This window comes from Oncorhynchus clarkii, chromosome 16 (genome assembly GCF_045791955.1).
Source record: "Oncorhynchus clarkii lewisi isolate Uvic-CL-2024 chromosome 16, UVic_Ocla_1.0, whole genome shotgun sequence".
Taxonomy (NCBI): Eukaryota; Metazoa; Chordata; class Actinopteri; order Salmoniformes; family Salmonidae; genus Oncorhynchus; species Oncorhynchus clarkii.
The window spans coordinates 50,514,870-50,578,247 of NC_092162.1; the positions used below are offsets into that span (position 1 = coordinate 50,514,870).

At 41.9% G+C, this 63,378-nt stretch overlaps 3 protein-coding genes across 3 annotated transcripts in view; 2 read left to right on the forward strand and 1 right to left on the reverse strand.

The window, feature by feature from the left end:
- The window catches only part of LOC139367338 (tubulin tyrosine ligase-like family, member 10), an 8,953-nt gene extending 3,190 nt beyond the window's left edge, over positions 1–5,763 (forward strand). The window contains exons 7-12 of the mRNA XM_071105544.1: positions 2,290–2,462; positions 3,159–3,330; positions 3,874–4,014; positions 4,222–4,338; positions 4,459–4,552; positions 4,868–5,763. Coding sequence (XP_070961645.1) covers positions 2,290–2,462; positions 3,159–3,330; positions 3,874–4,014; positions 4,222–4,338; positions 4,459–4,552; positions 4,868–5,703 — 1,533 coding nt within the window. The 3' untranslated portion in view covers positions 5,704–5,763. The remainder of the gene's footprint in view (positions 1–2,289; positions 2,463–3,158; positions 3,331–3,873; positions 4,015–4,221; positions 4,339–4,458; positions 4,553–4,867) is intronic.
- Positions 5,764–11,890: 6,127 nt separating this feature from the next.
- LOC139368653 (pleckstrin homology domain-containing family N member 1) lies at positions 11,891–21,019 on the forward strand. Its single transcript, XM_071107811.1, has 11 exons — positions 11,891–12,347; positions 15,531–15,630; positions 16,108–16,251; positions 16,374–16,460; positions 16,588–16,666; positions 16,839–16,975; positions 18,017–18,163; positions 18,993–19,079; positions 19,306–19,381; positions 19,545–19,621; positions 19,884–21,019. Exons 1-11 carry the CDS (start codon positions 12,253–12,255, stop codon positions 19,989–19,991), a joined length of 1,137 nt encoding a protein of 378 aa, XP_070963912.1. The 5' UTR covers positions 11,891–12,252; the 3' UTR covers positions 19,992–21,019.
- A 2,465-nt stretch (positions 21,020–23,484) lies between these two features.
- LOC139368652 (Rho guanine nucleotide exchange factor (GEF) 19) lies at positions 23,485–56,208 on the reverse strand. The gene is made up of 16 exons (XM_071107810.1): positions 55,628–56,208; positions 39,841–40,503; positions 39,170–39,625; positions 38,833–38,974; positions 38,602–38,687; positions 38,107–38,363; positions 37,543–37,703; positions 32,196–32,348; positions 30,785–30,914; positions 30,523–30,597; positions 30,287–30,376; positions 29,843–30,006; positions 29,473–29,631; positions 29,302–29,381; positions 28,966–29,070; positions 23,485–24,046 (listed from the first exon to the last, which is right to left on the reverse strand). The coding sequence occupies exons 2-16, from the start codon at positions 40,499–40,501 to the stop codon at positions 23,889–23,891; spliced, it is 2,877 nt and encodes a 958-aa protein (XP_070963911.1). The 5' UTR covers positions 40,502–40,503; positions 55,628–56,208; the 3' UTR covers positions 23,485–23,888.
- Positions 56,209–63,378: the final 7,170 nt, after the last annotated feature.

Here is a 63,378-nt window from a genome sequence, read left to right on the forward strand (position 1 = left end):
TAATTATTGTGACACATACAGTACCAGTGAAAAGTTTGGACACACCAACTTATTCATGGGTTTTCATTGATTTATTACTGTTTTCTACATTGTAGAATAATGGTGAAGACATCAAAGCTATGAAAAAACACATATGGAATCATGTAGTAACCAAAAAAGTGTTAAACAAATCTAAATATAATTTAATATTTTATATTCTTCAAAGCAGCCCCCCTTTGCCTTGATGACAGCTTTGCACACTCTTGGGATTCTCTCAACCAGCTTCACCTGGAAAGCTTTTCCAACAGTCTTGAAGGAGTTGAGTGCTGAGCACTTGTTGGCTGCTTTCCTTCACTCCACGGTCAAACTCATCCCTGACCTTATCAATTGGGTTGAGGTTGGGTAATTGTGGAGGCCAGGACATCTGATGCAGCACTCCATCACTCTCATCTCTTGGACAAATTGCCCTTACACAACCTGGAGGTGTGTTGGGTCATGGTCTTGTTGAAAAACAAATGATAGTCCCACTAAGCGCAAACCAGATGGGATGCTGTATCGCTGCAGAATGCTCTGGTAGCCATGCTGGTTAAGTGTGCCTTGAATTCTAAATAAATCACAGATAGTGTCACCAGCAAAGCATCCCCACACCATCCCACCTCCTCCTCCATGCTTCACGGTGGGAACCACACATGCAGAGATTTTATTTTATTTGACCTTTATTTAACTAGGCAAGTCAGTTAAGAACAAATTCTTATTTTCAATGACGGCCTAGAAACAGTGGGTTAACTGCCTTGTTCGGGGGCAAAATAACAGATTTTTACCTTGTCAGCTCGGGGACTTGATCTTGCAACCTTTTGGTTACTAGTCCAACTCTCTAACCACTAGGTTACCTGCCACCCCTATCATCTGTTCATTTACTCTGCATCTCACAAAGACACGGTGGTTGAAACCAAAAATCTCAAATTTGGACTCATCTTGGTCCAAGCAAGTCTATTCTTTTTGGTGTCCTTTAGTATTGGTTTCTTTGCAGCAATTTGACCATGAAGACCTGATTCACTCAGTCTCCTCTGAACAGTTGATGTTGAGATGTGTCTGTTACTTAAATTCTGGGAAGCATTTATTTGGGCTGCAATTTCTGAGGTTGGTGACTCTAATGAACTTATCCTCTGCAGCAGTTGCAAACCTGGGTCTTCCTTCCCGGTGGCGGTCCTCATGAGTGTCAGTTTTATCATAGCGCTTGATGGTTTTTCTGACTGCACTTCAAGAAACTTTCAAAGTTCTTGAAATTTTCTGGATTGACTGAACTTCATGTCTTAAAGCAATGACGGACTGTCATTTCTATTTGCTTATTTTAGCTGATCTTGCCATAATATGGACTCTGTCTTTTACCAAATAGGGCAATCTCTGTATGCCACCACTACCGTGTCACAACACAACTGATTAGCCCTAACACATTAAGATGGAAAGAAATTCTACAAATGAACTTTTAACAAGGCACACCTGTTAATTGAAATGCATTACAGGTGATTACCTCATGAAGCTGGTTGAGAGAATGCCAAGAATGTGCAAAGCTGTCATCAAGGCAAAGGGTCGTGTCACAAACATTATAATAACTGGACCAAAGCGCAGCGTGATCTGGGTTCCACATCTTTTTATTTCTGAGTGAAACTCACAGGAAAACCAATACAATAACTCTCAAAGTGAAACGTGAAGCTAATAATAGTGCTAACAGGCAACTATCCATAGTCAAGATCCCACAAAACACAAAAGGGGCAATGGCTGCCTAAATATGATCCCTAATCAGAGACAGGCCAACATAGAAATATAAATCACCTAGATGACCCACCCCGACCTAACCAACATAGAGAATAAAAAGCTCTCTATGGTCAGGGCGTGACAGGTCGCTACTTTGAAGAATCTCTTTGTTTAACACTTTTTTGGTTACTATAAGATTCCATATGTGTTATTTCATAGTTTTGATGTCTTCACTATTATTCTACAATGTAGAAAATAGTTCAAAAAAACAAAAAAACTTGAATGAGTAGGCGTGTCCAAACTTTTGACTGGTACTGTAGGTAATGTAGTCAGCAATTTTGTCTGCATAGTTCACATATAACTACAATTATTAAATGTCACTATTTTGAGATATTCTAATAAGACATTTAAAAAGCATTCCCACATTGTTGCAGGAGCATGGGAATAATGCGAAAAAAGAAAGCACACTGCTCTTGCTCGTATTAGTAGTTTCATTCAAGTTTACATGATATATTCTAATAAGACCATGTTGCGTTGCTAGGTATGTGTGATGAGGAGACAAGCATGTGGATCTGTAAGCCCACGGGCCTCAACCAGGGGCGAGGCATCTTCCTCCTGAGGAGCCAGGAAGACGTCTCGGCCTTCAGACTCAAGCTGCAGAACATCGCAGAGAGCCAGTGCAACAGGACGCTGCCTTTTCGCTTGCCCCAGGCACGCATCGTGCAGCAGTGGGTGAACACTAGGGCTGTGAACACTACTTTATAAGAACGTTCAGTACTGTGTCTGCAAAACCAAAAGGAATAGCAGATTATATTATCATCAAATACATTCTATAATTCTGATTTTATTCGATGTGGTTATACTGTAGTAATTCTCCATGAATTGCAAAACTGCCATTGTCTGCCATATTCAGTTGACGAATTGGATATATTATTACATTTCTACCAACAGAGGGAATTCAAGATCTGTTTTTAAAAGAGCGATGTACTAAAGACGGGTTGGTTTATTAGCAACAAAACCGACGCGTGCGCAACTATGCGGCAAAACAGACGGTGTTGGCATAGATTGTTGACAACATGTAAACTATATATAAATAAAGTTTCACATAGAGCACCTCATCTCTCAAATACATCGTTACAGTTGTTGGTTAGCTAGCTCATGAATTTGAGACATTTGGCATAGAAGAAACATCAAAAAACCTCAAACAAGACATGGTATCAATAACAATGAAGCGTGCGCATTGTTTTCGTGACGTTCTCAGCCTTGTATCTATTGCGACAAGGCTCTGGGCCGGTATTCAGAAAGAGTATGCATGCTGATCTAGGATCCGTTTTTCCTTATCATAATGAATACGATTATTTGGACAGCGGGGACGATCCTAGATCAGCCAAGTGGATTATAATGTATATCTAATGTTTCCTCAGGTATGTCCAGAACCCTCTGCTCTTAAAGGGGAGAAAGTTTGATGTGCGCTCCTATTTCCTCATTGCCTGCACCTCACCCTACATGGTATTTTTTCGCCATGGTTACGTGCGCTTGACCTGTGACCTTTATGACCCCAACTCCCCCAACCTTTCTTCCCATTTGACCAATCAGGTTAGTAGAAAAATATGCTTCTCTTTCTTGGTTTACAAAATTATTTTACCTCCCCTGAGCAGGATAGTGTTTTTTTTTGTCATGAATCTTGTTCTGGAGGCAGCTCTGCAGAGTGGTCACTAGCTGATTTTAAACCAAACTCTAACTCTAACCTTAACCACACTGTTAACCCTAATGTCTAACCCTAACCTTCAATGAAGACAAAAAGTAAAATAAAAAATAATGAATCTTTACAATATAGGCAATTTTGATGTTGCAGTTGGCCTGTCTAAAGGGAAAATGCTAAATTCTGCTCCAGGACAACTCATGACAATAAATATCAACCTGCTCCTCTGACCTGCAAGTTTAGTGATATAAGCAGAGTATTACTATTTCAGAATCAGGTTGTCAACAGATGCATCTACATAGGATACTGCATGAAAATAGACCAGAAACCAGGTCATAAAATAATGGTACCAATCAAGTCTCAAACTGTTGGCTCTGTAACAACTCCTCTCTCTGGCCATTCATGTGTATCCTGGTCCCCCTTTTGTTTCCCCACAGTACATGCAGAAGAAGAACCCTCTCTACAGCGTGCTGAAGGAGGAGACCGTCTGGTCCATGGATCGATTCAACACCTACGTCAATGACAAGCTCAGTGTTGCCAAGGGCCTGCCTAGGGACTGGGTGCTTGGCGCTTTCGCCGTGAGTTTTATAGTTTTTTTTAGGTTTACATCATGGTTAAGTTAACCCTTCAGGGACCAATTATGAAAGCATCATTGGTGTAATTTATAGTTAAGTGATGTGATTTTACTCCTGGGAGAGACTACAAATGACATCCTCTCCACCCACACCTTTGTGTCTGTCTGTCTGTCTGTTTGTCTTACCTTATGTCTGTTATCCATTCATTAGAAGCGAATGCAGCAGATCATGATCCAGTGTTTCTTCGCTGTGAAAGCCAAGCTAGATCGTAAACTGGGGTACTTTGACCTGATTGGCTGTGATTTCATGATTGACGATGACTTTAAGGTCGGCAAAACACCTCATTGGTTTTTAATGTAAAGTGTGTGTGAGTTTCAAAGTATTTGTGAGCGGTTGGTCAAACTAACAGTTGATGTGCTTGCTGTGCCTTTGTCTGTCCTCATCTAGGTGTGGCTGTTGGAGATGAACTGTAACCCAGCCCTCCACACCAACTGTGAGGCCCTGAAGGAAGTGATTCCCAGCACTGTTGTGGAAACTTTGGGTGAGCACATACTACTGTTCACATGACTGGCTTAATTAGTTCTGTTGGACTATGATATTACCTCAAGAATTTGACAAGATATCCTCAAATGCAACTGATCTCAGAAATAAGCTCAGTTCGGAAATACTTTTTTTGTCTTTGTAATTCAAGATAACGAGATGATGTGTCGCCAGTTCCCTTTTAATTTGTTAGTTTGCCTGTGTGTGGCTTCTCTCTGTTTTTCTATTGGAGAGTTGAAAATAGCCTGATATGTGATAGCTACTACCCAGCTGTAGGTTAGTCAGCCCTTACAGCCTTATGCCTTATCTCCTGTAGATCTGACTCTGGAGATCTTCAACAAGTGTCGCTGTGGACTGAAGCTGCTGCCACTGGCCAGTCAGAGGGACTTTGTGCTACTGTATGATGGCGAGACTGCCCATGTCCCTGTTCTCAGCCGCAGGAGCAAAACAGCAGTACCCCTCCAAGCCCAGCACCCAAAGAGTGCCTCCACCCAAATGCCCTTCACCACCAGTAGGACTCAGAAGACCGAGTCTGTAGCATCAGTGTCTCGGGAGAAGTCAGTGAGTGAAAACACATTTTCTCCTGTAGCCATGATGGCTGTCTTGGTACCCCTGACTGGCAATGATGCCACTGACCATCCTGCCCCTGTCACTACACACAATGATCCATTCCTGCAGACCGGTCCCAACCGACTCACAGGCCCAGCAGGGGCCCCCAGACCCCATCCCACCCACAAACCCAGTCCTCGGCCCCTCAAGCCAGCCCAAGCCCGCGTGGAGCTCCGGCTCAGCAAGTGCACCTGGCAGCGGCGATCGGGGAACTCAGAACATCGCAAGCCCTCAGATCTCCTGTGTGTGAAGGATACCTTCATGTCCCTGTCCACCCCGGCTCTGACTGAGGGCTCACGCTTCTCTGTGAGACGCCTGCGGGGCACCAAAGCCTGCCACCCCGACCAGGAACAACCCTTCTGCTACTCCCTGAGGCCCACACAGTTCCGCCTGGCCAAGCCCGGCACCAGCAGCCCTGTGTGGACAGACAAACAGGACAAGGAAGGGGAACAGGAGGGAGGGGGAGGCCAGGAGCCCGGTGTAGACACACAGAGTACAGCCAAGGAAGAGAAAGAGGACAAAGAGCACAGGGAAGAGCTGTGATATACTCATACTGAGACACTCACACCTGTCAAAGTATAGGCTTAACGTTAATCATTTTGGTTTGTGGGTAACAATATGCATGGGTGAGGTTGGAACCTCGCCATGAAAGGAATCCTACTCAGCTTTTTATTACAGAATATTTTAAATGAATAAAGTATATTTATCCCCTGAAAAAACCCAGATGATTCTGTCTTTTGATGCTTGAAATGTTTGAGGTGGCTTCAAAAATGCAATTGCACAACAGTATGACAACTGGTGAAATAGCACACGGGCAAATCTACGGTACCAGTGTAATACTGAGACTAAGATTTTTTACTTGAAATGTATTATAAACAAAAAACCATGATTGCAAAGTTAGGTAATCTTGATACTAAATTTTGAACAGAAATGCAATGGTTCATTAAACCAGTCTAAAACTTTGCACATACACTGCTGCCATCTAGTGGCCAAAAATTTAAATTGAGCCTAACCTGGAATAGTACATCATGGCCTTTCTCTTGTGTTTCAATGGGAGCAAAAAAACAAATATTTTTTTTCTTTGTATTAGCTTTTACCAGATCTAATATGTTATATTCTAGTACATTATTTTCACATTTCCACAAACTTCTACAGAGTGTTTCCTTTCAAATGGTATCAAGAATACAGCAAGATGACGCCGACAGAGATGGTCGCCTCGCTTCAGGTCCTCAAAAAACTACTCAGTTATTCGTTTTTTTATGTATTAGTTTATGTATTATTTTTTACATTGTTAGCCCAGGAAATCTCAAGTGTTATTACATACAGCCGGGAAGAACTATTGGATATAAAAGCAATGACAACTTACCAACATTACGACCAGGAATACGTATTTCCCGAAGCGGATCCTTTGTTCGGTCCTCCACCCTGAACATGGGATCTTATCCCAGAGGTCAACCCAAAACAACGAGGTCGCCGCAGGAGAGGCAGACGGAGTGACCTACTGGTCAGACTCAGAAGGCGAGCACACCATCCACCGCTCCCGAGCATATTACTCACCAATGTCCAATCTCTAGATAACAAAGTGGACAAAATTAGGGCACAAGTTGCCTTCCAGAGAGACATCAGAGATTGTAACATTCTCTGTTTCACTGAAACATGGCTCACTCGAAATATGTTGTCAGAGTCGGTACAGCCACCCGGTTTCTTCATGCGTCGCTCAGACAGAAACAATCATCTCTCTGGTAAGAAGAAGGGCGGGTGTGTATGTCTTATGATTAACGACTCATGGTGTAATCACAACAACATACAGGAACTTAAGTCCTTTTGTTCACCTGACCTAGAATTCCTTACAATCAAATGCCGACCATATTATCTTCCAAGATAATTATATTTGATTATAGTCACAGCCGTGTATATCCCCCCCAAGCGATACCTCGTCGGCCCTGAAAGAACTTCACTGGACTCTATGTAAACTTGAAACTATACATCCTGAGGCTGAATTTATTGTAGCCAGGGATTTTAACAAAGCTAACCTTAAGAGCTAGACTTCCTAAAGTCTATCAGCATTTTGAATGCGAGATATGGGCTGCTAGCATTCTGGAATATTGCTACTCTAACTTCTGCAATGCATACAAAGCCTTCCCCTGCCCTGCCTTCGGCAAATCTGACCATGACTCCATTTTGTTGCTCCCAGCCCATAGACAGAAACTAAAACAGGAAACACCCGTGCTCAGGTCCGTCCAACACTGGTCTGACCAATCGGATTCCATGCATCAGGATTGCTTCGATCACGTGGACTGGGATATGTTCCGGATAGCCTCAGACAACAACATTGATGTATACGCTGACTCAGTGAGCGAATTTATTAGCAAGTGCATCAAATATGTCGTACCCACTGTGACTATTAAAACATTTCCTAACCAGCATTCACGCAAAACTGAAAGCACGAACCATCGCTTTTAATCATGGCAAGGCGATTGGAAACATGACCGAATACAAACAGTGCAGCTATTCCCTTCCCTCCGCATGGCAATCAAACAAGCAAAGCGTCCTTCTCCGTGTCCAATGTGAGTAAAACATTTAAACGTGTTAACCCTCGCAAGGCTAACGGCCCAGACGGCATCCCTAGCCGCGTCCTCAGAGCATGAGCAGACCAGCCGGCTGGTGTGCTTACGGACATATTCAATCAATCTCTATCCCAGTCTGTTGTCCCCACATGCTTCAAGATGGCCACCATTGTTGAACTAAAAGAGTATCTCCCCTGTATCATCGCCTGGTACAGCTGTATCATCGCCTGGTACGGCAACTGCACTGCCCTCAACCGCAAGGCTCTCCAGAGGGTAGTGCGGTCTACACAACGCATCACCGGGGGCAATCTACCTGCCCTCCAGGACACCTACAGCACCCGATGTCATAGGAAGGCCAAAAAGATCATCAAGGACAACAACCACCTGAGCCACTTCCTGTTCACCATGCTATCATCCAGAAGGCGAGGTCAGTACAGGTGCATCAACGCTGGGACCGAGAGACTGAAAAACAACTTCTATCTCAAGGCCATCAGTCTGTTAAACAGCCATCACTAACATAGAGAGGCAGACTCAAATCTCTGGCCACTTTAATAAATGGACTTAATGAAGGTATCACTTGTCACCTGAAATATCGCCACTTTAATAATGTTTACATATCTTACATTACTCATCTCATATGTATATAATGCTGTATGCCATCTACAGCATCTTGCCTATGCCAATCATTAGTCACTTTAAATAATACCACTTTAATAATGTTTACATATCCTACATCACTCATCTCATATGTATATACTGCTCTATACCATCTACTGCATCTTGCCAATGCCGCACGGCCATCGCTCATCCATATATTTATATGTACATATTCTTATTCATCCCTTATATTTGTGTGTGTAAGGTAGTTGTTAGATTACTTGTTACTTGTTAGATATTACTGCATTGTTGGAAACTAAGATTACTTGTTACTTGTTAGATATTACTGCATGGTTGGAAACTAATGTGACCAATAAAATGTGATTTTATTTGAATATGCATATCCTTGCTTCAGGTCCTGAGCTACAGGTAGTTAGATTTGGGTATGTTATTTAGGCAAAAATTGAAATAGTTTAAAGTAGTCTTTGTGTATTTTATATATACTTTGTGTATACCGACCCGTAGCACTTACGTCTGTTGCCATGAAGTGCATTGAAAGGCTGGTCATGGCTCACATCACACCATTATCCCAGAAACCCTAGACCCACTCCAATTTGCATACTGCCCCAACAGAACCACAGATGATGCCATCTCTATTGCACTCAACACTGCCCTTTCACGCCTGGACAAAAGGAACACCTATGTGAGAATGCTATTCATTGACCACAACTCAGCGTTCAACACCATAGTGCCCTCAAAGCTCATCACTAAGCTAAGGACCCTGGGACTAAACACCTCCCTCTGCAACTGGATACTGGACATCCTGATGGGCCGCCCCCAGGTGGTAAGGGTAGGGAACAACACATCCGCCACACTGATCCTCAACACGGGGTCTCCTCACGGGTGCGTGCTCAGTCCCCTCCTGTACTCCCTGTTCATTCATGACTGCTTGGCCAAGCACGACTCCAACATCATCATCAAGTTTGCCGATGACACAACAGAGAGACACAATGATGAGAGCCTATATAGGGAGGAGGTCAGAGACCTGGTCGTGGGGTGTCAGGACAACAACCTCTCCCTCAACGTGATCAAGACAAAGGAGATGGTTGTGGACAACAGGAAAAGGAGGACCAAGCATGCCCCCATTGTTATCGACGGGGCAGTAGTGGAGCAGGTTGAGAGCTTCAAGTTCTTTGGTGTCCACATCACCAACAAACTATCATGGTCCAAACACACTAAGACAGTTGCGAAGAGGGCACGACAAAGCCTATTCTGAAAAGATTTGGCATGGGTCCTTAGCTCCTCAGATGGTTCTACAGCTGCACCATCAAGAACATGACTGGTTGCATCACTGCCTGGTATGGCAACTGCTTGGCATTCGACTGCAAGGCACTACAGAGGGTAGTGCGTACGGCCCAGTACATCAGTACATCCAAGACCTGTATATCAGGCAGTGTCAGAGGAAGGCCGCCCTGAAAATTGTCAAAGACTCCAGCCACCCTAGTCATAAACTGTTCTCTCTGCTACCGCACGGCAAGCAGTACCGGAGCGCCAAGTCGAGGTCCAAAAGGTTTCTTAACAGCTTCTACCCCCAAGCCATAAGACTACTGAACAGCTAATCAAAGGGCTACCCAGACCCCTCTTTTACGCTGCTGCTACTCTCTGTTTATAATCTCTGCATAGTCATTTTAACTCTAACTACATGTACATATTACCTCAAATAACCGGTGCCCCCGCACATTGACTCTGTACCGGTACCCCCTGTATATAGCCTTGCTTGTTATTTTACTGCTGCTGTTTAATTATTTGTAACTTTTATTTTCTATTTTACATTTTTTACTTAACACATATTTAATTTTTTTCTTAACACTGTAAGGTCTACACCGGTTGTATTTAGCACATGTAACAAATAACGTTTGATTTGATTCGAGTTTGAGTTTTGTTTAACTTTGCAAACATTTTATATTGTTTGGCATTCACTACATGACCCAAAGCATGTGGACACCTGCTCATCGAACATCTCATTCCAAAACCATTTGCATTATGTTGGTCCCCCCTGCGCTGCTTTAACAGTCTCCTGTCTTCTGGGAAGGCTTTCTACTAGATGTTGGAACATTGCTGTGGGGACTTACTTCCATCCAGCCAAAATAACATCAGTGAGTTGGGGCACTGATGTTTGGCGATTAGGCCTGGCTCGCAGTCAACGTTCTAATTCATCCCAAAGGTGTTCGATGGGATTGAGGCCAGGGCTCTGTAAGCAGGACAGTCAAGTTCTTCCACACCAATCTCAACAAACCATTTCTGTATGGCCCTCGCCTTGTGCATGGGGGGCATTGTCATGCTGAAACAGGAAAGAACCCTCCCCAAACTGTTTTCACAAATCTAGAATATCATTGTATGCTGTAGCGTTAATATTTCCCTTCATTGGAACTAAGGGGCCTAGTCCGAACCATGAAAAACAGCCCCAGACCATTATTCTTCCTCCACCAAACTTTAGGCAGGTAGCTTTCTCCTGGCATCTGCCAAACCCAGATTTGTCCGTCGGATGGCCTGATGCTGTAGCGTGATTCGTCACTCCAGAGAATGCGTTTCCACTGCTTCAGCGTCCAATGGAGGCGAGCTTTACACCACTCCTGCCGACGCTTGGCATTGTGATCTTAGGCTTGTATGCAGCTGCTCGGCCATGGAAACCCATTTCATTAAGCTCCTGATGAACAGTTACTGTGCTGACGTTAATTCCAGAGGCATTTTGGAACTCGGTAGTGAGTGTTGCAACCGAGGACAGACAATTTTCACAAGCTACGCACTTCAGCACTCGGTGGTCTCGTTCTGTGAGCTTTTGTGGCCTACCACTTCGCGGTTGAGCTGTTGTTGCTCCTAGATGTTTCCACTTCACAGCACTTACAGTTGACCAGGGCAGCTCTAGCAGCTCTAGAAATTTGACAAACTGGCTTTTTGGAAGGTGGCATCCTATGACGGTGCCACGTTGAAAGTCACTGAGCTCTTCAGTACGAGTCATTCTACTGCCAATGTTTGTGTATGGAGATTGCATGGCTGTGTGTTCGATTTTATACACCTGCAGTAATGGGTGTGGCTGAAATGGACAAATCCACTAATTTCAAGGGGTGTCCATATACTTTTTAAAGTGGAAAATCTGTGTCTCAGCATCACTCTGTTATTGTGGAATTGCCCACACCAATCCAACAGTGCCCACACCAATCCAACTGTACAAACAACAACTACAACACAACACACCGCACAACTGTGTTGAAGCTGTGGCTTGTTGTTATGACTGCAGCCCTTTGTCTTTCAGCTGTGAAACACATAATTATCATGCCTCTGTACTTATTAAGCACTGCACATGTAAACAGGAGGATTATTTCAACAATAGTCAACAGCGTCTCTTGTTTCTCAATTGGTCTGCCATCAATTGCGTCATCTGCATGATTCTCCAAAGGGAAAGCAGACAGGCTTCGGAAAAACTAAAATTTGCTCTGTGACACCGTCAAAGTGAAAAGGCCACTGAGGAAGTTGCATGGCTCTCTGCGTGCAAACTGACAGGAAGGAAGAGTGAGTGCACTGTGACGCTGCTCACAGCTTTTTGCTTCTTGACTCAACTCATCTCAGAAGCTTTGCCACCTTTTTCTTGATATTTCAGGGATAGTGATATTGTGTTTTAGAAGAAATTGAGAACTGAGAAGTTAAGCGACATAGCCCTCCCTTCCCTCTGCACTGTGCCGGTCCTCTTTTCCTCTCCTCCCCCCCTCCCTCTCTCTACATATCCTCCGTCTGGTCTTAGCTGTGGGGATGAATGCAGACGGAGACAGATGGTACAGTATAGTTAGTGTACTAGGAACTGAGGGTAAAGGAAAGAGTTCTGTGTCTCGCTGGACTGGACTAGGCTGAGAGAGGAGAGTGCTACCTGGTCATGGGATGCTGTAGTGTGACTCAGAGGGGAGCGCATTCCGGGATTGACGATGTGGGCCCTGACGAGATCGAGCTCCTGGAGATTGACAACTCAGGGTGAGTCTTATTTTGTTAACAGAAGACCATGAACCCCATCAATCCCTCATGGGAGTGGTCTGTTTGAGTTTGATAGACTGCCATTTGGCTTTTTACATCCTCACAATCCCATTTTAATTTGATTCGGAAACATAAGCGGCAGGTAGCCTAGCGATAAAGAGAGGTTAAGAGTGTTGGGCCAGTAACCGAAAGGTCGCTGGTTTGAATCCCTGAGATGACTAAGTGAACCATCTGTCCATGTGCCCTTGAGCAAGGCAGTTGCTCCTGTAAGTCTCTCTGGATAAGAACATCTGCTAAATGACGTAAATTTAATGACTGTGGAGATTTTAAATATGTTGATGACACATGACAGCATCTAAGACTATCAAGCATGGTCACAACCGAATAGATACGCTTCACAATATCAATTTCTCTGAATCTAGATAAAACAAGCAGTAAAATACTGAGCCTCTTGGCTTTGTAAGAAAGTTTGAAGCAATACTATTAAATAGTACCTATTGTTGGGTTTTGGTAATAAGAACAAGGTGTGTTTGGTTGACGAGGTATTGAGAGGAAGTGGTATCGCTTTGCCTTGGGGTGAGTGATGAAAATAGAGCACACATTGACAAGTGTGCTAGCAGTTTCAACCACTTCAGAACTTCAGTTCCTTGAGAAAGAAACAATGACATTTGAGGGCATATTTTATTGAACAATGAAACATAATGCATCTGTGTCATTTTCATTTACACACAAAAGCACACAAAGAGTCAGAACGCTAGTTTGGAGACATAAACGTTAGACATAAACGTACTGACCTTCACTGAAGCGGCACTGATGTGATTAGGACATGAGCGGCCGGTGATATTGTCTCCCTAATTAGCAGACAATGCTACCGCTCGTCTCTCCCTCCTGTCCAGTCTGGTCTAACACTGGCCAGGCCTCTAAATCCCGTCATGTGGGGAGTGGGGGAAACGAGAAGCTAATCACAATAGCAGCTCACAGACTTCACGTGCCCAAACTGTGAGAAGACAAGGGATCAGCCACAAGCAACACATACTGTGCACACGCGCGAGGATGCTTGTCCGCGCACACACATTGACACACTTATGAATGTATGTATGTATATATATATATATATATATATATATATATATATATATATATATATATACACACACACACACACACACACACACACACACACCCACACACACACACAAGCATGAATAGGTTCACACACACTGCATTCAAACAGTGCATACACACACACACACACACACACAAAGGGACACATGCACACACACACACACACACACACACACACACACACACACACACAAGCATGAATAGGTTCACACACACTGCATTCAAACAGTGCATACACACACACACACACACAAAGGGACACATGCACACACAGAGACAGACACTCAAGCACAAACACAGATGTGACAGAACTGTTGGCACACATAGGGAATGGTTTAGGGGTATGTAGCTACTGTATTACTACCAGATAAATGGGTGAATGTGGGCAACAGGTCTTTATGTGAGGGGGTCAGATGGTGGGTGTCTGCTCCACACTTTAATCTGCTTATGTCTGGACACTGTTGGGTGAAGGGGGCTCAGGCAACATGGCTGGCATGTAAATGAGGTGGGCAAATTGGTCTACAGTTCTATGAGATGTTACAGTAGTGTGGGATAAATGGGAGATATAAACATCTTTGTGAGAAGGTTTTGTGGTTAATGTGACTGCTGATATACAGTGCCTTCGGAAAGTATTCAGACCCCTTGACTTTTTCCACATTTTGTTACATTACAGCCTTATTCTAAAATGGACTTTAAAAAAATCCTTAGCAATCTACACACAATACCCCATAATGATTAAGCGAAAACAGTAAAAAAACAAACATTTTATCAAATGTATAAATAAAAAAATAAAATCAGAAATACCTTATTTACGTAAGTATTCAGACCCTTTACTATGAGACTAGAAATTGAGCTCAGGTGCATCCTGTTTCCATTGATCATCCTTGAGATGTTTCTACAACTTGATTGGAGTCCACCTGTGGTAAATTCAATTGATTGGACATGATTTGGAAAGGCACACAACTGTATATATAAAGTTCCACAGTTGACAGTTCATGTCAGAGCAAAAACCAAGTCATTAGGTTGAAGGAATTGTCCGTAGAGCTCTGAGACTGGATTGTGTTGTGTCGAGGCATAGATGTGGGCAGGGCACCTGAAAAATATCAGCAACATTGAAGGTCCCCATTTTTAAATGGAAGAATTTTGAAACAACCAAGACTCTTCCTACAGCTGTCCGCCCGGCCAAACTGAGCAATCGGGGGGAGAAGCGCCTTGGTCAGGGAGGTGATCACTGCAACATTGAAGGTCTCCATTTTTAAATGGAAGAATTTTGAAACAACCAAGACTCTTCCTACAGCTGTCCGCCCAGCCAAACTGAGCAATCGGGGGGAGAAGCACCTTGGTCAGGGAGGTGATCAAGAACCCGATGGTCACTCTGACAGAGCTCCAGAGTTCTTCTGTGGAGATGGGAAAAACCTCCAGAAGGACAACCATCTCTGCAGCACTCCACCAATCAGGCCTTTATGTTAGAGTGGCCAGACAGAATCCACATGACAGCCTGATTGGAGTTTGCCGAAAGACACCTTAAGACTCTCAGACCATGAGAAACAACATTCTCTGGTCTGATGAAACCAAGATTGAACTCTTTGGCCTGAATGTCAGGCGTCACGTCTGGAGAAAACCTGGCACCATCCCTATGGGGAAGCATGGTGGGGCAGCATCATGCTGTGAGGATGTTTTTCTGTGGCAGGGACTGGGAGACTAGTCAGGATCAAGGCACAGAAGAACAGAGCAAAGTACAGAGAGATCCACGGGTGTGCCAAGCTTGTAGCGTCATACCCAAGAAGACTTAATGCTGTAATCGCTGCCAAAGGTGCTTCAACAAAGTACTGAGTAAAGGGTCTGAATACTTATGTAAATGTAATATTGATGTTTTTTTTGCAAACATTTCTAATAAAACCTGTTTTTGCTTTGTTATTATGGGGTATTGTGTGTAGATTGATGAGAGGAAAATACGACTTAATCAATTTTAGAATAAGGCTGCAACATAACAAAATGTGGAAAAAGTCAAGGGGTCTGAATACTTTCCGAAGGCACTGTATATGATTAATGTTTCAGGATATGGAGTCTAGGAGAGAGCAGGCTTCAGCTCTCCGTGAGGAATGGAAAAGACGGTCCACCCTCTCGCTACCCTTCAGTGAGACACCTCGACCAGGAGGTCAGTGGAGGATGTGTGTGTGTGTGTGTGTGTGTGTGTGTGTGGTGTGTGTGTGTGTGTGTGTGTGTGTGTGTGTGTGTGTGTGTGTGTGTGTGTGTGTGTGTGTGTGTGTGTGTGTGTGTGTGTGTGTGTGTGTGTGTGTGTGTGTGTGAGTGAGTGAGTGAGTGAGTGAGTGAGTGAGTGAGTGAGAGAGAGAGAGAGAGAGAGTAGCCATCTGTATGAATATGACACTAAGATACAGAAATTGAAAAGGTTCTGCCATGCATTTATCACACAGGAAACAACAGTGGGTCACACCCTTTGAGTGCACATATTGGCACCTGCAAGTGTGAATGCATGGTGTCAATGGTGCATCAATATACTATTTTATATCAAAGTTGTTATATCACATTAATGATAAAGGGATACTCATGTATACTAATGTAAACTCCTCACAACATCTCATTTCAAATGAAGTATTCTATTCTATTCCCCTAGGTTGTGCTATGGGGCAGGAGCAGAGAGGAGCTACACCACAGAATCTACAACCAGCCCATCCGTGACTGGGAGGGCCAACCTACACACATGTATGGAGAGATAGCGCACTCCTCCCTGGTGTCTCTCCACAACAGCTACACACAGGTAACATCTCACTACACCATGCTCAGATAGACTGTTGAGATCAATCATCACTCACTGTCTATGTCCTGATCTAGTACTGCTATATTGATGTTCTGTTCATGTGTTTGTTTATATTCTTATAGGAGACACGTGAACACTATCTGGTGCTGTTCTCCTTCCACTTGTTGATCCTATCTCTGGACCACTCTCACCATGATTTTATCTATGAGGTTGGTTCCTTTACAAATGGGGAAATACTGTAACGACACTGTGCAGATGCATGTTGAACATTTAACTTGAATGTAAAATGCGTTCACCTAAGGCCAGCTAGTCAATGTGTTGCTTCTTCTTTTTCAGGGCATGCTGCCTCTCTCTGGACTGTCTTTCCAAGCCACCCCACTAGCCTCCAACTCGCAAACCATGTTCCAGATCAGTGGTGAGTTCTATTATGATTGTGCAGAGAGTTCATTAAAGCATAAATAGACAAGGGTATATGATTTATTGTGGTTTATCATGGCTGTGCTACGGTCATAGGTATGATGCGAAGCCAACAGTAAATGTTTAATTATTGTATTGTAACACGGCTACCATCTCCCTCCCCATTCTAGGTCCAATGGTGGACTCCAAAGTATTCACCTGTGCCAGTGCAGCAGAGATGAACAAATGGATACACCACATGGAGGAGAGGAAATACAAATCCATGAGCCAACTGCTAAGCCCCTCCCACTGTGCACTGTCTTACCTGGTAATTCAATCAGCATAAGAACCACACCCTTATACAGTAAATTACAGATCCTAAACAGATGTCATTGCAAAATGTTAAACTGTCTGAACAATAGGTTCACTTTGCTTGATCACAACTTGAACATCTAATAGCACATATGAATAGCACATATTACATACAGTTGAAGTCAGAAGTTTACATACACTTAGGTTGGAGTCATTAAAAATAATTTTTCAACCACTCCACAAATTTCTTGTTAAAACAAACTATAGTTTTGGCAAGTCGGTTAGGACATCTACTTTGTGCATGACACAAGTCATTTTTCCAACAATTGTTTACAGACAGATTATTTCACTTAGAATTCACTGTATCACAATTCCAGTGGGTCAGAAGTTTACATACACTAAGTTGACTGAGTCTTTAAACAGCTTGGAAAATTCCAGAAAATTATGTCATGGCTTTAGAAGTTTCTGATAGGCTAATTGACATCATTTGAGTCAATTGGAGGTGTACCTGTGGATGTATTTCAAGGCCTAACTTCAAACGTAGCTTGACATCATGGGAAAATCCAAATAAATCAGCCAAGACCTCCACATTCTGGTTCATCCTTGGGAGCAATTTCCAAACGCCTGAAGATACCCCTCATCTGTACACAAGTATAAATACCATGGGACCACGCAGCTGTCATACCGCTCAGGAAGGAGACGCATTTTGTCAAATTCTTATTTTCAATGACGGCCTAGGAACTGTTGGTTAACTGCCTTGTTCAGGGGCAGAACGACAGGTTTTTACCTTGTCAGCTCGGGGATTCGATCTTGCAACCTTTCGGTTACTATAAATAAAGTGGCGATCCTGACAGGGAATTTTTACTAGGATTAAATGTCAGGAATTGTGGAAAAACTCAGTTTAAATGTATTTGGCTAAGGTGTATGTAAACTTCCGACTTCAACTATATATTACACTAATGAGCTAAATGCATCATCATGAAAGGACATTTGCTGCAAATAATTATGGTGAAACTCTCCAAATATGAAGCTACGTTTCTGTTGTCACTTACTGTAGGTACCCTGCGATGAGATCTGGAAGAAAGAGGAACTGAAAACATATTTACTGCAAGCCCCAATTCAGCAGTGGGAAGGGGCCCCCATCCAGCACATGGGCCAGCCTGTATACATATCCATGGTCCACATCATCAACACACAGAGACAGGTACACAACCCGCGCTGTAACTTGTGTACTCACCAGTACTCTAAAGTCCATTTGAAGGGGTCTTGATAGCTTGATAGCTGTCATGTTAGACATGCTAAACGATTCAAATAGGCATGCATGTTGTACTGGAATGAAAAGGGCAAAACTATGTGGAAATGGTGGCAAAATTACCCCAAAAATCTGAAATCTCTTATCTCCAGCAAAAAGATCAACATCTGCTAAAGATCTCAATAGCTAGGTAGGTGAATCTAGCTATCCACAATGTCCAGAGATAGAACAAAAATCACAATTCCATCAAAAATAGCACTACTGCTGCCACCAGTGTAACTTTAGGGGCCGCATACAGTTGGATGGATGACCTCCTTTAAGCAACAAAGAGTGGACGGAGACAGATTACTATTTAGGCAGACCCAATTGAATACCATTAGCCAAAACTCAGAAACTGTCTGTCACTTCCTGTTTCAATAAAGCTATTACAATACAATTAATGCATTGGTCAATCAAATAACAGATCATTAAATCTCTGGTAAATAATTAATGACATATTTCCAGAATTAGGTAAACACACAGGTATGTTCTAAAACAGATTCAACACATGGTATACATCCCATGCAAAGGAATCAAATACTCAGACAATACTTCATCACTAGTATCTGCTACATAAAAAAATATAAATAATGCTAATGCTAATAAATATGCTAATCAAACAATAATGATCATAGGCCTAATAATAATACTTGATTATGCTCATATTAGAACGCTAATGATAATTATAATAGTGGACTTCAGATCAAATTAACAGTGTGATAATGTTAAAACATTCTTGCAGGGACTCCATCAGCAACTTCTAGTACTCTTTCCTCAAGATGTCCTCCTGCTCTCTGTGGATAACAAGAGCCTCAGTGTCATATATGAGGTACAGTCAAATTATGTTCTCTAGGTAAAACAATTTCACTGGAACTCCTACAATAGGAACCTGGTGACCTTAACAAGTTTGCCAATTGTCGCCATAGAGTAGATGTTGGTGTGATATACTATGATGTACAGTTTAGAAGATGTTGTAAAATATAGAGGTGATCCAATTTGAACCTTTCTCAATTAAAGATAAATGGCACTTCAACCTGTATTTCATAACACTTTAGGGTAGATTGCCTCGGAAAAGCATCACAGCCGTGGAGAGGTCAGCATTACCTGGGAGGCTGGAGTTCGAGTTAGCAGGTTATAAACAAAACAGACATAATGTCATTCTGCTCTAACATGTTCATATAATGAGGGAAATTGACTGTAAATTGACCCTCCAAACTGCAATTCCACTGTGTCAGGTGTTGCTGTATGTATTGGTGAAGAGCACTGTACTTCTATTGTGTATTGTGTGGCTCAGGTGAACTGATTGAGCCGCTGCAGGTATCTTGCACCTGTCCTGAAGAATATCAGAACTGGATCTTCCAGCTACAACAGGTAAAGTACCATTACAGTCCCATTAAAATGGGAAAAGATGGAATAAAACAAATGGATCGGGAAAACTGTGTGGCTAGCCTTTTGCCTGTTTCCATTGATTCCAATTGAGCCATACATGTACATCTATTTTGTGAAGATGCAGGATGTTAAAAATAAGTTATTTTGTCTTGAACGTTTTTTACAGAAAAAAAAGAAAATTAGAGACAAGTCCCAAAAAGTAGTTGCAGAACGACTCAGTAGTGTTTATTTCTTTTCTCAATAGCCGGAAAAAAACCTCCAAGCTACCTCAAACCACCCGGCTCCACCTCTCATGCCAAAAAAACAAAGGAGCAGAAAGGAGTCCCAGGAACCAATGATAATTGCACATTAATGAGACTAACTGACCAATGGCCTCACAATATAGAAGACTCATGCCTCTTTTCATTAATAGACACTATTTGTGGATATCATGTATACAGTTCCTTTAGAAAGTATTCATACCCCTTGACTTATTCCACATTTTGTTGTGTTATAGCCTGAATTCAAAATTGATTAAACGTATATTTTTTTCTCACCAATCTACATAAAATAGCTCATAATTAGTGAAAACATGTTTTTAGAAATGTTTGCAAATTTACTGGAAATGAAATACAGAAATATCTCATTTACATAAGCATTCACATAAGCATTCACACCCCTGAGTCAATACATGTTGGAATCACCTTTGGCAGCTATTACAGCTGTGAGTCTCTCTGGGTAAGTCTCTAAGCGTTCGACACATTGATTGTATTATTTTATTTTATTTTAATTTAAGCTCTGTCAAAGTGGTTGTTGATCATTGCTAGACAGCCATTTTCAAGTATTGCCATAGATTTTTAAGCCAATTAGTCAAAACTGTAACTAGGCCACTAAGGAACATTCAATGTCATCTTGGTAAGCAACTCCAGTGTATATTTGGCCTTATCTTTTAGGTTATTGTCCTGCTGAAAGGTGAATTTGTCTCCCAGTGTTTGTTGGAAAGCAGACTGAACCAGATTTTCCTCTAGGATTTTGCCTGTGCTTACCTCTATTCCATTTATTTTTTATCCTAAACAACTCACTAGTCCTTGCCGATGACAAGCACACTCAATAACATGATGCAGCCACCACCATGCTTGAAAATATGAAGAGTGGTACTTAGTGATGTGTTGAATTTGGCCCAAATATAACACTTTGGATTCAGGACATAAAATGTATTTCTTTGCCAAATGTTTTGCAGCTTTACTTTAGTGCCTTGTTGCAAAAATATTTTTATTCTGTACAGGCTTCTTTCTTTTCACTCGGTCATTTAGGTTAGTATTGTGGAGTAACTACAATGTTGTTGATCCTTTCTCAGTTTTCTCCCATCACAGCCATTAAACTCTAACTGTTTTAAAGTCACCATTGGCCTCATGCTGAAATCCCTGTGTGGTTTCCTTCCTCTCTGGCAACTGACTTCTACACCTGCATTACTTGCTGTTTGGGGTTTTAGGCTGGGTTTCTGTCCAGCACTTTGACATCAGCTTATGTAAGAAGGGCTTTATAAATACATTTGATTGATTGACTTAGGAAGGACGCCTGTATCTTTGTATTGATATATCATCCGAAGTGTAATTAACCCTTCCCCTACAATTTCCATGGCCCTGTGGAAATCAAATTAACAATAAAAAATGTATTTCAAAATCCGTCTGTTTAAGCTAGGGCTTTGTTTCAATCCACTGTATCTGCCAATATAGCCCTTCCGCAGTAGAAGGTGGCAGAGCTAGAGCGGTGTTTGTCAGACCATAAGACATCCGTAAAATCTGTCTTCTCGAGAAAAGGTCTAAAGCGTCCGAAAGGTTAGGCCTACAAACTATTATGAAAGATGAGACTCTCACGATGATGTTCTCCGTTTGGCTCTACGATCCCCACAAGCTTCACAGGACTCGTCTGAAGTCGGTAAAGCCTCTTCTGCCAACTTCTGTCTGCAGCGTTCCAACAGTTTGGTCTACACACTAATATGACCCCTCTGTAGGACGCCCACAAGCCTCACAAGACTCCTCTGAAGGTCCCCGGTACCAATTGTTTCCTGAGCTTTCTTATATCTCTCAGATATAGGGCAGACACTTAAAGAACAAACTTCCTTTTTATATATATGTTTTACTATCTGTTCCATGTAGTGAATCTGTTATTCAATGCGTCTATGGGCTAATAACAGTAACAACAAATTCAATGTGTCATCTAATAATTTTTGTATATATTTGTTTATACCTTAAAGGGGTCTTAAAATTCTAAATCAAATACTGTAACGATCCTTGGTATGACCATCTTAAAACAATTCCACAAGTTAGCTTAGTAGAACCCCCCTTACCCCAGCTTAGACAGGGCTTAGAGTCTCTTAACTCTCTAGAGGGTTAATAACTTCACCGTGCTGAAAAGGATATTCAATGTCTGCTTTTTTTTACCCATCTATTAATAGGTGGACTTCTTTGCGAGGCATTGAAAAACATCCCTTGTCTTTGTGTTTGAATCTGTGTTTTAAATTCACTGCTCGACTGAGGGACCTTACAGATAATTGTATGTGTGGGGTACAGAGATGAGGTAGTCATTTACAAATCATATTAAACACTATTATTGCACACAAAGTGAGTCCATACAACTTATTTGACCTGTTAAGCAAATGTTCACTCCTGAACTTATTTAGGCTTGCCATAACAAAGTCATTGAATCCTTATTGACTCAAGACATTTCAGCTCTTCATTTTTTATTAATTTTCAAAATTTTATAAAACATAATTCCACTTTGTCATTATGGAGTATTGTGTGTAGGCCAGTGACACAAAATCTCCATTTAATCCATTTTAAATTCAGACTGTAACAACCAAATGTGGAAAAAGTCAAGGGTGTGAATACTTTCTGAAGGCACTGTATATGTATATATTATTCAGTCTGGTCCAATGAAATGAAGAGATTCTGGTGAACATTCTTCTACTGTAGACTACTGTCTGTAGTACTCTGCTTCACTAGTGACTGTAATAGCAATGAATAGGCTAAATAGGGAGTTTATTTTTAGTGAACTGATTGTACAATATTTTTCGTAGAATCTCTGTGAACCAAAATAGAAAATCTAGTGCTGTTCATGACCTTTTCCATATTTTCTGTTATGATTGTTCTTGAAATGTACGGACTCAATAAAAAGTAACTAAATACCTTTCCCAAATTGTGTTCTTATTATGTACAATACTTATATGTACAGTACAAGTAACTCAAACTTTATGTCATGGTCACAAACATTCAGGCTTCACCTACATATTATTATATGAAACAATTTCAGCAGTGGTCATATAAAACACTGAAAAGTATGTGCATTTATTTCAGGGGTAAAACATTTAAAGTATTATGTTCAGAACCAGAAATCTCAATTAGCGCATGTATTATTAGTCTTTTGTTATTTATATTTCTCTACTATAAGTTCTAAGATTTGTTAAAATGGTATGGCATATTTTTGGCAGATCCTGGCCCTCATAAATTACAATCATAATAGTAAATTAGCCATTACTCATTTTTACAAGTGCATCTACACTATGTAAATGTACATCATTATCTCCATAGAGAATAACCAGCTATAGGAGCATAAACAAATACACAACAGCAAACATTTAAATTAGCACTAACAACTTTTTTTTTAAACTATATTTAAAAAATATTTAATGTGTCACTGGAATGGTGAACATCTGCATGTAGATGGTAGTAGTGGTTGGTCAATAATATAATGTGCTACTGTCTTAATTTTTGTCTACGCGTAAACAACTCTTATTGTCAATAGGGTGTAACTAGCAGTGAAAGTCAAAAGACAGGGAAGATGCACAAACACTGTAGTTCTTAATGTTCTGTTGAAAGTGATGTCTGAAATTATGTTTATTCCTATTACAGTGCTTGGGGGCAAAGACAAATGCTTGGTTTCTGATACAGTATTTCCATAGCTGTGTTACAGTAGTTGTACTGTATATGCAGTCATTGCAAGCATGAGTGATAGAAAATTACTGCTATGCAGCTGGATAACCATATTTCTTAAGAATATTGCATATGCTCGAGCTATGCCAAAAATGATGTCCTTATGAGCACCTGCAGACTAAATAAAACTCCCACATCCAGATAATCTAAAACTGCTCAGCTATTGTATAACTGGTGTTGCATAAAAGCTGGGTCTAATGGATACGGGTTGAGGGTTGCTGCCCTGTTTGATTGGACATTCCAAGTGTAAATGAAAACCTGCAGGATGGAAAGGACACTTAAAAGAGCTCCTCTTCCAGTTTCTGTGTGACACACTTAACGCGGATGTTTTCTCTGAGGTTGCGGAGACGCGCACTGCGACTTGTGATCTCCTCCACGTTGGTTTTGGGGAACCAGCCCCGCTCCCCGTCTGACAGCCGAATGCCCTCCACCCAGCCTGTGGATACACAATACACAACAACCTCAGCAAACAAAAACACACCTAGTGACATTATCACTTGTGCTGGTCTACTTGTGGTGGTTTAAGACTCAAACTTTGGGTTTTACACATGATAGAAAACTGTTATGAACTACTTTTAGGGTAAAGGAGAAAATGTAAAGGGTTTCTGAAGTTGCTGTTTAAAGTTTATACTGATTTAAAAATAAAAAACAATTATTTAACCTTTATTTAACCAGATAAGCTAGTTGAGAACAAGTTCTCATTTGCAACTGCGACCTGGCCAAGATAAAGCATAGCAGTTCGACACATTCAACAACACAGAGTTACACGTGGAATGAACAAAACATACAGTAGAAAAAAAACAAACAAAGTCTATATAGAGTGAGTGCAAATTAGGTCAAATAAGGGAGTTAAGGCAATAAATAGGCCATGGTGGCAAAGTAATTACAATATGGCAATTAAACACTGGAATGGTAGATGTGCAAAAGATGGATGTGCAAGTAGAGATACTGTGGTGCAAAAGGAGCAAAATAAATAAATACAGTTTGGGGATGAGGTAGATAGATGGGCTGTATACAGATGGGCTATGAACAGGTGCAGTGATCTGTGAGCTGCTCTGACAGCTGGTTCTTAAAGCTAGTGAGGGAGATGGGAATCTCCAGCTTCAGTGATTTTTGCAGTTCGTTCCAGTCAGTGGCAGCAGAGAACTGGAAGGAAAGGCGACCAGAGGAGGAATTGGCTTTGGGGGTGACCAGTGAGATATACCTGCTGGAGCGCGTGCTACGAGTGGGTGCTGCTATGGTGACCAGCGAGCTGAGATAGGAGGGGGCTTTACCTAGCTGTGACTTGTAGATAACCTGTAGCCAGTGGGTTTGGCGACGAGTATGAAGCGAGGGCCAGCCAACGAGAGCGTATAGGTCACAGTGGTGAGTGGTGTATGGGGCTTTGGTGGCAAAACGGATGGCACTGTGATAGACTACATCCAGTTTTCTGAGTAGAAAGTTGGAGGCTATTTTATAGATGACATCGCCGAAGTCAAGGATCGGTAGGATGGTCAGTTTTACAAGGGTATGTTTGGCAGCATGAGTGAAGGAAGCTTTGTTGCGAAATAGGAAGCCAATTCTAGATTACATTTTTGATTGGAGATACTTAATGTGAGTCTGGAAGGAGAGTTTACAGTCTAGCCAGACACCTAGGTATTTGTAGTTATCCACGTATTCTAAGTCAGAGCCGTCCAGAGTAGTGATGCTGGATGGGCGGGCAGGTGCGGGCAATGATCGGTTGAATAGCATGCATTTAGTTTTATTTGCGTTTAAGAGCAGTTGGAGGCCCCGGAAGGAGAGTTGTATGGCATTGAAGCTCGTCTGGAGGTTAATTAACACAGTGTCTAAAGAAGGGCCAGAAGTATACAGAATGGTGTCGTCTGCGTAGAGGTGGATCAGAGAATCACCAGCAGCAAGAGCGACATCATTGATGTATACAGAGAAGAGAGTCGGCCCGAGAATTTAACCCTGTGGCACCCCCATAGAGACTGCCAGAGGTCCGGACAACAGGCCCTCCGATTTGACACACTGAGCTCTATCAGAGAAGTAGTTGGTGAACCAGGCGAGGCAATCATTTGAGAAACCAAGGCTATTGAGTCTGCCAATAAGAATGTGGTGATTGACAGAGTTGTAAGCCTTGGCCAGGTCGATGAATACAGCTGCACAGTAATGTCTCTTATCGATGGTGGTTATGATATCGTTAAGGACCTTGAGCGTGGCTGAGGTGCACACATGACCAGCTCGGAAACCAGATTGCATAGCGGAGAAGGTACGATGTGATTCAAAATGGTCAGTAATCTGTTTGTTAACTTGGCTTTCAAAGACCTTAGAGATGCAGGGTAGGATAGATAAAGGTCTGTAGTAGTTTAGGTCTAGAGTGTCTCCCCCTTTGAAGAGGGGGATAACCGCGGCAGCTTTCCAATCTTTGGGAATCTCAGACGATACGAAAGAGAGGTTGAACAGGCTAGTAATAGGGGTTGCAACAATTTCGGTAGGTAATTTTAGAAAGAGAGGGTCCAGATTGTCTAGCCCGGCTGATTTGTAGGGGCCCAGATTTTGCAGCTCTTTCAGAACATCAGCTATCTGGATATGAGTGAAGGAGAAATGGTGGGGGCTTGGGCGGGTTGCTGTGGAGGGTGCCGGGCAGTTGACCGGGGTAGGGGTAGCCAGGTGGAAAGCATGGCCAGCCGTAGAGAAATGCTTATTGAAATTCTCAATTATAGTGGATTTGTCGGTTGTAACAGTGTTTCCTAGCCTCAGAGCAGTGGGTAGCTGGGAGGAGGTGCTCTTATTCTCCATGGACTTTACAGTGTCTCAGAACTTTTTTGAGTTTGTACTGCAGGATGCAAATTTCTGTTTAAAAAAGCTAGCTTTAGCTTTCCTAACTGCCTGTGTATATTGGTTCCTAACTTCCCTGAAAAGTTGCATATCCCGGGGGCTATTCGATGCTAATGCAGAACGCCACAGGATGTTTTTGTGCTGGTCAAGGGCAGACAGGTCTGGAGTGAACCAAGGGCTATATCTATTCCTGGTTCTACATTTTTTGAATGGGGCATGCCTATTTAAGATGGTGAGGAAGACACTTTTAAAGAATAACCAGGCATCCTCTACGGTCGGGATGAGGTCAATGTCATTCCAGGATACAACTGCCAGGTCGATTAGAAAGGCCTGTTCGTGTTTTAGGGAGCGTTTGACAGTGATGAGGGGTGGTCATTTGCTCGCAGACCCATTACGGATGCAGACAATGAGGTAGTGATCGCTGAGATCTTGGTTGAAAACAGCAGAGGTGTATTTGGAGGGTGAGTTAGTTAGGATGACATCTATGAGGGTGCCCGTGTTTATGGATTTGGGGTTGTACCTGGTAGGTTCATTGATAAGTTGTGTGAGATTGAGGGCATCAAGCTTAGATTGTAGGATGGCCGGGGTGTTAAGAATGTCCCAGTTTAGGTCACCTAGCAGCACGAGCTCAGAAGATAGATGGGGGGCAATCAAATCACATATGGTGTCGAGGGCACAGCTGGGGGCAGAGGGTGGTCTTGTAGCAAGCGGCAACGGTGAGAGACTTGTTTCTGGAAAGGTTCATTTTTAGAAGTAGAAGCTCAAATTGTTTGGTACAGACCTGGATAGTAAGACAGAACTCTGCAGGTTATCTTTGCAGTAAATTGCAACACCGCCCCCTTTGGCAGTTCTATCTTGTCGAAAAATGTTATAGTTAGGAATGGAAATTTCAAGGTTTTTGGTGGTCTTCCTAAGCCAGGATTCAGACACGGCTAGGACTTCCGGATTGGTGGAGTGTTCTAGGGCAGTGAATAAAACAAACTTAGGGAGGAGGCTTCTAATGTTAAAATGCATGAAACCAAGGCTTTTACGGTTGCAGAAGTCAACAAATGAGAGAGCCTTGGGGATGGGAGTGGAGGTAGACACTGCAGGGCCTGGATTAACCTCTACATCACCAGAGGAACAGAGGAGGAGTAGGATAAGGGTACGGCTAAAGGCTAACAGAACTGGACGCCTAGTACGTTCAGAACAGAGAGTAAAAGGAGCAGATTTCTGGGCACGGTAGAATATATTCAAGGCATAATGTACAGACAAAGGTATAGTAGGATGTGAATACAGTGGGGGTAAACCTGTGCATATAGTGATAATGAAAGAGATATTGTCTCTAGAAATAGCATTTAAACCAGGTGATGTCACTGCGTGTGTGGGAGGTGGAACTAAATTGTTAGCCGAGGCGTGTTGAGCAGTGCTAGAAGCTCTACAGTGAAATAAAACAACAGTTACAAACCAGAACAGCAATCGACACGGCATGGTGACGTTAGGGAAAGGCATGCGTAGCCGGGTGATCATACAAGTCCAGTGCGTGGCTTCAGGCAGCTAGCGGCACAGGGTTAGCAGGCTAACAGAAAGGCCTTAGAGGAGGAAAGTCTGTTGTGGCCCCCTCGTGCAGTTACATCAGCGGACAGATCAGCAGGGTAAACCAGGCCAATTGGCAAAATATGTATAGTGGGCTTTGAAATATGTCCGAAGGGCCTCTTAAGCCAGCAGTCCAATGTGCTTTAGATAGCTAGCAGGCCGCAGATTTGCGGCTGTGCGTTCAGGGGTTGTTAGCTGCTATAATTCCAGGTGGGGGGAAAAAATATCATAAAATTTAAAAAAAAAAAATAATAATAATAAAAAAGAAACAATTAAACATAAAAATGAAAAAAATAATAGGTTCAGAGCTTGCGATAGGAATCCGGAGATATGGAGAAGAATAAGTCCGACTAGCTCTGGTTTGAGTCGCGCTGTACAGACTGGCGAGAGTTGTCCGGGATAAAGGTAGCTGATGACCGCTAGCAAAGGATAGCTGACTGCTAGCTAGTGGCTTTGGAATGTATTTGATGGGCCTCGTAAGCCAACAGTCCGTTGTGCTCTAGACAGATAGCATTCAGGGGACGTTAGCTGCGAAGGTCGGAAGGTGAGAAGGTTCAGAGCTTGCGATAGGAATCCGGAGATTTGGAGAGAAAAATAGGTCCGGTATGCTCTGGTTGAATCGCTTTGTACAAACTGGCTAGAGGTTAGCTGATGACCGTTAGCTGGCTAGTTAGCTGGCTAGTTTATGTTGGAGAGTAATAGAGGCAGAGAAGAATTAAAAATGTCCACACCACATTGGGTGAGGCGAGTTGCAGGAGAGTATTTTGAAGTAAGGGTTTAGAAAAATATTAAAAGATATGCGAAGAAAAATATATAAAAATATATATACATGGGACACGACAAGACGAAGGACAAATATGTCTGACTGCTACGCCATCTTGGATTGAACCTGCCCATCTTGGATTGAACCTGCTTATGATGATAGAGTTTAATGTGAGCTTGCCAAAGGGAGTTTCTCACCGTCACTTGTAATGGTCTTGGCTTGAAGAATATCAGCCTTCTCCAATGTAAGTTCATCATGCTCTTGGGCCTGGTAACTCTTGATGCATTGAACTTGGGAAAGATCTGAGAGGAGAAACAACCAAAGGTGTATAAAATTACTGAAAAGGCTGTACTTCCGTTAAAATCGATTTTTTAAATATTTTAAAACGTAATGCAATATTTTCCAAGTTACAGTAAATGAAACAACAGAAGCTCAGGGACATGACTGAAGTTGGTTTATAAGTCATTGAAATACTTAATCAGCACTGCAAGATGTGACTGCTTATCCAGACTATTGATAAAGCAGCTACTTACCATCATTCTCAGTGGCCTGCTCAATATCTTCCAATGGATCAGAGGGGAACATGGCTGTGATCCATCTTTGTTTCCCACTCCTGGGAAGAAACAAAACCCACGTAGAGGCTGTCAGTTCCTACTTTATCACTACCATTACATATCATGATAGTGGTATGTATAGCAGCTCACTCAGTGTGGGCCTTGAGTAGGATCTGGTGTTTGAGTTGCCGGCCCTCACACAGCTGCAGGTGGAAGATGAAACCTGAGATGCCCTGAAGCTTCTGACTGAGGTCCTTCACCTTCAGCTGCCCGATCTTAGCGTGAACAAACACCATGAACTTCCACGTGCTGCAGACAGACCAGAGACAGGAATTTGTCAATGTATGCCATGCATCACTCAATCAACCAACATTTATGACATACAGTAACACCATACATAGTGTTGCATAGTGTGGCAGAGCATAGCATAGCTCAGCATACTGTAGAATGGCATTACGCCATACATATAAAACACTTTTCTTTCTATTCTCCCTCTACATTGTACAGCTTTAGTACTCACTCCTTCTTCTTGGACAGCAGAAGACAGTCATTGAACAGATGCAGGTACACAGGCCTTGTGGGCAACTTGAACTTTGACCCAGAAATACTCATGGTCTGTGTGTCCACTTCGAGCAGTTCTCCATGCTTGACCAGCCAGCGAGACTGGGAGATAAGAGGGAATATCTAAAAGGGGAGATGTATGTGAGTAATGAGCATGAATGAACAGTTATTTAATTATTACTGGGGTTAGAGGCATGTGGTTTCTTTACTTGCAATCTACAATGGACAAACATTATATGGTTAATCCATACTATGGCAATAATAAGAAATAGGATTTGTTGTTGTCCAAAACCATTGATTCTCAGCAGTGGATAGGGGAAAGGGGAATATACTGTACATGAGTATACAGGAGGTGTACTGAAAATGAATGAGGTTGTTCCTAATGAGAGATGTTGTCATCTACCTTGCCCTCAAAGTGGATCTTCTTATTGAGGTGAATGAGCTCTTCCATCCTCTTCATTGACTGCACACTGGAGTTACATTCCTTTATAATCTGTTGTGATAAGAATGGTTATTTCAATGTTTTAGGCAATATAGTCTATTAGTAAAAAGTTTAATCATTTCTCTATTATTTATTTTGTATAACGAACAAAAATTAACCAAACTTCAACTTTTGGTATGTGTTTTATTTTATGCTACCTTTTTCAGCTCATTGAAGGCCTTGGTGGCTGTGTCCTCATCCCTAGAGCCTGGTGTTGTCCTCTTTAGGATATTCTATAAGATAGAAGGAAGATAGAACATTTTGGATCTCAACTTTCACCTCAGGACACTGCAAAGCCTGCTGCTGTATATTTGCTTATTCACTGGACAGTAACTTGATGTAAGGTAGAGTAATTGTTTTGTCCCTACAGCCAGTCATGAATAGTTTAATTCTATGGTGAACAAGGGTGCTCTATCATACCTCCACCAGCATCTTGAGCCGTGTGATCCTCTGGAAGGGGAGGATGAGGAAGGAGGCGAGGGGAAGACGCTGGCAGATGGGGTCTTCTTCCAAACGAGCCAGGATACCTGGGAAGCGAGCATTCTCCTGTCTACAGAGACAAAAATCGCTTCAAATCTAGCAACATGGTCAGAAAAAACCTTCACTGGTATGGATTGGAGATATATGTGTATATGTGACTCACCACCTTGTTTCGGTCTTATGTAGCAAAATTTGAAATTGTGTTTTTTATTTTTATACATTGGATAAAAGTAGAGAGTCAGAGATACAAAATGAGATAACGTACACTGCATTTGAGGAACAAATGGAAGTTTGTTTGTTGTCTTTTAAAGTTGATAAATTGTAAACTCACATTTGAGAAAATGGCCTTTAAATGTTTTGGCATTTAGTGAAGAGCTCTTCTTTGTCTACACCCATTCAGCATCGTTCACACCCTCTTAAGCTTTAGCCCCACCCATCTCGTTTCGCTATCGGAGCGAATGATTGGATAACAATGAAAACAGCCTAACCAACTCTGCTGGCAACAATTTTATTACTTTGCAGATGTTTACTGACACTGGCCATATTCAATGGGTGTTGTACACACATCACGTAACGTTAGCTAACGAGCCAGCCAGCTAATATTAGCTAATTAAACGACAATAAACAGTGCCAACAATGCCACAGTGCTGGGAGCTAACCAACCAGGTTCAATGTTATCTAGCTAACATTTGGCTCTAATTAGAAAAGCAAATGGCTCTGGAATATGAATAATAACATCAGCTAGGGAGCCAGCCAACTAACGTTAGCTAGCTAGCTAACAGTACACTTTATCTTAAGACATATAGCTATCTAGGTAAACAATGAACCTAGCTATGTAAACAAAGTGTAAATTCAAACAATGTTAGCTAACAAGCCAGCCAGCTAACGTTAGCTAGTTAAACAACAATGAACAGTGCCAACAATGCCACAGTGCTGGGAGCTAACCAACCAGGTTCAATGTTAGCTAGCTAACCACATTCATTAGGCTGTCATTAGCTAGCTAACAACATTTTTCTCAAGTTCAAACGGCTCTCCTGTGAAGTCGTGACTTGCAACATACGCCTAGTTTCCTGAATCGGTTCACATATATCTATGGTCATGAACCCTGTTTCTGAAGAGCTACAGGGTTTCATTCCAACCCAGCACTAGCACACTTGGTCTTGATGATTAGTTGAACCAGGTGTGTTAGTGCTGGGCTGGAACAGAAACCTGCACACCGTCGATATCCATATGTACAAAGTGACAATTCGAGCGTGTGTACTAGGCACTGAGCAACATAATTTGCATTATACTTACGGTCTCAAATGTGCAACAAAGCAAAGTAGATTACACACAAAGTAAGACTGCTCACAACATGCGCTGGTAGGTCTGTTCCTGGTAGGCCTGGTTGGTCACGTAGGGGAGGTAGACCCTTCGCAGGGCGGGACAGTGGGCCAGGACGATGTCAGACACGTCAAAACGCAAGATGTCCTCCTCCAGTCTGTGCTCCAGGTCCTGCAGGAACCTAGAGAGAGAGATGAAAGGAAGAGAGAGAAAGGAAGAGAGGGAGTAACAAAGAAAGTGAAATATTCAGAGAAAATCGAGCTTGGGATCGAAACAGAGAGATATTGAAAGCAGTGGGGCTAAGCTACCTGCCATCCATGACCTCTATACCAGGCAGTGTCGGAGGAAGGCCCCTAAAAATGGTCAAAGACTTCAGCCACCCAAGTCATAGATTGTTTTCTCTACTACTGCACAGCAAGCAATACCGATGCAGCAAGACTTGAACCAACAGGACCCCGAAAAGCTTCTATCCCCAAGCCATAAGACTGCTAAATAGTAAGTTAAATAGTTAACCAATAGCTACCTGGACTATCTGCATTGACCCTTTTGTGACTAACTCTTTTAACTCATCACATATGCTGCTACTTTAAAAAAAATATATATATATATTATTGAATATCCGAAACATACAATATACTTGCAGTGAAGCCGCTCAACAACTACATCAGACCAATCATCCAACAGACTTCCATTCAGAGTAACACACAGAAGCATCAAGGTTCAATGCCCTGCTCAAGGGGCACGTTGACAGATCTCCCACCAGGCCAAACGTGAATCCGAACCCTCCAAGATCCCCCCACAGTTCCCCAATAGCTGTCCTGCAACCATTCGAGACCCCTCCCACAATCACCCCCCCCCCCAAGAAGAAGAAGAAAGAAAATATATACATTTAAAAGAGAAAAAAGGAAGACAGAAGAAAATAGCAAACAACACTGCAACATTTAAAAAAATATATATATATAATACATTTAAAACAAAGGACACCAAGGATAACTAAAATCATAACAGCAATGCCAACTGTATATGTTTGTGTGCATGTCTGGCACTATTACATGTATGTGTGTGTTCTTGTATGCGTTTATTTGAATGAGAGTGTATGTATATTCATGTGTACAAACACCTGCACGGCATCAGTCTCATGCAAACTGGCATTAGTTGTAAAACCACTGCCCCTCTGTGTCATTTAAACATACTTTTTATCATGTTTTATTTTGTTTGAAAAAGAGAGATACTTTGAAAAAAGTATCGTTTTCAATTAAACAAAAAGGAGACATGGCAATCCGCACAAAGGCAAAAAGGCAATTTTAAAACAATGGATGAGCTTTTCTTAGTAAACCATTTAGGCTTCAAGTAAAACTTTTGAATAAGTGAAGATTTTTTTTATAAATACCAGGCCTGGCTCCTTAGATGTTTCATGATGTTCTATTATTTCTAGTAGTTGTTGTATATTATCTCCATTGTATCGACCATGTAAAAAACCTGTCTGATCAGGATGAACAATACCTGGTAAAACCCTTTTAATTCTGAGTGCTATGCATTTCACTAGTATTTTTGCATCACAATATTGAAGTGTAAGGGGCCTCCATCTGGGTCTTGTTTTAATAATAGAGAAATAAGACCTTCCTGCTAAGTACCTGACAGACTATAATTTATATAGGAGTAGTTAAAACAAATCTAACAATGGAGCTTTTAGAATATCAAAAAACGCTTGTCATCAAGCCCTGGGGTTTTTCCAGACTGAAAGGATTTAATAGCCTCAAAAAGTTATTCCTCTGTAATTTGGCCTTCGCATTGATCTTTTTGTAAATTTGTTCATTTTCCATTTTTTATATATTTTGGAAAGAATTCCTTACCGTAATCTTCATTCAGTGGGAGAGGATGAGACGGAAAAGAGAACATCTGCCTAAAATAATTAGCTGCCTCTTTTAAAATACAATTCAGAGAATCATAGACGACTCCGTCTTCAGTAACGAGTTTCTGCAAATTATTTTTGTTAGCGTTTCTGTATTGGAGATTCAAGAAGAATTTTGTGCATTTTTCTCCATATTCCATCTAGTTTGCTTTATTTTTGTAATAGATTACATTAGATCATTCTTGAATAAGTTCCTCAAGTTCTTTTTGTTTTTCCTCTAACTTATTTTGTATCTCTGTAGTATTGTTTTTATTGCTAACTACCTGTACTATTAGTTCATGGATTTCCTTTGTTAGTCTTGTCTCTTTAGCCAGAAACTGCTTTTTTAAATTATTGATGAATATTGAATTGAAGGTACATTTAAAGGTATCCCAAGCAATAAAGGGATTTGCTGAACCTATATTATATGGGAAAAATTCAGTTATAAATGATTTTGTCTTATTTTTAACTAAGTTGTCCTCCAGTAAACTTGGATTAAATTTCCAATATACCCGTCCACGTGGAAAATCTATAAGAGTTTTGTGAATGCCAATTAAATCATGATCCGATTGCATTCTGTCTCCTATTAAAACTTTTTTAACCTTTGATGCAAGAGAGAAAGAGTCAAGAAAGTAGTCAAGATGACTAGCTTGATTAAGTCTCCTCCATGTATATCTCACTAGTTTTTAGTGTCCAAATATCCACTATTTCTAATGTGTCCATAATATTTGTGATTTCCTTCAGGGCACGGTGATGATAGTTTGTAGAGTGATTACCTTTATGGTCCAATGAGGTACTTAACACTGTGTTATAGTCTCCTACCATAATTAATTGATAATTTGTTGTAAGTTCAATAAATGGATATAAATTATTTTGAAGAAGTGTGGATCATCCTGATTTGGACCATATAGATTAATGAGCCACATCTCTTATTTCGTCCACTTTCATATTCAAAAGGATCCACCTTCCTTGCGAATCATTCCTGACTATTTGCACATTCAGATCGAAATTGTTGTTAATAATATCATCACACCATTTGAGGTCCTTTGTCCATGACAGAAAATGATTCCACCACCCCAATACATCTAAGGATGTATTGAGTTTCCTGTAAACAGTATATGCTATATTCCTTTTCTTTTAGCCATGTAAAGACGGATCTTTTTTTACAATCTGCTAAACCGTTATAATTATAACTGGCTATACTTATTTCACTCCTTACCATAACTAGATACTATTCTCAGTCTAAATTGACCATAATTAGTGCTTGTAAAGTTACTGCCATCAGAGGTATTATGACGGTCAAAACTAGAGTTTTCAAATGTCTGATATTTAGAATTCAAGCAATAGGTTCTAGCAATATATTTGTTTTATTCCCTTGCCTGTTTTCCTGTGAGCCAATGCCACAGATGTTAGAAAATTGAGACAAGATATTATGTGTGTAGTAAATCTGAGTAGGTTGATGTGTATGATATTGGATGTGATTTGGTGAGAGTGTGTACGATGTCTGTAGAGTAAGACTATAATGTGTTATGTCCAAAAAATAATAACTCTGTCAATTTGCATGGTTGAGTGTCTATGTGTGTAACATATAGGTCGTATAGCCTTGATATTCATGATGATAATTGTAATCCATATCATATCACCGTCATAGTTGCATCATAATTATCTTTAACATCATCGAAAAACACATCCCAGCATTTCCATAGCAATTGACGTTTCACATGATCGTAAAATAGACCTTGCATTACTCTAGACCTTGCATTACTCTCACTACAGTACAAATGTATTCAGTACAATATGTTATTATTCTGATATCTCCCCTTGCTTGTTGTAAACATATATAAACTTGTAGACAAATACATAAAAAAGATAGACAAACAAACACATAAAATTATAAAACTGTTATTGACAATAGAGAGAGAGAAGAGAAGAAGAATGAGAGCGAGATCAGCTGTTTGTGTGTGTAAGTCCGTATGTGTAAGCATGCATGTAATTGAGTACCTGTGTGTTCATATCCACTTCGTAATGTTCAAATATTTTTACAGTTCCCATACTTTCTTTTTTTCGTAATCTGAAGTCCCTGTAGAATTTAGTACAGCCTGGTGTTATGGAGCTGTCTCAGAATAGCTGTCCATCTATAAAGAGTTTGTCCACAATGATAAAGGCACGCTTACTCTTCTCTCGTTGTTGCCTTTGTACCGGATACAGTCTCTTAGGACGTTTGTTTATCTCCCTTTAAGCTCCTTTCCCCTGCTTTTGATCAGCTCCTTTTGTTGGTAGTGTTCAAATTTTGTGATGATCGGTCGGGGACCCTTGGTCTTGTCGGTCATAGCTCCAAGTCTTTGTACTTGGTGGAAAGCCACCTTGTTTACAGTCTCTATAGGAAGTTTCAAGGCGGATTGCATGAATTCTCTGAATCCGCCCTCTGGATTATTGGATGCGTCATCAGGAATCTCAGAAATAAATGATTTCCACGCATGCTACGACTTTGTATGTATGTACGACTCCTTCATCACCCTGTTTTCCCTGAGTAGACGATCCATGTTGGAATTGTGTATTTTTACCTTGGCTGTGAGTTCCTTCCTGCTACTGTTTATGTTTATGTATGCTGCTGCTACTGTTTATTATCTATCCTGTTGCCAGTGGTGGAAAAAGTACCCAATTGTCATACCTGAGTAAAAGTAAAGATACCTTAACAAAAAAGGACTCAAGTAAAAGTGAAAGTCACCCAGTAAAACACTACTCAGTAAAACTAAAAAAATATTTGTTTTTAAATCTACTTAAGTATCAAAAGTAAATGTAATTGCTAAAATATACTTAAGTATCAATAGTAAAAGTATACATCATTCCTAATATTAAATCAAACAAGACGGCATTATTATTATTTTTTTTTAAATGTATGGATCACTAGGGGCACACTTCAACACTCACACATCATTTACAAACAAAGCATTTGTGTTAGTGAGTCTGCCAGATCAGAGGTAGTAAGGATTACCAGGCATTTTCTTCTGATAATTGCATGAATTGGACAATGTTTCTGCCCTGCTAAGCATTCAAAATGTATCAAGTACTTTTGGGTGTCAGGGAAAATGTATGGAGTAAAAAGTATATTATTTTCTTTAAGTAGTACTTTAAAGTATTTTTACTTAAGTACTTTACACCACTGCCTGTTGCCTAGTCACTTTATCTCTTCCTATATGTACATATCTACCTTAATTACCTCGTACCCCTGCACATCTACTTGGTACTGGTACCCTGTATATATTATCGTTACTTATTGTGTATTTATTCCTTGTGTTATTATTTTTTTATTATTTCTCTTTTTCCTCTCTGCATTGTTGGGAAGGGCCCATGAGTAAGCATTTCACTGTTAGTCTACACCTGTTTGTGACTAATCAAATTTGATTTGAAGAGAAACAGAAGAATAAGAAAAACCAAGACAGAAAAAACAGAGAATCTCATGACATACATTCATTTACTATACCTCTCACTGACGTCCTTGACCTCGGGGAGCTTGGAGAAGAGCCACTGTCTGTCCTGGGCCCCCAGACACTCCCCCAGCTCCTGGGACAGCATAAAATGGTCCACTGCGATGGTCAGACTCCGAATGTACGACGCCTCTGATGTCACCAGCTCAAACTTGGCCTGTGATGAGGAGACATTATGGGCCTTTAGGAAGCAATAGGCACACCTCTCACTCACAATTAAAAACATGATACTTTATTTATCTAAATATGAAAAATGAAATACTTTATCTAAATATTAAAATCATGAAGTTATCATGAGACATATTGGGAAAATCTATGAATTTAATGTTATGACCACAAATCAAAATATGTTATGTTAACAAAATAGGTAATCCATCCCATAGATGAAACAGATCAACTTGGCTGGCTAATTGGATATGCTAAAAGCCTGTAGTGCTGCCATAGACATGGATAGAGGCTGCACTTTCCACAAAAGATAGGATATTGGGCACACCTTCTATCCATCTCTATGAGTGCTTCCCAAATCCCAATCTGGCTTGATGTCATCCCCATGTTCTCACCTCCTGTAGTTTGCGCTCCACGTTGCTGAAGTTGTCCAGCTGACCGCTGGTCCGGACATCAGGGATGTCTTGCCACAGCGAGAAGGCGGAGCCTCGTGATGAGCAAAAGGAGCTGGATGGAGACAGATTAGATGGAGATGGAGTCTCCCCAGCCCCTTCCTCCCTTAGCCCCTCCTCCTCAGCACCTGGCTCCTCCCCCTGCTGCCTCAGGATTTCTCGGTTGATTGCAACATCACTGTACTCCTGGTACAGAATTGCTGAGGAGAGAGAAAGAGAGAGAGCGATGAGAATTTGAGTAAGAAGAGTACATAGGGGTGATTGAGAATTAAAATCAATATTGCAGAAAGTTTTGAAAAAAATACTTTCAGATATTATGTTGTTATGTAGCATGTGGTTGAACGAGTGTGGATACCATTGCAATGCCATATAAATACCATTGATAATGGAGGTGGAGAAGGGAGGTGGAATAAACCAAATTTTTTACACAAGACTCACAGCTGGGGAGAAACCGTGACAGACGATTGGATCTGCTGACTGTGGGAGGAGTGCACCAATCATCCTCAATGGATTTCTTCCTCAAACTGTGGGAAAGTAGTATTTATAGTCGTTATAACAGTGTTATTCACAGTGGACAACCTTACAACTCACTTCCAGCTAAGATTTGTAGTTTAAATTTGTGAGTTTAACTTTGATATAATACACCCATTTTTTGCTGTTAAAACACACTTTTTGATTGTGAATCCGGTGCTACGTCGATGTTGTTGCGTGTTTTTGTCTGCAGATGGCAGTTGCGGTGTAGGTCCTACTGGACTATGGGGGGCGCTGTCACTGGCACCACCTGAGCAACGATGCCTGGAAGTGGACTTATCTGGAGAGGAAGAAAGTAGATGGAGGTGGAAGGAACCTAGCAAACACACAACCACTACAGAAAGTTGTCTCAAGTTTAAACATCCTCTTACATAGAAACCAGCTTTGCTAAATTGGTTATAGCATTTGCTGTCAAAAACATAATGTCTAACACATCCCACTGCAGTGGTGCTCAACCCTGAGGCAGGACACTCACAGTCAGGGCTGAAGTTGCTGGGGTTCTGCCTGTCGCGGGAGGCCACGCGAGCTGACAGTGACTTGCCAAGCTTTAGTGTGAACGAGTTCTTCCTCTGGGAAAGCTGTAGCCGTGAGATCAGCTCTGAGGCTGAGAAGCGACGCCGCTCGTGTTCCGCCATACTGGAGCGGGCTAAAGAGCTTCCTCCGGTGGCCGAGGAATTCTCTACAGCCCCACAGTTCAAGACAGATGAGTGCTCTGACAACTGCAGCAGCTCTGCGGAAAAAGGTGGAGTCTTTCGGGGGTTGGGTGTGTCCCCTGTTGATGAGGGGCTCGTGGCATCTACAGGGTCTCCCCCGATGTCCTCCTCCAGGAAGGAATCGAAGGGTCCTGAGAAGAGGTAGTCGCCATCCAGAATGGGGCTGGCCAAAGAATCGTCACTCAGGCTGTCTGGTGAGTACACTCGCATCTTACGCCCTAGGACACAACACAAAAAAAACTGAGGTGAAGACTTCTCTGCAAACTACAGCCAGTCATATTGGAAATAGGCCTTGTACAAAATATTTCAGAAGTAAGATTTGAAGTGTGATTTTTATGTCCTACAGATGACAAAATGAAGGAGGAAAGAAACATTCTCCTGATGAGGACTAACAGAGAGTTGACAAAGTGGAATGGATAGATACTGTACTTACGGATAGACTTTTCCTTGAGTGAACCCTGTGACGTCCTCCTCTGGGGTCGACAGGTGTCTGGGGTCTGCATCTCCGGAGGCTCATGTGAGGATGGAGAGCCAGGTGACTGAGAGTTACAGTAGTCTGTGTCCTTGTACAGGGAGGACAGAGGGAGGAACAGGGGCAGGCTGAGGGCTGTGTGGAGGGGACGAAACACCGTCGACACCACCATGGGTCTCTCACACTTCTCTTGCCCTGGAGGGTCAGTCCTCCTATCTTCCCGGATAAAAAGCTCAACGTCACCCCCTGGCATCTGAGAGTCTGAAGTCAGGTCCGTATCAGTGTCTTGATCAGGGTTACTCCTCCAGCCGCCATTTTCTGCTTCAGTCCTTGTGTGTTTGCGATGATTCAGAGGCAAAGGGGTGGAGTGCTGAGCGTCTGCAGTAGGTGATCCATGGCCGTTGTCGCTGGGGGTCACAGGCGGCTGTTGCTCCTTCTGACACACGGCGATGTGGTTGTGCTGGCACTGCCGCAGGAGAGGCCTGTCGTCCCGGGCCTCGCTCAAAGCCTGGGACTCGCCTGAGACCGGGAACCACATGCTGGGACACTCTCCTCGGCAACGGAAGACATGGAGGTGAGGCTGGAAGTCAGGGAGAGGGGAGAATCCATACCCGGGAAGCATGACTGAGAGAACACATGGGAAATGCAGAAGAAAGGAGAAACAAGTTTTTGCAATAAACTTCAAAATGCTAACATAGTATCCTCTTGCCATATCTGGTAAAACAGCACCCACTGAGCATGGTTACGTGCACACAATAATACCATTATTATAGATTATAGATTATCAGATTAATATAATAGTGTGTTTAAAACGTTTACATGCTTTGCAAGAATAACCATTTCCCTAATAATCCTGTTTACATGGACATATTTGAAATCAGGCTACCTGGTGGGACTTAAATAAATGCAGAAAAGGGAGGCTTGCGCTACAGGTGCACATGTGCAGATCAAATTCACAGCCGGAGTGCTGATTAAACTGTTTACATGTCTAATAATTTGAAAGAAAAAAGAAAACCAGGTGTTTTAATCGACGTATGCTTACTTCGATTTTGACCTTATTATGACAAGCAGAGTAAGGTGTTTACATGACTATTTCCATACTTGGCCTAGTGCCATAATCAGTTTAATATCGAATGATGTGTGCACTCAGTGTAGGCTATATTGTATTCACTAATCACTATTAAAAGGAACATTTCATCATGTGGTCTCTCATTCAGGCTTCCCTCTATACGAGACATGGTATGTTAAATTGAAAAACTGAGTGAGACAGCTATTAACCACTGGTGGAGACAGTTATATCCTTATATGGAAGGTGTTGCTGTTGTACATAAAGCAAACCTGCTGTAGCACAAGTACCAAATGCAGTACAAAACGACTCATCCGCTAGTTTGTTTATAGTTTGTGTATGCCAAAACAAACCAATCAGGTCCCCTTCACAAATAATTGTCATGGTTTTGTAATGTATACTGTTATCAAATAGTACGTTTCCTGAAATACTTTCAGTTGTTCTATCTCTCTCTTGTGGCAGTGTGAAAGATGTACTGTATACTCGCAAAGGAAGATGTCTGTTCATTGGAGCAAAATGGCAGTTGAACATGGACGCATGAAACCCCCCACCCCCTCTCCTCTAGGTCTGGCTCTGTGCTGCAGCTGAGAGTGTCTTCCTGCTCTAATTAAAGACTGCACCACACACAGCTCTCAGCCCCCTGTACTTATCCTCTACCTAACCCCCCCCCCCCCCCCCCCCCCCCCACACACACACACACAAACCTCCTTTATCTACAGATGGCATGCTGAGCCAGGCCAGAGCCACACACATTCAGCCATAACCCTTCACAAAGTGCGCCCAAACCAAGTGAGACTACATATTCAGTCCTCGTCACCTTTCACCTGACAATATAGACCCATCTATCTCTCACAGTGTTTAATCTTTAACCTGGTTGTTATGACATGATCAGCAGTCTAGAGATTCAGAGAGACCGAGAGAAGGGAGAGGGATTCTAAGAGATTGAGGGAGAGAAAAAGAGAGAGTGACCCACAAATGATTCCCCCACTAAGCCATGGAAATTAGGTTGGCACTTTACACTAGTGTTACTTACTATAAACAAATTGGGGGGAATTCAGACTGGAGTTACATGCATGTAGCTTGAGCACTTTTCTCTCTATGCGTATTCTGGCCTTGAACATGGGGAAATGCCAGTGCCAGCAAGGTACGGTACGCATTTGGGGAGGAGATCAAAGAAATGTGTGCGTCTACATACGCAGTATTCTGACCTTGACTTAATTGACTAATAATTCTAGCACCTGAACGTGTGAGGAAACAATGAATAAGGTTAAGTGTACCTGTCAGTTCCAAGTGGAAAAAACATCTATACTGAACAAAAATATAAACGCAACAGGTCCCATGTTTCATGAGCTGATATAAAAGATCCCAGAAATGTTCCATATGCACACAAAGCTAATATCTCTCCATTTTTGTACACAAATGTATTTATATCCCTGTTTGTGAGCATTTCTCCTTTGCCAAGATAATCCATCCACCTGATAGTTGTGGCATATCAATAAACTGATTAAACAGCATGATCATTACACAAGTGCACCTTGCACCTGATCGTACAATTGGCATGCTGATTGCAGGAACGTCCACCAGAACTGTTGGCAGATAATTTAATGTTCATTTCTCTATCATAAGCCACCTCCAACATTGTTTTAGAGAATTTGGCAATATGTCCAACTGGCCTCACAACCGCAGATCATGTGTTTTTTTTATTTCATTTATTTAGTTAGGCAAGTCAGTTAAGAACAAATTTTATTTACAATGACAGCTAAACCCAGACAACGCTGGGTCAATTGTGCGCTGCCCTTTGGGACTCCCAATCACGGCTGGTCGTGATACAGCCTGGAATTGAACCAGGGTCTGCAGTGATGCCTCTAGCACTGAGATGGAGTGCCTTAGACCACTGAGACACTCGGGAGCCCACACCAGCCCAGTATTTCTGTCTGTAATAAAGCCCCTTTGTGGGGAAAAACTCATTCTGATTGGCTTGGCCTGGCTCCCCAGTGGGTGGGCCTATGCCCTCCCAGGTCAACCCATACCTGTGCTCCTGCCCAGTCATGTGAAATCCATAGATTAGGGCCTAATGATTTTTCTCTCGACCTGTGTGCCCGTTACAAACTTTCATTCATAGGCTAGGTTGTAGCAACCTCATGATGGATATAGGGAAAATGTGAGTATCATGTAGTATAAATCTATTGATGTTACATTGAATTGGGTGCATGGATATGGACAGGTTATAGACCATAGAGAAAGAGTGACTTGAACTGGATACTGTCTTATTGTACCTTTATCAGTGGCAGTCGGTGCCATTTAAGATGAGGGAATACGATTATTTTTGCTGTAATAGAAAAAGGCCATGCTCATGAACAAAAATAATCGCATTCCCTCATCTTAAATGGCACCGACTGCCACTGATAAAGGTACAATAAGACAGTATCCAGTTCAAGTCACTCTTTCTCTATGGTCTATAACCTGTCCATATCCAGTCTACCACTGTGTCCCTACTATCATACAGAAAAACATGTAACACCTTGCAACCCTGCAATGTCAAATCAAATCAAATGTATCTATATAGCCCTTCGTACATCAGCTGATATTTTTATTTTACCTTTATTTAACCAGGCAAGTCAGTTAAGAACAAATTCTTATTTTCAATGACGGCCTAGGAACAGTGGGTTAACTGCCTGTTCAGAGGCAGAACGACAGATTTGTACCTTGTCAGCTCGGGGTTTAAACTTGCAACCTTCCGGTTACTAGTCCGGTTATTAGTCCAACGCTCTAACCACTAGGCTACCCTGCCTTCTCAAAGTGCTATACATAAAAATCTGCTCAATGTCTGCCCATTCCATCTAGACACCTAATCTACTCAGAACTACCAACAAGGGCATCTCAATAAATGTATCCGAGTAAGTTATGTATTCATTCAAAAGGCTTAAAAAGTGTCTTTGGTTGTATAGTGTTATTTGGGAGTGTTATGGACTTTGGCATAGGCGTTTCCCCTGTCATTTTAATAGGCCACAATAAGAAAGAATGTCTACATTGTTAATGAGTAGCTAGTACACTGGAATCTCTTTTATAACAGTTTTGATTAAATAACATTTTTTATGTGCGGCATAATCCCTTATCAGACTCATAACATGGATACCATAAATTCAATTTTGATGCATCGTTATAAAAAAAGTCTCCATGCCTGTATCATCAGTCATTTTAAGTTAGCATGTTAGCATAGTTTCAACTCTTTGGTAATAATGTCATGGTTAAGGTTGCAAAATACCGGGAACTTTCAATAAATTCCCTGGTTTTCCAGAAATCCTGGTTGGAGGATTCCGGATTTCCTGCTTACGGGCTACCGCCAACCGGGATTTCAGGAAAACCAGGGAATTTATTGAAAGTTATTTAATTCCTAGTCATAGTCATACATCACTCACTCTGGTATGGGAATCATGGGACTCACTGCAGATAAACAAAACACATTGTGACAGTCACAATTTTCAAGTGGTAATAATAATAGGGTATGATGACTGGTGTCACTGTTTAGCCTTTCAACAGTCCGTCCTCCTCAATCTCAAACAATTTGCATAAATCTCTCTTTATCTCTTTCCAGTTTCAAAGGGTAACCATAAGTCAGGGGACAGACAGAGACCTGTCCTGAAGATGTGCGTATTCTCCCTCATGTCTCTCATCCAGAGTTATGGGGTCTGTTATGGGATGTGTGTGTTTGAGCAGGCGGAGTGGAGTGGCCTGGCGGTGTGGTGTGACCCCATCCTGTATGTGTGTGAGAATGCAGTGAAGTCCTGTCACATCAGGACACTAATTTCCCTGTAGTAGACTGGGGGACTCTGCCACTATGCCATAGACATAATATATACAGTATTTCACACCATTGGACTCTCCACTATGCTGGTGAGGCAGCATAGCACATTCCCATTCAAGTTAAGTTATAGTAATTAATCTTCTATGTGCAAAGTGGTATCGGACAGTAGGACAAACTGAGGGTATAGCACTCTGGAGGAGATTGTCAAACTTTTCCTCCACTAGCACTGAGAATGTGAGAAGATTTATTTGTTATTGGAAATATCCCTTGGGTGCAAGAGGATACTGAGATGAAAATTACATTAAATGTATTTACAATGAAACCCCACCTGAAAAGCGATTGCAACTTCAAACATTCGGAACCACCTACTGCGACCATTTTCTCAAAATCAAAAGACTAAAGTGTCTAGTCTAGTCATAGACATGAAAGGCTGGATAGATGTTTTTAAAAAGGGGCATTCAGATTTTCATTTGTCTGCTCCAGACCCACAGGTGAGGTTCTGAGGCCATGGAGTAGAAAGAAATCCCCCTTAATGTTGATACTTGGTGTGGGTCCTAATCCTGTTCAGAGCCTGGGGCAGCTACTCCTTCCCTATTAAGACATACTGACAACCTGGCTTACCCTGACACAAACAATGGACATACAAGGAGCACCTTGGGGGACAGACACACCTGAGCCTAGCGAGAGAGTGATTTCAGCTGTCTTTGACTGAAAGAGACAAAACATTAGAAAGGTGTCCTGTTAAATATTTGACCTCCGACAATCTCGGACTTGTTGCTCGAGAGTCGGGATTCCAGCTAACAGACAGCACAAACAACAATATATTATTTAAAAGCCCACAAAAATGTGTAGAATCTCGCATGTAAATGACAAGACGTGCAGCTTTGCCTTCCCCCTCTCGGGCACCAGTACACCCTGCCCCCTCCACAATACTACCCCCCCTCCCCTCTCCCCTCCATCAAAGAGACAGACTGGGTGAGGGAAGAAGAGCAACATACTCGGTTTAGTCAGGGGGATGAGTTTTAGACCTGGGTTCAAATACTATTTGAAATCATTAAAAAACTTGAGCTGTTCATTGCAACAGAGCTTCCCTGCTGCAATTAACCAATAAAAAAGTCCCAAAAGTGTAATCCCGCCCACCTAGCACTCCAGGCTGGCTAAAGCAAACCCTCAAAGTATTTGAAAGATTTCAAAAGGAATTTGAGTTTATGAAAGGAAGTACACTTGTTTCTTCACTCAATTCAGATATAAAAAGTAGGCTACTGATGAACTACAGACCTGCCATCACAAAGCAAACGGAAGGCCTGAGATATTTGTACTTTTCAACAACATTTTGTCAGATCCACTCAAACAGCTTTGTAGGGCCTCCCGGGTGGCACAGCGGTCTAGGGCACTGCATCGCAGTGCTAGCTGTGCCACCAGAGACTCTGTGCTCGCGCCCAGGCTCTGTCGCAGCCAGGACCGGGAGATCCGTGGGGCGACGCACAATTGGCCTAGCGTCATGAGGGTTTGGCCGGTAGGGATATCCTTGTCTCATCTCGCAGTGCACGCTAACCAGGTGCACGGTGTTTCCTCCAACACATTGATGCGGCTGGCTTCTGGGTTGGATGCGCGCTGTGTCAAGAAGCAGTGAGGATTGGTTGGGTTGTGTTTTGCCTCTCCCAAGCCCATATGGGCATTGTAGCGATGAGAAAAGATACTAACAATTGGATACCACAAAATGGGGGAGAAAGGGGGTAAAAAACAAAACAAAACAAAAAACAGCTTTGTAGGTGTTCTCTGCACCCAAACTGTCAATCAAAGATTGTTTGATGATCTGATCATGGGCCACTGTACATTCTGCTGATGCATCTCTTGTAATTCAAGTATTGTATTCTCTCCATTCCCTGTGTCTGTTTTCTCCTTCTTTCTCTCCTCCAGTTTGGAACCAAGCCAGACTTTTTTTGTTGTCCTACTCTCTCCTTTATCTTCTGGACAGGTATGGACAAGTCAACTGAGGGTGGCTTGTTTTGAAACATGATCAGGGTAGGTAGAGAACCCACCTCGAAGCTGACCATGTAGTAGGTTTTGCCTGTGGGGCGAAGCTACAAATGAATAAAAAAAACGGAGAAGGAAAAAGCACAGCATCATTAGGATTAGGAGGTGAACTAGAGCGAGGACAAAGTACTCTATAGTTCTCTCTCAAGTTGGCATATAAATTAGACGCTGTATCTTGCAGCCATATCTGGGGTTCATTTTTTAACAGAATACTAACAGGGAAAACTGAAGGGATTAACTCATGAAGAACACTGTACAACTCTCTTTGATATAAAAAAAAAACTGTTGAACTTTATTGTGAGACAGAAATGTATTCTTGTGCATGTGTGAAACATGCCCCATTGCATGTTAGATGCTGTGGGCTGGGGCCATAGCCAACTCTTGCTTGGAACAGCCTGCAGGCTTCAGCTCTAGCTTCAGCTCTTGCACAGGTGTGCAAGCAACACTGTTAGGAAGGGCATTTCACACATAGCCCCAGGGCCCCACTGCTCACGCTCATTTGCGAATCTAATCTTTTTCAAATACTTTCAAAATATGAGATATCATCCAGGGAAAAAGATCATGCTGTTTGATTGTTTTATGTTATGAATGTTTAGATGTATCCTTCCCGCCCTTCCAAGTTTGATCAATGTATGTATCAACAGGATTTCACTACAGAAAATGTGTCAAAACTTCAATAATCAATAGTATTTTTTTAATTATATGTACATGATAGAGACATTCGACTAGTGATTGCTTTATGCTCTGACAGAAGAGGGCCAGCAAGTTAACTTCCAAATTCATTACCGACCAGCCCCCAAACAAGAACCTTTGACAAATGCAGGCACTTTGCACATTCCTTGAATAGCTAGGCTCTCGTCATTCCTCTAAAAATTCTCAGTAATCTGCAACAGGAGACAAACAAAGGGACTGGACTTTCCACATGCAACAGAAAAAAGAGCTGCCACTAAGCCAAAGGATAAGAAAGTGGTTCGCCCCGCTCCATTTATTTTATGGGTGGGTTGTCTTCTCAAATGAAAAAAAAAATCATTTTGGAAACCAGGTCAAAGCAAATAGTGAGGGCATTTAACATAATACAAAAAGCTGTGTACGTCTCACCACCCTACCCCTCCTCTCATGTTCAGTTCTCCTAATTCAAAGCCAGACCGTTTGTCTAAGGGCTAGCCATACAGCTAGGATTGTATGCAACAGTTGGATGGATGGATGGATGGATGGATGGATGGATGGGAAGGATGTGGCACAGCGTCCTGTCTGGCTTCCCTGCAGTGGCAGTGCATGTAGATGCACATAGTCAGATACACCTCCAGCCAACCACACCAATGCATATGTGTACACTCAGGCACAAGTGCACACAACGCACACACACAATCTGAGTGACAGGTGATGGGGCAGGTGCTCCAGACTCAGAGAGATGGAGGGGAGGGAGGACATGGGAGGATGGAGGTAAGGTGAAGGAACGGGCTGGAGGGGAGGGCGAAGAGGTGGAGGGGTGTACTGCAGTAAATTGAGTTGTAAATCTGAAGGCACATCACTCTCGAATTAAAAAATATATATATATATATCTGCCACGTGTGCAAACTCTCCTGCCTCTAGGTCACCAGACTATTATGGTGTACACCTGTCACCATCGTTATGCGTATCAGCGCATAATGACACTCACCTGGACTCCATCACCTCCTTGATTACCTGCCCTTTATATTTCACTCCCTTTGGTTTCTTCCCGAGTCGTCATTGTTTCTGCGGTGTTCGTGTTTTGTATTATGTTTAGTTTATTGATTAAATCACTCACTCCCTGAACTTGCCTCCCGACTCTCAGCGCACACGTTACATTATGACACCTCGCCTAAGGGAAGCATCAGGAACTGTTTTTTTGTTTTTTTGTTATTTTTGTTTTGGTGGTGATGTCGGGTCCGGGTGTCAGAACCGGGGCTACCTGGGAGGCCTCAGCTGGTTTGTCGGATTCCCCTGCCTCAGCGGGCTCGACAGGCTCCCCACGCGCCGGGGAGGGGGCTCTGTCATGCATGCTCTCTCCAGCGCCAGTAGGTCACCATGCTCCCTCAGCGGGCTCACGTCTCAGCCGGTCCGTCAGGTTTCTGTGCCTCAGCAGAGGTGACCAGTCCGCTCCTGATCCCTGGGATCGTCCCTGTGGTTGGCATCCTGCGGCTGGAGCCGAATGCGCCGGGGAGGGGGCACTATCATGCATGCTCTCTCCGGCGCCCTAGGTCACCATGCTCCCACGCCTCAGCTGGATCGACAGGTTCCCGCGCCTTAGCAGAGGTGACCGGTCGGCTCCTGATCGCCAGGACGAAGAGGAGGTACTGTCACGTATGCTCTCTCTCCGGAACTCTAGGTCGCCGTCCACCCATGCCTTAGCAGAGGTGACCGGTCAACTCCTGATTCCTTGGATTGTCATTTTGGTCGGCTTACTGTGGCCGGAGCCTTGAGTCGGGGAGGGGGTACTGTCACTTGTGCTCCCTCTCCGGACTCTAGGTCACCAGGTTGCTAGTTATGGCACACACCTGTCACCATCGTTACGCGCATCAGCGCATAATGCTACTCACCTGGGCTCCATCACCTCCTTGATTCCCTGCCCTTTATAAGTCACTCCTTCTGGTTTGTTCCCGAGTCGTCATTGTTTCTGTTCCATGTCTGTGCGTTGTTCGTGTTTCTTGTTTTTGTATTATGTTTCATTTATTGATTAAATCACTCACTCCCTGAACTTGCTTCCCGACTCTCAGCGCACTCGTTACACTATCACTCAAGTAGGTCCGTCATTCAACTATTAACTGACAGCAAAAAAAACATAGTATATCCACATTGTTTAGTTATCATGTTATGACTAAGTTTATAGTAAGACACAGGTAATTTTGCAGGACTGAGAATGTTGGTTCAACATATTTTTGCCTTTATCACTGTGTCGGTGGTCACATATTTTTGCCTTTATCACTGAGTCAGTGGTCAATTGTGACCACCGACGCAGTGATAAAGGCAAAAATATGTTGAACCAACATTCTATCAGTCAACATACCTACGAACATCAATGGAATATTTGGTTGAAAACGCAAGGTCAAGGATCATGTGCTACTGTACTTCTGCTATTGCATTCACATAAATAGACACTCTGTGATACTGTGAAAGGTTTCCACTACAGCTGTGTTGTCTGTGGAGTCTGAGTCAGTCAAGTTATGGCTGTCTCCTTCACCTCTCCCAGACAACAAACATTACTATATGGCTGTGACTATCCAGACTGTGGGCAGACATTTATGGTCTGATTCAAAGAGCACTTTAGTCACTCAACTTTACAGATTTGTTCTGGTATATTTTAGCATATTTGCCCATATGGTGAAATTACCATGTCAATACTTTCCTTCCCACAACGATAAATTGTAGTGCTAAAATTGCATGCTTAGGAGCAAAACACTGAGGGGCCGATTCCGACATGAGTTAAGCGCTTGTAAATGGAACGGATTTCCCTTTTTATCCCCTTTTCTCTCTATGCGAATTCTGACCTTGAACTTAAGCATGGGAATAGCATGCGATTCGCCTGCTATTAATTTGGGGTAGAGATCTAATAAATGAAGGTGTGACGGAGGTGTGTCTAGAGATACACTGTATTCTGACGTTGACTTAATTATCTCATAATTCCACCACCTTTATGCGCGAGGAAACCATTAACAAGGTCTAGCGAACCTACCGGCTCCAAGTGGGAAAAGCCTCTACTTCATTTTTTTCTCTCAATATAAATAACACCATTCTCCATGCACTATAATTTACATCTTGATAAGAGCTATTGATAAGAGCTAGGTAAATGAGTAATCCGTTTGGATAAGGGAATTGTAAATATAAATGACACTTGTTTTAGATATATTTTACCTTATAAATCGCTGGTGACAAATGTGAAACCAGTCATAGGGCAGAAACTGAAGCATATCAACATATCGACTCATCATGTTGGTCATATCATGTTGGTTTTGTCCAACATGTCTCTGGACCTACTCACTGCCACAGTCATACTCTGGACCTAGTTTTGTCACATGGAATAAATGTTGTGGATCTTAATGTTTTTCCTCATAACCCTGGACTATCGGACCACCATTTTATTACGTTTGCAATCGCAACAAATAATCTGCTCAGACCCCAACCAAGGAGCATCAAAAATTGTGTTATAAATTCTCAGGCAACCCAAAGATTCCTTGATGCCCTTCCAGACTCTCTCTGCCTACCCAAGGACGTCAGAGAACAAAAATCAGTTAACCACCTAACTAAGGAACTCAATTTAACCTTGCGCAATACCCTATATGCAGTTGCACCCCTAAAGACTAAAAACATTTGTCACAAAAAACTAGCTCACTGGTATACAGAAAATACCCGAGCTCTGAAGCAAGCTTCCAGAAAATTGGAACGAAAATGGTGCCACACCAAACTGGAAGTCTTCCGACTAGCTTGGAAAGACAGTACCGTGCAGTATCGAAGAGCCCTCACTGCTGCTCGATCATCCTATTTTTGAACTTAATTGAGGAAAATAAGAACAATCCAAAATGTATTTTTGATACTGTCGCAAAGCTAACTAAAAAGCAGCATTCCCCAAGAGAGGATGGCTTTCACTTCAGCAGTAATAAATTAATGAACTTCTTTGAGGAAAAGATCGTGATCATTAGAAAGCAAATTACGGACTCCAAAGATCCTCCAAAGATCAGTTGTCCTGAGTCTGCACAAATCTGCCAGGACCTAGGATCAAGGGAGACACTCAAGTGTTTTAGTACTATATATCTTGGCACAATGATGAAAATTATCATGGCCTCTAAACCTTCAAGTTGCATACTGGACCCTATTCCAACTAAACTACTGAAACAGCTGCTTCCTGTGCTTGGCCCTCCTATGTTGAACATAATAAACGGCTCTCTATCCACCGGATGTGTACCAAACAGGCAGTAATAAAGCCTATATCAGCCTATATCGAATCTTCCATTCCTCTCTAAAATTTTTGACAAAGCTGTTGCGCAGCAACTCACTGCCTTCCTGAAGACAAACAATGTATACGAAATGCTTCAGTCTGGTTTTAGACCCCATCATAGCACTGAGACTGCACTTGTGTAGGTGGTAAATGACCTTTTAATGTGCTTCTACACCTGCATTGCTTTCTGTTTGGGGTTTTACACTGGGTTTCTGTACAGCACTTTGAGATATCAGCTGATGTAAGAAGGGCTATATAAATAAATTTGATTTGATAAACTTTCCCACACAAAAGTGTATGAAATGCTGTGCCATTATGCATAATTTAAATTGTACAGCAGGGATGGGCAGTCTCGAATGTCTTAACTATAGGCTACCCCAACTTTCTCCTAGAACTATCATGTTAAATACTAGCCACTATCAGTATCGACTGTCAGTAGACCTAATAACCACACATTCAACTGTCAATTTACGGTTAGTTCCCTTCAGTTGGTATAGCCTACATTATCATTCAATTTAATTACACTATTTTGTTTACCTTTGGTTCCTCTGTAAATGATGTCAAGGCCATATGGTTGTTGCTGAGGATCATTAGTAACAGTCGATAACATACCAAAAAGGCTAATTAAAACGTTATGGAGTGGAGCACAGACCAAGCCGTAACAGTTTGAACCCTACGCATGGTGGAATACTTGGCTGTGTCATCACAGTTCCATGGTTAGTGCAGATAATAGATGACGGTATATCCTGCTATTGTACACTATTCTTTCTACATTACCACTGGTTGAAGAACTGAGTGTGGCAATTTTCAGAATTAATCAAACCACCATTTTCTTTATTTTGTGCGTACTGGTTGAGGCTCTGCTCACCAGTTTATGATTCATAAATACTTTCCTAACCCTAAATAATCTACAAGATCAGAGTATTTTTAAATCTACCAATTGGTGCTGAAACTAAGACGATTATGCAAATATTTAGATGGCTTGATTATGCATATATTTAGATGGCTTTCTTTCGTTGATCCATAATATTCTACATTTCAGTTAAAGGCATTCAGTTGTACAACTCACTATCCCCCTTTCCCTTTCCTTTATTCTGAACCCGTTCTCTAGATGTATTCTAGTGAGTCTGGACAAAATTCAAACTAAAAGTTACCAGCGTTTTGAAAGAGATGGCTGAAGATAAATGTACTGAAAACCCTATTGAGTGAAAAGTCCACAAGAAGATCTGTTGGCCAGTAAGTGGGAGAGTTTTCAGCGGTTGAATTACATTTATTTAGCGCACACAAGGGAACCACGCCTACAAAGCCCGTTGCTCACCTGCACAAGGTAAGTCTTAATACCAACTACTGAGAAGTGCATAAGAAAGATGTGTGTAAGAAAGGCGTAATTTCCTATGTCCGAATCGGCTCTATGTTATCAAGAGATTTGTTTCATTTCCTGAAGGAAGTTACATTCAACAAACCCAATATTGTGATCTACACTGAGTATACAAAACATTAAGAACACCTGCTCTTTTCATGGCATAGATTGACTAGGAGAATCCAGGTGAAAGCAATGATCCCTTACTGATTTCACTTTTTAAATTCACTTCAAATCAGTGTAGGTGAAGGGGAGGTTCATGTTAAAGGATTTTTAAGCCTTCAGACAACTGAGACATGGATTGTGTATGTGTGCCATTCAGAGGGTGAATGGGCTAGACAAAAGATTTAAGTGCCTTTGAACAGGGTATGGTACTAGGTGCCAGGCGCACCGGTTTGTGTTAAGAACTGCAACGCTGCTGGGTTTTTCACGCTCAACAGTGTCCTGTGTGTATCAAGAGTGGACCACCACCCAAAGGACATCCAGCCAACTTGACACAACTGTGGGAAGCATTGGAGTCAACGTGTGCCGCCATCCCTGTGGAACGCTTTCGACACCTTGTAGAGTCCATGTCTCGACAAATTGTGGCTGTTTGGGGGTGGGGGGTGGGTGCAACTCAATATTAGGAAGATGTTCCTAGTGTTTGGTGTACTTAGTACCTGTTGAACCTTTTTATGTAACGTGGTTCATTGGCTCTTAATTTTTCTGTACAGATCATCGTAAAGGCCTGGAGTGTAGCAGCTGTTGTACAGGCATCAGTCTCCACAAGCAGAGATCTACTATTGGTCTGTAGGCAAATCAGTAGCACAGATTCAGACATATATCCTCGCACATCCACTCAGACATAAGCACACACACACACGCACACACAAACAGATAGTGCATTGTCATTGGGAAAAGGCTTAGTCATAAGCGAGACAGACTAAATTACTTGTGGGTATTCTCTACCCGCACCACCTTGGTTCACCCTCTCTTGCTACAGCCATTAATAATATAATAAGTTAGTGCTACATCAATCTGTATCTAAACTAGAAGTCTTTGAGGACATGACCTAAATCAAATTTAGTTTGGGAAACAGAGCAGATAAGAGCATGCTTGCATCCCAAATGGCACCCTATTCCCTATGTAGCACACTTGTTTTGATCAGAGGCTCTGGTCAAAAGTAGTGCACTACATAGGGAATAGGGTGCCATTTGGGAGGCACACCATAATCTGGCAGGCACACCATAATCTGGCAGGCACTAAACAGTTATATTGCTGAACTGTTGAATGTCAGTATTGAGTCATTTGTTTGTTCCTCGTGATGGTGTGTAAACAGCTTAGCTAGATTGCAGTTCCTATGAGACACTGAGTTAAATGGGCAAACAAACATACCTGGAGGCAGAGCGTGGGAGAGAAAAACACTCTCCCTGCAGAAACACTGCTGTGAAAAACACACAAACACAAACACGCACACAGACACACATGGTTGCTCCTCAGTTTACAGTGGAGTCACTTGAAAGATCCTGAAGGTTTATGGAGAGGGCCTCCAACTGATCTGGTGTAGACTAAGACTTGAAAGGAGTGTGTGCGCACTACGGCGCCGTGCAGTTTTTTTTAACAATCCTCCCCCCGACATATTCCAAACATGCACTTACCTGCCCTGCAACTAATCACAGCTCCTACTGTAACCATTACACTCCAGCCTCAAAGCCTTGCAAAGCCTCATTTCCCATGCTATGCCCAAGGATAGGGAACTATTACTGATGCAAACAATGCTTCTAATGGAATATTTTGCCATTCCATTGTATAATTGATGTGAACGGTTGAGTCTGTACGTGTGGTGTTTCTAAAGTATCTCCATGTATTGACAGATGCGTGTGTATTTTACATGTATTATGTAAACGTATACTGCAGACCTACACTATAATGACTCATCGACTGTAAAGTCAGTCTCTCTGGATTACAGTGCACGTCAGGGATGGTTATTATTATTTATTGAGCCTAGTTTACTGTATTATGTGTAGAGATGTTAAATGTACTTTAAAATAAAGTTTAATTTCCATAACAGTGAAATAGTATAGAATGCACCCCCTATGATACTGAACATGTACCCTTGAACTCTCAAACTGTCTCACTCTAACAGCACACCATGTGTAATTGAAACAGACTGCACATTGGAGGAACACACGCTCCCAGTAGAATTGCCATGAAAATAACAATAAAACAAAAACACCCTCAAGTTGACATTGTATTAATATAATGTCAACTTGAGGGTGTTTTTGTTTATCTTTGTTTTCATCTACCTCTAAATCTGTGCATCTGACATGCAGCAATGCAGTCTGAAAGTAGCACCATGGCACTGTTTTGACTCACCCTCCCAAAAAACAGGACAGCTTAACTTTCATATGCAACATCAAAATCCACCACCCCACCCGAAGGTCACAATAACTAACAACGGTACACACTTGGTTAGTGTACACTTCAACATTGCATTGCACACAGAGCAATATATACAAATATGTATGGATAGATGGGCTGTACTACCTCATGGGTATCAGTAGCTTCTGAGCTGGATGGTTGCCAGCGACAGTGTGTGAATCCAGGCCATCCTAGCGTCTGGCTGAGGCTCTATGTGCTATCCATGACTGCCTTGTGTCCCTCCCAGCTTCATTCCCTTCAGGTCTTCTTCAGATTTTTACTCCACTCGTCCAGAAAGTAGGGGACAGGGTCCCGACTCCTCCGTTGTGTCTTTATTTTCTTCTCCCTCCAACAAAAAACAGGAACTTTAAACGAAAAAAAAGTGCTCGCTGGTCTGGTTACTTACCATGCAGATCCCTCTTTAGGCTTCTGCTCTCCCTCTCCTCGTTGACAATCCCTCTCGTCCCCTCTCTCTCTGCTACAGTTGGGGAAGTGCACTCTCTCCCGTTCTCTCTCCTCCCTCTCCCCCTCTTTTTCTCTCGGCCTCTAATAGTTAGTGTTGCATTTCAACACCTGCTTATAGAAAGAGATCGAGAGAGGAGTGTGCTAGCAGCCATCTGTGTGAGAGAAAATGTTTTCCTTTCTGTGAATATGTGTGATAGTTTGTCTGTGTGTGTGTGTGCGCATGGGTCAGATCCTTGTGTGTCAACAGAAATGCACTGAAAGTGGATAGAAGGCAAGTAGGAGGGAAAAGGGGTGGGAAGCAGACAGTGTGTGCGCTCAGGCGTGTGTCTGTCTGTGTGTGTACTCAGGCCGTGTCTGTGTGTGTGTGTATGCGTGTGCGCCCATGCAATTAAGTAAGTAGCTAAGTATCAGTTTGGAGAAAGAAAGTATTTGCAAACGCATGCTTGAACTACTTGGCTTCTCCCTCTCCCAAGCATTATAACTCCCTAATTAAACATAAAAAATGGTTACCTCGGTCAACCCTCTACTAAGCAGTGGTGAGAGAAAGTCTAATTGTCCTCATTTTAACAGTTTTCCAGATTTTATCAATAAAAAATTCAAAAGTTGTTCTTTCATCATGTCACTATCAACAAACCAGAAATCTATCAAAAAAACTCAGTTGCCAGTTAATCTGCTATCATTAAAACTCTACACAATATTGTGTATTCCATCTTACAATGGCAACTTGTTTGTGGTTACATGACAAGCAGGTTTGGGGAGTATTGGATTACATGTAATCTGTTACGTGTAAGGGATTACAAAAAAAACGGTAACTGTAATCTGTTATGATACCAGCAAAAATATTGTAATCAGATTACAGATACTTTTGAAAAACTAGATGATTACTTCGAGGATTACTTTTAAATTCAGAAAGGAGGTTTGCAAAACAAATCTTTGAAACGTCTTGTTGTTTTCCCAATGACATTCAAATCAGCATTGAAAAAAGGCTTTTTGAAACCAGTGAAACATGGCTCTTGCACAGCTGCACAGTGCAGATCCCAGCCTATGGAATAAAAGTGGGGCTTTCATTGCTCAATCTAATTCATGCAGATAACACTTTTTAATCCATAGCCCTAATGGACACATGTTCAAACTCGTACACTTTTGATAGACTTAAAGGGGCAATCTGTAGTTGCTAAAACAATTTTATATATATATACATACATACATACACACACACACACACACACACACACACACAGTACCAGTCAAAAGTTGACATACCTACTCATTCCAGGGTTTTTCTTCATTTTTACTATTTTCCACATTTTAGAATAGGGAAGACATCAAACTATGAAATAACACATATTGAATCATGTAGTAAGCAAAAAGTGATTTTTCAAGAATATAACTTAAACTAAGCTCATGAGGCATTTATAACTGTCACACTACATAAGAACCCAAAATATAAGCTTGTTTTTCTCCAATGTTTGTAAACTTTGTAAATATAAACAAACACTGTATAGCCTCATAACATGGTTAAAACAATAATGTTGATATCATGGATGGTCAGACCTTGCATCCATAGTTCTGTCTATTAATCTGAGAGTGGTTACATTTCTCCAGGCCCATCCCTCAGCTTTTTACCAAAACAGAGGCGGGCGACCATTTTGTTATTGTTTCATCTGTGGATTTGCCCTTTAAACAGCTGCATATTATCTAGATATCAAAGTGTCACCAACAAAAAGTTATTGCAAATGCAGCATATGGCATTCATTTTTCACATGTAAATAGCACTTTTCAGTAGTGCTCAAAGCATGTCATTCCATGAACGCAGCACTTATTTTTCAACCCAAATCAATGAGCCCAATCAGTCCTACATGACAACAAAATCATAAACAACAGAGTAGGGCTGGCTAATAAGTCCTTAGTTTTGGGGTGATGCTCAGGTAAAACAATTTGGCTAATCTATACTTCCATATTTCCAAGTCCTGTTCTTGAAGACCAAGGGGTATAACATTTATTGGAATGACTGGAATTCTATTTTTTGTTTTTGTTTTGTTGTTGGTATTTATCAACAATTTCGTGGTATCCAATTGGTAGTTACAGTCTTGTCCCATCGCTGCAACTCCCGTACGGACTCGGGAGAGGCGAAGGTCGAGAGCCGTGCGTCCTCCGAAACACAACCCAACCAAGCCACACTGCTTCTTGACACAATGCCCGCTTAACCCGGAAGCCAGCCACGCCAATGTGCCGGAGGAAACAAGGTACACCTGGCGACCGTGCCAGCGTGCATGCGTCCGGCCCACCACAGGAGTCGCTAGAGCGGCCAAACCCTCCCCTAATCTGGATGACGCTGGGCCAATTGTGCGCCGCCCCATGGGTCTCCCGGTCGCGGCCAAGGATCTCTAGTGGCACAGCTAGCACTGCGATGCAGTGCCTTAGACCACTGCGCCACTCGGGAGGCCCGTGACTGGAATTCTGACAGACTTTAGTTTTTAATGTAAAGATACTATTTAATCATATTATTATGTGTAGTAGAAAGTGATGGGTTAGAAGAAGCCTACATAACCAACCCATAAAGTAAAATGTAACATCCATATGTGGTCAGCTATGTAAACGTTAACATTGATTTATCCTGCAATAGATGTGGTTCAATTGGTAACATACATTTTTGTCTTCTTTTAATGCCTCTTAAGGGGAAAGTAATCTAAAAGTAACTGAATGTAACTCACAAATATGAGTATAGAATGAGTCAACAACATTATGTGGGTATGAGTTAACAGAATATGTACTTTTCAAAGTGAGATTTTCAAATGACAGTTACTTTAAATGTGATGTTGAGGTATAATGGGAGAATCATTAGTACAATGTCCATGTCCCAAATAGCACCTTTTTGCCTACAGAACTCTATAAAAAGGAGAGCACATTATAGGGAATAGGGTGCCATCTGGAATGCACAGTCTCTGTGGAACTGTGACCACGTTGCATACCTTAATCCACTAACTGACATGTACTAACGCACACTTCCTGCAGGCTGAATGGCAGAGGAACACACTCACAGCAAGCATAGCAAGCAAAAGATGAACGCTACAGCGGTAGAGAAAGAGAGAGAGAAAGAGAGAATGAGAGGTGAGAGAGCGAGAGAAAGGAGGAAAGAGAAGTCGCCGAAGGCCACAGGAATATTTCAGAAGGGTGGGTAGGAGCAGAGGGGAGAGAATTAATTAACAGAACACCTGTCTCTCTCTGACTCCTAATAAATCAGAGGGATTTCATCTGGCTGGAGTTCTCCTTTTCTGAGGGGAGTTTACGTTTCTGAGGGCGTGGGGAGGAAAGGGGAGCAGATAACAACAAAGTTCTCTGGCATCTTGAACTTGAATTTATTTCAGATTGACACCTTATTGGTTCTGTATCTCATTCATCCAACCAGAGTTATTTTCCAACATTTGAAATGCAAAACAGCTTGCGCAAAACGTGTTACACTTGTAGAAAGACTTCAATCGTATAGTACAGTACCAACAAGATAAGCAACAAGATTCCCAATATGTTCCAGGTCTATCTCATTACAAATATAGAGTGATAGTGTAGAAAAGCGGGACCAGTTTCACATACAGTGCCTTGCGAAAGTATTCGGCCCCCTTGAACTTTGCGACCTTTTGCCACATTTCAGGCTTCAAACATAAAGATATAAAACTTTATTTTTTTGTGAAGAATCAACAACAAGTGGGACACAATCATGAAGTGGAACGACATTTATTGGATATTTCAAACTTTTTTAACAAATCAAAAACTGAAAAATTGGGCGTGCAAAATTATTCAGCCCCTTTACTTTCAGTGCAGCAAACTCTCTCCAGAAGTTCAGTGAGGATCTCTGAATGATCCAATGTTGACCTAAATGACTAATGATGATAAATACAATCCACCTGTGTGTAATCAAGTCTCCGTATAAATGCACTGTGATAGTCTCAGAGGTCCGTTAAAAGCGCAGAGAGCATCATGAAGAACAAGGAACACACCAGGCAGGTCCGAGATACTGTTGTGAAGAAGTTTAAAGCTGGATTTGGATACAAAAAGATTTCCCAAGCTTTAAACATCCCAAGGAGCACTGTGCAAGCGATAATATTGAAATGGAAGGGGTATCAGACCACTGCAAATCTACCAAGACCTGGCCGTCCCTCTAAACTTTCAGCTCATACAAGGAGAAGACTGAGATATTTTTAAAGAGATTCTTGTTCAACAAAGAGATTCTTTGCATACTCTTGGCATTCTCTCAACCAGCTTCATGAGGTAGTCACCTGGAATGCATTTCAATTAACAGGTGTGTCTTGATAAAAGTTAATTTGTGGAATTTCTTTCCTTCTTAATGCGTTTGAGCCAAACAGTCGTGTTGTGACAAGGTAGGGGTGGTACACAGAAGATAGCTCTATTTTGTAAAAGATCAAGTCCATATTATGGAAAGAACAGCTCAAATAAGCAAAGATAAATGACAGTCCATCATTACTTTAAGACGCTGAAATATTTCAAGAACTTTGAACCTTTCTTTAAGTGCAGTTGCAAAAACCCTCAAGTTCTATTATGAAACTGACTCTCAATGAGAACCACCACAGGAAAGGAAGACCCAGAGTTACCTCTGCTGCAGAGGATATGTTCATAAGAGTTACCAGCCTCAGAAACTGCAGACCAAATAAATGCTTCACAGAGTTCAAGTAACAGACACATCTCAACATCAACTGTTCAGAGGAGACTGTTTATTTAGAATTCAAGGCACACTTAACCAGCATGGCTACCACAGCATTCTGCAACGATACGCCATCTCATCTGGTTTGCACTTAGTGGGACTATCATTTGTTTGGGCTGCAATCTGAGGTGCAGTTAACTCTTATTAACTTATCCTCTGCAGCAGAGGTAACTCTAGCGCTTGATGGTTTTTGAGACTGCACTTTCCAAATTGACTGACCTTCATGTCTTAAAGTAATGATGGACTGTCGTTTCTCTTTGCTTATTTGAGCTGTTATTTCAATAATATGAACTTGCTATTTTACTAAATAGGGCTGTCTTCTGCCCCCTACCTTGTCACAACACAACTGATTGGCTCAAAGCCATTAAGGAGGAAAGAAATTCCACAAATTAACTTTCAATAAGGCACACCTGTTAATTGAAATGCATTCCAGGTGACTACCTCATGAAGCTAGTTGAGAGAATGCCAAGAGTGTGCAAAGCTGTCATCAAGGCAAAGGGTGGCTACTTTGAAGAATCATCAATATAAAATATATTTTAATTTGTTTAACACTTTTTTGGTTACTACATGATTCCATATATGCTATTTCATAGTTTTGATGTTTTCACTATTATTCTACAATGTAGAAAATAGTCAAAATAAAGAAAAACCCTGGAATGAGTCGGTGTGTCCAAACTTTTGACTGGTACTGTATATATATTACTTAGAAGCTTAACAGACTGCATCAGTGAGAATTTCTACTCACCCCATCCAGGACGTTCACGACAAGAAACAAAACTCCCACAATGGCACCGTCAGAACACGGGGACGCACACCCACCACCACACCATTTAAAGGACCACAACGAGAAACAATGGGTAAGCAAGCACCAGTCTTGTGCTGATGGGATGCGAAGAGAGAGAAAGAGGCTACACATGCCATGGGAAAAGACTTATGGATGCAATAACTTAGGTTAAGGTTATATGGGTCTGGCTTTGAACACTTTAGCATTTCTATCACCATATTATGACCGTTGTAGTGAGCCCAGTCTTTAAACATTGTGCATATGTTTTTATTGAGTCTGAATCACAGAGCAAACAGGCTAGCTGCTGCTGACTTGAGCAGTGCAATGTTAGAGTTAAGGCTCAGGGGTCTTTGTGTGTGTGTGTGTGTGTGTGTGTGTGTGTGTGTGTGTGTGTGTGTGTGTGTGTGTGTGTGTGTGTGTGTGTGTGTGTGTGTGTGTGTGTGAGGGGGCTATGAAGTCTATAATAGGATATAAAGTCTGGAATTAATTTATGAAGATCAAATCGGTTTCTGTAATAATGTAATATGTAACTTATTAACACCACTGCTTGCACTACTTATACAGCAGCTTTAGAATCAATCAATTCATGTCTCTCTCTGGTTTCACCGCCCTTAATACTCCAGGAAATGTACACTGGATCCAATGGGATACTGACTGTGACCCAAGTGGCACCCTATTCCATATATAGTGCACTACTTTGACCGGATCCCTATGGGCACCCTTTCCAAAGGTAGTGCACCAAATAGGGAATAGGGTGCCAATTTAAATCCTTAATGACTCACTTTATGTGTGTGTAGTTTCAAATGAACAGGAGCCCTAGCTAATAAGTAACCACTAATATAACAGGGATACAACTGAACCGAAGGAGGAAAAGGGTGTTATACATACGCAATAAGTCACGATGGGGTGTGGTATATGGTGTGGTATATGGCCAATATACCATGGCTAGGGCTGTTCTTAGGCACAACGTTATTTAAACAGGGTAAGTCATGACAAATGACAACACATTTTGTTTTACAATAACAACCTGACCACCACAATGATTCTTTGCAGGAAAGCAGTGGGTGTGTGGTGAGGGTGTGTGAGCATCGCCATGTTCCACTGACCTGGGCTGGAGGCCGGGGCACGCTGACTCACCAAAAGGGCATCCTGATTGTCAGCCAGGGCCTGCTTAGCCAAGTAGCGCTCTCTCTTCATCTTCAGCTCCAGAGACTCAGAGACATCTGGCACCATCCAGTCTATCGCTTGCAGGAAGAAAAACACTACAAGCTGGAGAGAGGGATGGAGGGAAAAGAGCATACATTGGGGGTGACAGGAAGGTAAATAAGGATAAATAGATAGTGAGACAGAGGGATGGAAAAGAAGACAGGGTGAAATTAGACAGAAACCTCAGTGGAAGAAGAGGGATTCCGAGGAGAGTAGTATCAATAGAGTAAAGGTGATAAAATATAAAATAGTAAAATACCATTGGAAAGCCTGGGAGGCAAAGATTAGCAAGCTTCAAATGATCACAGGTACAAAATAGCATACACATGTAGTAGATAAGGGGGTAGGACAGAACAAGTAATGAATAGAAAGACGGATAGGGCACAGTATAAGGAGAGAATGCAAAAGGCGCAGGTTAAATAGAGGAGCAAGTAGAAAGCAAACAATGACAGAGACAGACAGTCAGTTCCTTGCATACCTCGAAAGCGATGATGAAGCCTAACCTTACAGCCAGGAGTTCCCAGTAAACCAGAGTGTAATTTCCATTGTTGTCCCTAAAGGCTTTATATCTACAGGCAACACATTCATGGTTGTCAACAACAGGTCAGGATTGTCAACATCACCAATTCTGCCCTCTACTGGAAAGACTTGAGATGAAATGTGAAACATGCTAAACAAGGGAGTTTGGTATAAATATCCTAATAT

Coding starts and splice junctions, on each gene's coding strand:
- LOC139368653 (XM_071107811.1), top strand. CDS start 12,253: ATGGGATGCTGTAGTGTGACTCAGAGGGGAGCGCATTCCGGGATTGAC. Junction 16,252..16,373: donor TCCACAACAGCTACACACAG/GTAACATCTCAC, acceptor ATATTCTTATAG/GAGACACGTGAACACTATCT. Junction 19,622..19,883: donor GGATCTTCCAGCTACAACAG/GTAAAGTACCAT, acceptor TTTTCTCAATAG/CCGGAAAAAAACCTCCAAGC.
- LOC139368652 (XM_071107810.1), bottom strand. CDS start 40,501: ATGCTTCCCGGGTATGGATTCTCCCCTCTCCCTGACTTCCAGCCTCAC. Junction 30,377..30,522: donor CCTTCAATGAGCTGAAAAAG/GTAGCATAAAAT, acceptor TTATCACAACAG/ATTATAAAGGAATGTAACTC. Junction 29,382..29,472: donor CTACTCAAGGCCCACACTGA/GTGAGCTGCTAT, acceptor GTTTCTTCCCAG/GAGTGGGAAACAAAGATGGA.